This window comes from Podarcis liolepis, assembly GCF_965112155.1.
Source record: "Podarcis liolepis genome assembly, chromosome: 15".
NCBI lineage: Eukaryota > Metazoa > Chordata > Lepidosauria > Squamata > Lacertidae > Podarcis > Podarcis liolepis.
This window is the reverse complement of record NC_139566.1, coordinates 49,535-119,316: the sequence shown is the minus strand read 5'-3', so window position 1 is coordinate 119,316 and position 69,782 is coordinate 49,535. Positions and strand designations below refer to the sequence as shown.

The 69,782-nt window shown below is 52.3% G+C and overlaps 2 protein-coding genes across 3 annotated transcripts in view; both read right to left on the bottom strand.

Annotated features, from left to right (window-relative positions):
- The window catches only part of PEAR1 (platelet endothelial aggregation receptor 1), a gene marked incomplete at its 3' end in the record, with an annotated part of 39,528 nt that extends 20,942 nt beyond the window's left edge, over positions 1-18,586 (bottom strand). Inside the window, exons 1-5 of the mRNA XM_083476250.1 lie at positions 18,159-18,586; positions 4,626-4,721; positions 3,743-3,847; positions 3,119-3,219; positions 2,483-2,575 (exon numbers count right to left, since the gene is read on the bottom strand). Coding sequence (XP_083332376.1) covers positions 2,483-2,575; positions 3,119-3,219; positions 3,743-3,847; positions 4,626-4,720 — 394 coding nt within the window. The remainder of the gene's footprint in view (positions 1-2,482; positions 2,576-3,118; positions 3,220-3,742; positions 3,848-4,625; positions 4,722-18,158) is intronic.
- A 23,279-nt stretch (positions 18,587-41,865) lies between these two features.
- NTRK1 (neurotrophic receptor tyrosine kinase 1) lies at positions 41,866-68,703 on the bottom strand. Of its 2 annotated transcripts, XM_083477042.1 has the most exons (17): positions 68,406-68,700; positions 60,919-60,993; positions 59,975-60,046; positions 57,918-57,986; positions 56,787-56,947; positions 56,472-56,623; positions 56,070-56,196; positions 54,868-55,203; positions 54,548-54,565; positions 54,148-54,215; positions 53,579-53,681; positions 51,003-51,149; positions 50,446-50,576; positions 50,006-50,178; positions 46,289-46,529; positions 44,626-44,784; positions 41,866-43,475 (listed from the first exon to the last, which is right to left on the bottom strand). In XM_083477042.1, the coding sequence occupies exons 1-17, from the start codon at positions 68,600-68,602 to the stop codon at positions 43,290-43,292; spliced, it is 2,415 nt and encodes an 804-aa protein (XP_083333168.1). In that variant the 5' UTR covers positions 68,603-68,700; the 3' UTR covers positions 41,866-43,289. The 2 variants fall into 2 exon arrangements, with proteins under 2 accessions (XP_083333168.1, XP_083333167.1); XM_083477041.1 differs by lacking the exon at positions 54,548-54,565 and having other exon boundaries at positions 68,406-68,703.
- Positions 68,704-69,782: the final 1,079 nt, after the last annotated feature.

The window sequence follows — 69,782 nt, the reverse complement described above, 5'->3', positions numbered from 1 at the left end:
GGGGAGAGGAGGAAGAGGAGGAGGAAGAAGAAGGGAGAGCGGCTGAGGAAAGGCAAGGGGGGTTCGGGGCAGACTGCACCAACCAAAGGATGGCCAAGAACTCTGGGCGGCCACACAAAATGGGGGTACCCCCACCAGCCGGGTGAGTGTTGGGAGGGTCTTCCCACACAAGGCTCTAATAATAGTTAAAATAAAAATTACATGCCGCCCATCTGACTGCGTTGCACCAGTCACTCTGGGCGTCTTGCAACAAAATACTAAAAGCATACAATAAAGCCTCAGTTACAGGTAGGTAGCCGTGTTAGTCTGCTGTAGTTGAAACAAAATAAAAACATTCCTTCCAGTAGCACCTTAGAGACCAGCCTTGTACTTGGTGTGAGCTTTCACTTCTTCTGATACACTGAAACAGAAGTCACCAGACCCTTATATGTAGTGGGAGGGTGGGGAGGGGGATTACTCAGAAGGGGGGTGGGAATGGGGGATTGGCTGATAGGCGTGGTAAACCTGTTGACGACTTTTAATGACTGCAATTGGTCTTATAGGAAAAAGCAAGGGGTGAGATGGCTAAAAATAACTTTATCATGTATAATGAGAGAAGAATCCAATGTCTCTATTCAGACCAGGTCTCTCCATGGTTTTAAGTTTGGTAATGATACGGAAGGGGGGGGCATGTCTTCTTCACCTTCTTCTTCGCTACAATATATCCATTTATTTCCAATTGTCAATGTCAAAAGGGACTAAAATTTATAAAATTCATAGAAAATCAACGTGCCAATTTGCTCAATTTCTCTAGGACTCCATGACACCTCCCCTGTCCTCCATAATCCCTCAACCAAGGTGTCAAGACCCTAATCCTGTCAAATCACTCTGCCAAGCCTTTCCTCAGGGCAATGCCAGGTGACAGAATATGCATGCATGGACCATTGACTTCTCATCACCAGTACTCAGAAAGTGCTTATCTGCGCATATCTCCAGCTCTGCATATTCCCCCCTCCCTCCTCCATATGTTAATCCGGTGTAACCCAACCTCTCCTTAATGTATTCATGATGTAACCTGTGTAACCCAACCTCTCCTTAATGTATTCATGATGTAACTGGGATGTATTTTGCACTGTATTCTGGGACATGGAGGGAAGTTTCAAAAGTTCATGTCACCCCTTTCTTGCGGTTCAATCTCGTCTTGAACCTGTTGCGCAATAAACTTGGATCTTCTGCAGTTTGCTCCTGTCTCCGGCTGAGCTCATTTTCTTCCGCAGGGATCCGCGGACTTAGTCCAACGAGCTGGGTGGCAGAGTAGCCCCACACCCAGATTTTACCGTAACAGTAAGAAGTTGCAATTCAGCAACTTCTCTTTCCAGTTTATTTCTGAAATTCTTTTGTACTACCCACCTGTAACTAGTTACAGGTAGTAGCTGTGTTGGTCTGCCGTAGTCAAAACAAAATAAAAAAATTCCAGTAGCACCTTAGAGACCAACTACGGTAAGATGTTCTTGGTATGAGCTTTCGTGTGCATGCACACTTCTTCAGATACACTCTCTCTCTATATATAAGGAGCTTGGCAGGGCCCCCCCCTCAAACACCCAGAGGACAGCAGGGTGAGGGTTTCTGGGGTTGGGGGGGGGAGGCAGTGTGTCACACCCCAGGGCAGCTGCCTGACAGACCCCTCATCTTGTTCACAACTGCCCTTGGTGGCTGCCGGCTCCCATCACCAAGGAGGGGAAGTTGAGGCTCCCAGCACCCCCCCCCCCCGTGCCATGAAAAGCCCCTTCTCTTTTCCCCAGCAAGCCCAAAGGAGTTTCGCCCCAGAGGAGCAACAGCAGTGGCAGCCTCCCTGAGGCCGGTCCCTGTCTGCCTGGCTCTGCAGGATCCTCCCCCCACATGCACACTTTGCAGGCAGCCCCCGCTCTCCGCCCGCCCCTGTTCCCTCTGAAGTGCTTGTTTCCCAGCCAGTGACCTGCTTTCAACTCCAGGCCCAGAGGGACGCCTGGGAACTGGCTGCCTCCCCGACCTTTGGAGGAAGAGGCCCCTCTGTTGCCTCAGGCTGGTGCAGCGAAAACAGGACCCACTTGGCCACTCCTGCCAGGCTCACAGTGAGCCCCACAACCTGCCTCCCATCCCTTTATGCGCACGGGAAGGGGAGGGGCTCCTGAGGCAGTTCTCTGTGTGTCCACCTGCATGTGCACAAGGGTAAAGGGGGTGCGCCTGGTTCCTCCATCGCAGGCCAAGCCTTGCTGTGACCACCTGAGCTTCTGAGAGGGGCAGCGGGGGGGACAAAGAGGCGCAGCAGCAACTCACAACCCCCATAAATCAAGGACCAAGAATGCTGGCCTGGAGATGCCCTCAGAGAGGCTGCTTTGCCCCTACAGAGGGGCGACAGGCCAGGGGGAGAGAAACAGGCCCAGTTCCCCCAGGTGCAGCTCCAGCTACTCCCAAGTAGGCAGCCCTCACTGTGCAGCAAAGGAAAGACCTCGTGGAGACTCACCACTGGAGCAGTCGGGGCCCTTCCAGCCATCGGCACACTGGCATTGGTTCGGAGCCACACACCTCCCGTGGACGCACTCCTGGGTGCAGCTAGCTGCAGGGGGGGGGGGAGGAGGCACAGGGTCAGGGACACATCCTGCCTGCTCTGAGGTCTGCAGGCAGCTGCTGGAAAAACAGCTCCACTGGGAGGCTGGGAGGGAGCTGGTCAAGCAGGGCAGGGGGAGACCAGACATTGTGGAGGAACCGAGGGGGCTTCAGCCGTGGGAAAGGGCCCCACCTGGATGGCCAGACAGGAGGTCAGGAGCAAGGGAGGCCCACAAACGAAGACCCCACCCTTTGTGGCTTGCCAAAGCAAGCAGAGCCCCCTCCCCTCCTCTCCCTACCACCCCTTGCAGGGGACCAGCCTCAAAGACTCCGTGGCCAACCCCCCCCCCCCCACCTGCCGCTTGGCCCCCTCCCCTCTTTGGCTTCTGCCAGGCCAGGTGGAGGGTTGGCACAAAGGCAGAGTTTGATTTGGGGACCCCCCCCCACACCCCGCGGCAACTTCTGCTGCTGCTCTCCTTCCTTCCTATGCAAAAGGGTTGGCTGCTGGGCCGGGTGGGGGTGGGGATGGGGATGGACGGACAGACAGACTCACGGACGCAGCGCTCCTCGCTCTCGTAGTAGCCATTGCAGCAGTGATGGCGCCTCCTGTAGTCGATCTTCACGCCTTGCCGATAGGCTGCCTTGTAGAGAACCCTGCGCGAGGCCAAAGGGTCAGGGCCTGGCCTACCTTGCAGGGCCAGGGTCCAAGGAAGTTGCTGACTGCATTTGCAGCAATGGAGGAGGAGGAGCAGCCCCCTTCTCCTTCTTTTACTCTTGATGCCCCCCCGGGGGTGGGGAGATCTTGCCAAAGGGTGACTGGGAGAGGCAAGAGCCCTGCTGCGGAAGCCCTCAAGGCAAAGATCTCCCTGCTGCCACTTGCAGCTGGGCTTGGCCAGAGTAGCCCTCTGGAACTCCCTGCTGCAAGGAGCAGGAGGAAGCATCAAGCTGAAGCCCTGGAACCTCAGATTGGAGCATCAGCAACAGCAGGCCTGGCCTGGCCACCTCTCCATGCATGAAGCCGGCACAAGACAGCCCCCTCCCCACCCACGGCACCCCAGGCGGACAGGCCCCTCGCTCACCCGGGAGACCCTTGAGGCCAGGACCCAGCACCTGCCGTTGCCCACCCCGCTTCCCCTGCTGGAGAAATGCAAAATGCAAGGAGGAGCCGGGCTCTTACTTGTGGCGAGTGCAGGTCTTGGCGAAGGGCCACGCTCCGTCGCAAGGCTCCTCGAAGGCCTGGGAGTACGGCTGCACGTAGGACTCCTTGGAGGGGGTTGTGAAGCTGCGAGAGGGGAGGCAGGAGAAAGGGAATCCTCGGGGGGTCACTGACCTGGCTTGGCTGGCCACCAAGAACTCAGTGGAAGCAGATCCACAGATCACAGGCAAAAACAAGCTGGATCCCACTCCCCAACCACATTGAAATAAACACCCGCAAAACACTTGCTCTGTTTAGATTTCTACTCCTGGGAAAAAAGGGAGGCACCCTCTTACCTCTGATTTATTGCAGATCTTTATTCGAATGGCATTTAAATGCAGTGAGAGCCCCACAAGAAGAGGGGGGCAGCCTTGGGGTGGCTGGGTTGAAATAGAAGCCCCGAGACCTTTGTCCCATGGGCAGGGATTATTCAACTGAGATTCGTGCATTGCCGGGGGGTGGACTAGAGGACCATTTGGGTCCCTTCTGTGGGGTTTGCAGCCAAATCAGAAATGCACGTTTTGCCAGACAAGCGCAGGGCTAGTGCACAGGGAGTTCCCAAACTTCTTAGAGGGCCTTCTGTATGTGGCCCACTTCCCCAGCCAACTCTGGGAGCTTTTGTGTGTGTGTGTGTGTGTGTGTGTGTGTGTGTGTGTGTGTGTGTACACACACCTCGTTTATCTGTATCATATATCGTAAACTGCCCTGTGAGCCTTGGGTGAAGGACGGTATAGAAATTTTAATATCAATCACAGCATTTGGGCTGTGATTCTAAGTCGCGCAATCCCTCTGCCATGTGAGCCTCATTCCCACCCACTTCCTGATTCCTTCCACACAAGCCCTCCAAGTCTCCCTAGTTCCTCACCTTTCCCAGTAGCTGCACACGTTGGGGTCGCTGGGACTGAGCAAGAGGCCCCAATCCAATCGCATCCACAGCAAGACAATGGAGTACTGAAGCATCCTGGGGGGGAAGAGGGAGGAGGGCAGGTCAGTCCCGATGAGACAAGAGGGGCCTCCAGAGACCCAAAGCCCTTCCAAGGGAAGCTGCCTGACAATTCAGCTCCCAGCCCTGGCCTTGGAAGTGAGGGGCAGCGCAGGAGAGGCAGACCGTCTTCCAAAGGGGGAAAGTCATCTGTCACAATTATCTTGTATCTGGCACGAGAGATTGATCGAGGCTAAATACAGCCTTGCAAGTGTGCTGAATGCTCTGTTGCCAAGGCGACACAAAACTGAGGACGGGCCAAACAAAGAAACATTTTGGGTAGTGAAGATGCCGGTATTCCTGCCCCAGCATCCTCTGCTGAAGGAGAACCAAGCGCTCCCTCCCTGCGGCCATCAGGCCTCTTGTGCTGATGCCAGACAGGCTGGCAGGTGGAGGATTCACCTCCTTTTGCCCCTGCAGGGAGTGACTCTGGGCTCCAGGAAGATTTCTGCACACCTCCAAGTCCAGCCCAGCCAGCAGCTGCACATAGAATCCAGTTGTTAAATTAAAACAAATCAGTGCAGGTTCAGACGCAGAGGCTGGATGGCCATTTGGGTGAGAATCCTTCCTTGCAGGGGGAGACCAGATGACCCTCAGGAGAGAGGCGAAGAGATTGGTGATATTGAATCTCTGCAAAAGTTCCCACCTGACTCTGCCAAGCAACGTACATTATTCTCTGGATTGCTGCCCTCATCTGTTCTGTTCCAAAAGAAGATTTCCCAGATTTCCCTTGATGCCCCCTGAAGTCCCCACCCCTCAATGCCAATGCCAGCTGTCCAGCTCGGAGATAAACACAGGAAGCGAGCAGAGAGAAGGGTTTCCTCTCTCACCTCCAGCTGGGGCCACCTCTAGATGCCCAAGGGGCAAGATGAGCCCTGGAGCCAAGCAATCCCACCTAGAGATGGGAAGGCCTGGGGGGGAAACAGAAAAATTGGGGGGGAACCAGGTTTTTTTTCAGAAGCCGTTTTTCCCCCAGAAAAAATGAAAAAAAACACACGTTTGGTATAGTTTGAATATTCCACACACTTCCCCCCACCCCACAAATTTTTCTTGAAAAAAAAAGACTTTGGGAAAAAACAGGGGGGGAAACTGCCCCTCCCAATTTTTCCATCCCCCCCCCCAGGGCTTCCAGCACCCCCACTTTGGAGCTCCCTGCCAACTGACACCAGGCAGGTGCTCTCACTGTACTCTTTCCAGTAACTGCTCAAAACATTTTTGTTAGGGCCAGCCCATCTGAACACATAGAAGCTGCATGCGATTTACTTCCTTTTAACCACTGCTGACTTTAATCATCGCTTGAATACTCTTAAATAACTGCTTTTAACTGTGTTTTATCTAGAGATGTAAAATTTCCAGAAATTTTGAAGCCATGAGAAAAAAAAGTTTTTTCCTTGTTTCCTCCCAGAAAAAATGGAAATTTTGGAAAAAGTGAAAAAAAGTTCAGTGTGGAGTAGTTTTACAAATTGCGCGAAAGGCGGTGTATATAAAAAAAGCAAGAAGCCATCAACATAAATAAGAAGTCCATGAGAAAAATGACAAAGAGGAAGAGGAAGAAGAAATGGAAAATGATAGCTGTAGTTCAGAAAATGAGATAGAATAAACCTTAACTTTAACTTTATTTGCTGTTGGTAAAGGTAAAGGTACCCCTGACCGTTAGGTCCAGGTGCGGACGGACTCTGGGGTTGCACGCTCATCTCACTCTATAGGCCGAGGGAGCCAGCGTTTGTCCGCAGATAGCTTCCGGGTCATGTGGCCAGCATGACTAAGCCGCTTCTGGCGAACCAGAGCAGCGCACAGAAACGCCATTTACCTTCCCACCAGAGCGGTACCTATTTATCTACTTGCACTTGATGTGCTTTCGAACTGCTAGGTGGACAGGAGCTGGGACCGAGCAACGGGAGCTCACCCTGTCACGGGGATTCAAACCGCCAACCTTCCGATCGGCAAGCCCTAGGCTCTGTGGTTTAGACCACAGCGCCACCCTTTTGCTGTTGGTGCAAAGGGGCAAATCTGATTATTATTTATGTTGATGGTTTCTTGCTTTTTTTGTTGTTGCTTTTGAGGGAAAAGAGGGTGGTTACCTGTTTTATTGCAAGCATAATACTTTTTATCTACTACTGTTTTTCACACAACTTGTAAAACTTTTCCACACCAAACCTTTTTTCATTTTTTCCCAGAAAAAAAATCAGGGGGGGGGACACGTCCCTCCCCCATGGCTTCAAACTTTCTGGAAATTTTACATCTCTAGTCCCGCCTCCCCCCGCTCTCCGAGGATGGGGTTGCTGGCAGGGCATTTATTCTACAGCAGAATGGCCCCTCCAAACCCCATTTCTTCAGGGACACCTTTCAGGCCAGCTGCAGCCACCCACACGCAGGAAAAGTACAGCAGGCTTGGAGGGGAACGTCATGGCTCCTTCGCATCTCACCTCCTCCTGCCAAACATTTCTCCCCACCGAGATCCCGCTCGCCGAGCCCATCCCAGGACGCAGGAAGCCCCTTCCTGGCCTGGTGCGGGGCGGACGCTGCCTCTGTTACGGGGCCACTCGCTCCCTAGGGCAAATCAGCATCTCTGAGCCGATTGCTCGTTTCCTGCAAAAGGCTGTTTTCCAAACCGGAATGCAAGCTGGCGCCAGGAGCCCAGGAGTCTCTGCGTGGTCTCCCTCAACCGTGCAAACACGTTGAAGGACGCCCTGAGTGCTGCTGCTTCTCAGTGGCTTGTCTTTGGGTCAGCCAAGCCTTCGGCGGCAGCACTGCAAATACCTGCCCGCGCCTCCTTCCCGACCGGCCCATAGCGGGACAGGGTCTGCCATCGGGGGAAGGCGTGTTTCTTGGGTCTACTTCACACGCCCTTTTGCCACCCTGATGGCTGCAGCGCCTTTCGTTTACGGGAACAAGGAGAGCCAGCTGGCAGCAGCAGTGGCGTAGCGTGGGGGGTGCAGGGGGGCCGGCCGCAACATCTGGGGGGGGGGCGCTCCTCGGACTCGCAGCTCTCTGCCCCTAGGGCAGAGGGGGCGCAAATTACTTGCCTTGCCCCGGGTGCTGACAACCCACGCTACGCCACTGGGCAGCAGCATCCATCGCTGCCAATGAGCTGGTCGTTAGGGGCCACTGTCACCCCCAGGCCCCCCCCCATGGCTCAGATGCGCTAGTTGAGGTCAGGCAGGCCCATTCTCCCTGTTGATCTTCTGGCACCTATGGGAGACCTCCCCCTCCGCCTTGCAGCGGGAATTTAAACTGAATTCTAACTTCATAGTTTTAACTGGGGGGGTTTTGCACGCTGCTTAGAGACGATTTCAGTTACGCTATCAGAACAAATTACATTTAAAAAAATGAAAGGAAAGATTCCTCCACTATTAACACTACGGACATATCGTGTGTGTGTGTGTGTGTGAGAGAGAGAGAGAGAGAGAGAGAGAGAGAGAGTGAGAGTGTGAGAGTGTGAGAGTGTGAGAGAGAGAGAGACTCTGCTTTATCTCACTGTTAAACATTGTTAAACATTGACTACCTTGGTCTGTTAAACAGAAAAAAAAAGTGTCCTCTGTTGCAGTTAGGAGAGTCATCAGCAGGTCTCAGCTGTGAACGGGCTCCTTGCACCTGCTCGCCTGCCTCCCGAAGTGGCTGCCCTAAGTGCCCCCCTTCCCTTTGGCAGCAACTCTCCTGAGTTATTTGCTGAGCAAGCTGTTGCCTGTGGGTCCCCCTCCCTCATCCCTCTTGCCCGTCCTCCTGATGCTGGAAGTGGGGTGGCGTGGCATGGAGGAGACTCTGAGGAACACCCAAAGGTGCTCTGCACAGTTAGCCCCACCCACCCAGGATCTGAGCTGGGGAGGCGTTTTTTGGAGAATGTCCAGAAACTGTGAAACCAGAGAGGAAAAAGAAAGCCCCCAGGATTGAACCCAGGACCATTCACAAGCATTACAGAGCCACCCCCCAAATGACAGCAGGGACCAGGGTGCCAACTCGAATAAAATGGGGGGGGGGCAGGTAAGCCCCACCGTGCATAAGTGATCACATGACACGATGCACACACACTATTTGAATTGCAATGCCTATCTACTGGGGGGGCGGGGCTGGCCCCCCTTAAATATTTTATTGGGGGAGCTGAATCCCCTTTGGCTCCTAGGAGCTGGCTCCTATGGCAGCGAGTCGATGCTCAAGATATTGCCTGAGAATTCTTGGTGGAAACAGACCGCTGGCCTAGGTCCGAAGGGGGGAGGTGAGGCTGCTGAAGGGGGGACTGCATGGCCCAGTGCCCCCAGGTGGCACAAGGGGGGACCCTTGCTGCAGTGGCGGAGCATAAGCCAGCACTGCCCAGGGTGGGTGCACTCCCAAAGGGGGCGGAACACACAGCTCCCCCCTTCCCCATGTGGCTCGGGGTAGGCTTGGGAGTCGCGGGTGGGTGGCGCACCAAATGTCACCCCCTCAGTGAGGACACCTGGGGCGGACCACCCCCTTGCCCCCTTCCTCCGCCCCTGCCTCGTTGGGCAACCTATACTCCACCAGAGAATGGAGGGGGGCACACACTCCTTGAAACCACATCCAGGAGTGCCTGGAACCCATCAGACCAGAGGGCTCCTCCTGCTTTTGTGTAGAAGATACAAATCCAGCCTCCGCTCGCCACCCTCCTGCGCTGGGACCACCCGTGGAGGAGGAGGAGAGGAGACGACCTTGGCGGGAGGCTGCATTCCCAGCCCCCAGCCCTTGCAAAGCTCCAAAAGTTGCTTATAGAGAGTGGAAGGCAGGTGGGGGCGGATTCCCGGCGGGGGGTGGGAGTTTCTAGGCGCTCTGGCCGGCTGTGGCTGGACCCGCCCCGAAGCTTGGCTGGAACAGGCGTTCCAGGGCTTGTCCGGGCCCTGGAGGGGCTCAGCCTGCCTGTTTGCAGCCCCGCATTGCCTTCAGGAACAGAACGAGATTCCTGCGGCTGCAGGAGCCCCAAAGGCACATAGAGAGGAGTTGGAGAGGGGCGGCCCCACCCACTCCCCAGCCCCAGAGATCCAGGAAGATTTGCCTGTTCCAGCCCTTGATTGTGAGCAGCGACTTCACTCTGCCTCCCTCGACATGGGCATCGCATTCTGCCAAGGAAGACCCTGGGAGACGGAAGCAGAGCGACTCAAGAAGTCAGAGCTTCATGAGAACGTCAGAGGAGCCATGCCCTGCTGCTGGATCAGGCCAGAGGGGCCCCATCACAGTACAGCCCCCTGTTCTCCGAGGGGCCAGCCAAATACTCCACAGGGGAAGCCCACGAGAGAGCGGGGCCTAAGCAAGAGCAGCAACACTCCCCACTTGGGATTCCCAGAAACTGGTATTCAGACGAGCACCACCTCTGAAACTGGAGACAGCATCTAGCAGCAAGAAGACCTTAAGAAGAGTGGCTGCAGCCAGACCCACCAGCCTGTCCTCACAGTGGCCACCCAGATGCCAGTCCCAGGAGCCATAAGAGATGGGACTGAGGGACCCCCAAAGCAGGCCAAAAGCGGCTCAGACTCCGCAGAGGCTGGTCTAGGTTCTGAAATAAATCCAGTGGCTGTAAGTCTTTTTCGGAAGCTCTGCAGCTGAGCTCTGCCTCGCCCTTTCAAGGCCCGCATCTGGACTCCATCAGCCCCCTGTTGTGGCTTTTTAGTGTAATTAAATACCCCTCCCCATTAATGCTTGCGGTGCACATTTTACGTTCCTTCTGCAACTGACTGGAAACAGGAAATGACCCCTGGAGCTTCCCCATCCCAGTACCAGCTGGAGGTTGCTGCGTGGGAAAGAGGGGCTGCCTAGCTCTGCCGCTCTCCCAGCCACGCCAAGGACACCAGCGCTGCAGCCCTCCTTGTGGCTGGGAATCGCCAGGAAGAAGGTGGCCAGAAATGGGGATATCTCTTGAGTTGCCCTGAAGGACAAAAATGTCAGGGTGCGCTGAAGCCAGGCCAGGACTTGCGCACAGCTGCCGAAAGGTCACCTGTGGGGCCTGAATGGGGAGGCAGGAGGGTCTTGTGGAGGGTCCACCACTCTCACCCTGCAGCTCTTCCTCACCCAGTTATGGCCTTTCATTTTGGCCTTAGACAAAAAGGCTCCTTTTGTACAGGGCTACAAGCAAGGGCCTGGACTGAGCGGGGACCACTGCTTCCCAAGACCCCACTCCAGAGAGGGGAATGTTGTTTGGCATTAAGAGGGAGGTGCTGCTCCCTTGAGGGGGGGCGGATTCCGGAATGTGATTCACCAAGTAGCGCCAGAAGCCTGCAAAGGGGCTTTTTCTTCCTTGGTGGTGAGCCCGGCTCTGCCAAGCACAGTTGCCTGCTCAGCTCCAAAGGGAGCAGCGCGCCTGGGAAGAGGAAGAATGTTGAGGGGAAGAGTGGGAAGGGGAGGCCTGGAGGGCAGTGAGGTGGCGCTTGGCTGGCCTGGAAGAAACAGCCTGCAGGGTGTCAGGGGAGCCTCTCAGCCAGCCCTGGTGGTGGTGGTGAGATGGGATGGAGGGGAAAGAGAGGCTGGCTTCAATTACGGCTAAATTGTCACTGCGTGGGAAGCAGGGAACCTGCCAGGAGCCCCCCCCCCCACACAGTCAGAGCCCAGGGATGCCAGAACTTCCTGGTTTCTCTGGCCAGGGTGGATCTCCAGCAAGAACATTCCTTGAAGGCCCGCGGGGACATCCTTAATGCTTGTGGATCAGCTGGCCTGCTGCCCCAGTTGAGAGACCCAGCAAATCTAATGCAGCTGCTTAACTCCTACGCTATAGCCCAGCCCAGCCCCAAAGCATCCTGGAAGGTGTGTTTCTAAGCATGCACCCATGCAGGCTAGATTTAGAGAGGACCACAGAACTGTAGAGTTGGAAGGGACCCCCAGGGTCCAACCCCCTGCAATGCGGCAATTGCATCCCAGAGTTGAACATTCTCCCTAAGATGGGACAGAGGCAGATCCCAAGAGGCCTGTGGGGAAGCCTTGTTCCCTCAGGTAAGCCCAGCGGCCAGAGGCTCCCAGGAGTCCACAGGCCCCCTGCCAACTGCAGGCAGCCAGCAGACAGGCCTGGGCAGCTCAGAGGCAGTGAACTCCTGCCAGCACCCGCCCTTCCATGCCACTGTGTGCCGGCAGTGGGAAGAAGCACAGGCGCTGGTGCCAGGCTCCTCAGAGTGTGTGTGCCAGCCGTGGCGCTGCATATTCCTGGAAAGGACCGCTCTGCCTTCCTGAACTGATGCTGCAGAGGACGACCCTCCCTCCCTTCGCCCCCACTTGCCGCCTTTGTGTCGCTCATCTTAATGCTGAAGAGATGAGCTCCAAACCACAGGAATGGCACTGCCAGCCTGAGGGAGGGCACCAGGCAGCCAGATGAAATTTAACAGGCAGAAAATCTGACCCAAAAGACTGCAACACAGCCCTGTTTGCCTGAAGTCAGCAAAAGCAGAAGGTTCCAAATCCTCAATACTGTATAAGTTTTCAGCTAAGAGAACAGACGCCCACCTTTCATCCTAAGCAAGATGGTTCTTCCCCCTGCCACTCCTCATATTACTTGGAGCCAGTGCTTTTTCTGGGGGGACGTGGGGGGACACACACCCCTAAACATTGTGTGTGTGTAAGTTTGGCTTCATTGAGGGGCAGTATTTCAATATGAGTAGGAAAATGAGAGTACCCCTAAACATTTTTTTAGACAAAAAGCACTGCTTGGAGCCAATCCTCTTTTTAAAAAATGTGCATTAATGAAGCCCAGGACTCGCAAGCGAGAATGACAGAATGTCATCTCATTTAGTTTAAGGACAGCTGTTTACAGACCTTCTAAGGGTCCCTATTTTCCAGGGAAAGTCCTGGATTTACAGAAGCTGTCCTCGTTTCTGATTTGATCCCAAAAGGTCCTGCTTTTCCTTAGCGTGTCCCTATTTTAATCAAAAAATGTTGGAGGGCATGATAGGATGTCCCTCTTTTCATCTGAGAAATATTGGAGTGTGTGGAGTTAAGTAACTATAGATAAGTAACTATGCAACCTTTAGAAGACATCTGAAGGCAGCCCTGTATAGGGAAGATTTTTTAAAACAATGTTTAATCTTTTGTTATGTTCTTATATATGTTGGAAGGCACCCGCAGTGGCTGGGGCAACCGAGTCAGATGGGCAGGGTATAAATAGTAAAATAGCAACAACAACAATTACTACTACTACTACTGAATAAAGGTAAAGGGATCCCTGACTGTTAGGACGTCCCTATTTTCACTGGAGAAATGTTGGAGGGTATGTGTTTAGTGTAATCGCAGAGAAGAGGGCTACTGGTGGCCACAGGTTCAAAACAACAGGAAGTAAATTTGGATATCAAAGAACTCTAAGAGCAGCTGAGCAATGAAGTCAGTTGGGCAGAAAAAAAGCTGGACTCTCCCCTCCTGCAAAAACTTGGGTGGGTCCCTGGGACAGGGCTGCAGCAGAACTTGGCTTGCTGAAGAGTCACGGTCAAGCATACAGTGTCAGAGCAGAAGAAACGTGTGGAGAGGAGAACGGCCTCACTCTGAAGGCCTGTCCCAAGCGGCTGGGCAGGGCACGCTCTTCCTGCTCCCCTCCCCACCCACTCCTTGCCCAGGCTCAAGCCAAGCCAGCCAAGCGCTTCCGGCTGGAAGTGCCCAAAAAACAGGGAAGGGCAGAATGGCCGTCCTTGTAACCCTGGCAGCCAGTGAGAGAGAACTGCGGGAGCTGAAGCAAAGGACCAGCAAGAGGCAAGTCCTCATGGCAGAAGGACACCTTCCCATCAGATGTCAAGGAAATAAACAACTATCTGACTTTTGGAAGACACCTGAAGGCAATCCTGTATCTGGAATTTTTTTATGTCTAATGTTTTACCATTTTTAATGTGCTGTATACCACCCAGAGTGTCTGGGGAAACCCAGCCAGATGGTGGGGTATAAATAATAAAATTATTATTATTATTATTATTATTATTATTATTATTATTAATGGGGAAAGGAGAGAGAAAAGTGATGATGGTATGTGGCTCTTGCCCACAATGAGTCTCCAGGGCCTCAGGCAAAGAAGGGTGCCCAGAGCCCCTCTAGCTGCCACTGCTGGAGGCTGAGAATGTGCTCCCCAAGTTCTGGGCCCCCTTATCTCTTCCCCATCACTCATGGGGGAAGCTCATCAAGAGTCCCACCTACCACTGACTGCTCTGACTCTCGCTTTGCCAGACACTTCTTTCTCACTATGACTTCATCACAGGAAGCACAGAGTTTGGGGCAGAGCTCCACTGCCAGAGGGTGGCCAGGAAATGCCTGCAAGGGAACACATTTCCAGGAACGCTGCATATCTGAGCACACAGACAGATCTCACACAGATCTCACACAGGCTGGCTCTCTAGGAAAGGAGGCTTGAGCAGCCGGGCAGTTGGGGGGGGTATAGCTGTCAACTTTCAGATTTGAAAATAAGGGATCAGCAGCCTCACCTGTCCTGGGGACAGTCTACGGGATATCTAACAATCCGGGATAGCAGCGGGAAACGGCGCTGAAATAAGGGAATTTCCCATCAAAAAAAGAGAAGGTTGACAGCTATTGGGGGGGGGGGCTTCAATATCATACAATGCAAACCTGCATAATCAGCTGCTCTCTCCCTCCTGTCCATTACCATCCCATGGAAGATAAACCCCTGTTCAAAATAAGTCATGCAATATTGAGGCACAAGGATGCATCTGACTCCACTGGAAGCTTTCCACCTGGGGGTCCCCATTCCCTTCTTTACCTGTGGGGAGTATATCTGTATCTACATGTCTCTGATTCAGCATTCAAAGAAGGATGGCCCGAAAGCTGAGGGGAGGGGGAGACAGCTGCCTTTGAGGACCCTGTCTTTGGGAGGCACTGCTGAAAGTGAAAGACCCATTTCCAAGCGGCGATGCAAAGGCAGGACTGACCCTTGAGCCACTTCACCCTTGGGGCTTGGGGCCACTTCATAAGCCCTTCTTGCCAGCCAGCCACAAAACAAGCCCAACTACATTGCATGGCTGGGGATGCCTGCACAGCTCTCTCCCGAGCCCCATGGAGGCCTGTGCCTTTGGGAGGTACCAAGAGGGAAAGGAATGGGCAGGATCAGGCCCCCTTGAAGTTACCCACTCCAACCAAAAGGCTTCTGGCAGTAGCTCAGGCTCTAGTGAGCTTCCACAGGGAGACCCTTTCAGGATCAGGGCCCAGGGTTGCCTTGTCATTGTGGGAAGAGAAAGAGAGAAAGAGAGGAGAAGAGCAGGCAAAGACCCTGAAGTGCCTTCCATTTTTATGAGGAAGGCTGGAAGGGGAATCTGCGAGTTTGCTCTAAAGGCTGGGTGGAGGGGACACAGCTGTCAGCCTCAGTTTTGGCCCCATCACTGAGACCCCCCCCATGCACCCCTCCTTTGGCCTTCAGCAGCAGGACAAGGCTCAGAGGGACCTCACGGCATCAGGCATCTCTTCTTTATTAGCCAAAAGCCCCAAGAGAAGGGAATGAGCAAAAGTCCTGGGATCTGGGAACTGGCAAAGTACAAAGCACCACTCGCCACGCCCCACACATGCAGCTCATCCAAAGCCCTTTGCAGGGCATCTTCTGGGGGCCAAGAGGCAGGAAGGGCAGATTTCGGCCAGACATGTGGAGACAATGCCTGAGGGCAAGAGCCAGTCCAGCTGTGGGGCCTCTGCCACCCCAGGAGGTCAAGGCCTCCCTTCGCTGGAGGCGTTTGGAGCAGGGCCTGGACACAGGCATCAGTCTGGGCTGCTGGGTTACTACATTTCTGCCCTGGCTCCTCTGACTTTGGTGATTCCAAGTGTCTTACACAGGATTCACCTGCTGCTCCCCCTGCACACACCCCTCCCTCCCTCCCTTCCTCATCTCCTACCCCTTCCATCACCCGCCCAGAGATAGGAAGCTGCTGTTTACTTGGAAAACACACATGACCCTCATCTCCATTTTCCTGTTTATAGGAAATGAGCAAGGGGATGGTGAGCAACTGAGTGTCAACAGCAGAGGAGAGATCACACGAAAGGCAGCAGCACGGCTCAACAAGAGGACAACTGGCTGGCAGGAGATGCCTCTGGCCAGGATGCCCAAGACCAGGGCGGGGGCAGAATCATAGGATCTTAGCGTTGGAAGGGGCCTCAAGGGTCATCTAGTCCAACCCCCCACAATGCAGGAATCTCAGCTGGAGCATCCAGGACAGATGGCCATCTACCCTTTGCTTAAAAACCTCCAAGGAAGGAGAGTCCTCCACCTCTCAGGGGAGTCTGTTCTACAGCTGTCAAACAGCTCTTAGTGTCAGAAAGTTCTTCCTGATGTTTAGTCAGAATCTCCTTTCTTGTAACTTGAATCTATTGGTTTGAGTCCTCCCCTCCAGAGCAAGAGAAAACAAGTATGCTCCCTCCTCCATGTGACAGCCCTTCTTGAAGATGGCTGTCCTAGCTTCTCTCAGTCTCCTCTTTTCCAGGCTAAGCATACCCAGCTCCTTCAACCGTTCCTCCTCAGGCTTAGTTTCCAGACCCGTGATCCTCTTGGTCGCCCTCCTCTGCACACCTTCCAGCTTGTCCTTATTCTCCTTAAACTGTGGTGCCCAGAACTGGACACAGTATTCCAGGTGTGGTCTGACCAAGGCAGAATAAAGCAGGACTATTACTGCCCTTGATCTGGACACTATACTTTTGTTGACGCAGCCTTGAATAGCGTTAGCTTTTTTTGAATTCTGGTAATTTTGAATTCTGTTTCTGTCTTCTGCGGCATTAGCTACCCCTCCCAGCTTGGTGTCATCTGCAAATTTGATGAGCTTCCCCTCAATTCCTTAATCCAAGTCATTTATAAAGACATTGAACAACAACGGGCCCAGAGCAGAACCCTGCAGCACCCCACATGTCACTTTTCCCCAGGATGATGAGGAACCGTTAATGAGCACTCTTTGAGTTTGGTCAGTCAACCAGCTACAAATCCACCTGAGAGGAGCAGGCCAGGTGAGATTTAAGGCAGTGCATGCGGTTCTCCTGCACAGGGCAAGAGAAGGGGAAGCAGCAGCAGCAGCAGCAGCAGCAGCAGGAAAGGCCCTGGGGTCCCGGCAGCACCTTAGAGGCAGTGAGGTGCGGGCATGGGGGAGGGGCAACAGAGAGGGAGGGGGAGGAGCAACAACGGAGGAGGGGGAAGGTCAGAGGCAGAGAGGACACCCCTTCTATCCACCAGGCCAAAGACTCAGGAAACAGCACTCAAAAGTGGCATCTCTCCTTGAAAAAGAACTTTCTGGCACACAGTGGCTAGTGACGCAGCTTATGCCCCCCCCCACCTTCCTGCCCCATCCTGTCAGGGAAAGTGGGGGACTCCTCCACCCGCCCACAAATGCCCACAGTGATGCATTTTGTGCCCACAGTGATGCACTTCCTTTGCTGGCCTGGCAGATAGGAGGAGGAAGAGGAGATAGACTCTTGGAAGGCTCCACAATCCCCAGAGGGCTCCCACATGCCCAAGCGCCTGGCAACAGAAGGAGCAGGGACAAGACACAGGACAGAAGCTACAGGGAGGACAATCCCCCCATCGCTGGAGCTGAGACTTTCCTCTCCTAGTCATCTTGCTCTCTCCATGCTCATTCCTGGGCCACCTCCAGTTGCTCCTCTGGGGGGTCTCCTCAGTGTGCTCAAGTGGGTGGTTTCAAAAGCAAGCCCCTCCACCTGCGGCTGCCCCTGGAGAGAGCTTCCTGGTCGAGCTCACCTAGTGGGCTGAAGCCACCAGCTCCTGCAAGAGGAACCAGCCAGTCCCTGCCTCGATTTAGGAAGAAGACAGCACATACTTGGGAAATGCTAGACAGCCACAGGCAAGCAAGACCCCGAAGCAAAGCCCCCACCCTTGTCTTGACCACCCAACACTTGGTCCGTCCTTGTTGTGGCTGCTACCCACGCAGTCGTTTAGAACATGACATACGGGGGAGGCAATACTGCAAGGGCTTCTGGAGCACGTTTAGACAGCCACCCCTAAAAAAGGATGGACGCAGCACACAAAGCAAATTCTGCCAGTTCCCCCCATCCAGAGGAGCACAACCCGCTCTCACCCATCTTGGATTCATAAGCCTAAGCAACTATGAAAGCAGGAACCATTAGCAGAAACTCTTAGATTAGTATCCTGGAGAGAGTGCCTGTCAGTTGTGTCTGGTGGCCATTCCACTCTCTCTCTCCCACCCAGGACTGCTGGAGCCTAGAGGGCTCCTGTTGCCCCTCTGCATGTTACCACCAGGCACAGCTTTCTCCACCACAGAAGACCCTGGGCCTGTTGCCTCTTCCTGAGAGGGGAAACTGTCACCATTGTTGGCCTCCTAGGGTAGTCAAGACCAGCCTCTGGTGCTCACAAGGCCACTCTGGCCAAGCTGCCAACCCAAAGCTCCTTCTTCCAGTGCCCTGGCCTGGCAGCATGTGGCCTTGGCTGGCCCAGGAGAGAAGCTGTCAGGACCCCTGGTTACCTGCTAAGCGCCCGGCCCACTGGGGACTTACCTGGTTCTTGCCAAGGGTCTGCCAGAGAATCCGCCTCCTCCTCCTCCTCCTTGCTACCTCTTCTACAAGAACCTATCGATGCAAGGAGGGCAAAGGAAACCAGAGAGACTCTGAGCTGCCACTCTGTTCCTAGCCAGAATAGGACAGGCAAGACCCCCCAGCTGCCTCTTTCTCCCCAGCCTGATCTGTTTGGCTCTGGGGCTTCAGTGGGAGTGAGAGAAGATGAAGTGTGAGATGGGAGGGAGGGAGGGAGGGAGGGAGGAAAGGCAGGAAGGGGCTGGGATCTGCTGTCGGCTCTCAGGAAGTTTTGACAAGGAAACTCAGCAGAGCACTTGGAGAGGAATAATAAAAACACGCTTTTTTTTCTTGGCAAGAGAACAAGATTGTTTGGAACACACAAAATATGCACTGAGAAAACAGCTCCCGGCCAGCCCCTCCTCATCTGAGCTGGCCCCAAAGCTAGCATGACGGCGATGGGGGTCGTGGGGGTCGGGGAGGCGGAGCAGAAGAGCAAAACCCAGCTGGGAAAAGAGGAATCTGCTTCAGTTTTGCTCTGTCATCAGGAACTTCCCAGGACCTTCTTAGCAGAGAAGAAGAAGAAGAGGAGTTTGGATTTGATATCCCGCCTTTCACTCCCTTTAAGGAGTCTCAAAGCGGCTCCCATTCTCCTTTCCCTTCCTCCCCCACGACAAACACTCTGTGAGGTGAGCGGGGCTGAGAGACTCCAGAGAAGCGTGACTGGCCCGAGGTCACCCAGCAGCTGCAGGTGGAGGAGCGGGGAAGCGAACCCGGTTCCCCAGATTACGAGACTACCGCTCTTAACCACTACACCACACTGGCTCCGAGGGACCTCAGATATGAAAGCTAGGAGCTAAATGACACCTGAAACCTAGGTTATGGGTGCAACAACAGAATGTCTAGGCGCACTTTTTTTTATAACAAGGATTCAAAGCTGAAAATGAATGAACTGCAGCCTAAGTCTTACCGTATGTTCCTTTTCTAGTCCTTCCCCTGCCCACTCCCCTAATATTCTTAAGAGGGTCTCTTCTCCAGTCTTCAGAGAGTGGCTGGAAGCCGGGAGGCAGATAAAGGTCCTCCTTTCCTTCCACTCTGCAGTTTTAAATTGAAATCTTAGGCGCAGTACTGCGCCCAGAGCTCAGAAACTGCTTGCGCTAATGAAATTCCCTGTCGCAAAGCGCACCTAGAACAATGGGAGTTTTGAACGCTGGCCCCGGACTGGGGGCTGCTTCCTTGATTATACTGGTCTGTTGATTTTTTGAAAAGCGTTCTTAAAACATCAGCGCCAAATAGAATCTCTGGAGGACACTGAAATCATTGGGAGATGAGGAAGGAGCAAGGGGACCAGGGAGGCTGGTGGGGCTCAAGACCAGAGTGGAGGGGGAGCAGGAGCCAGAGATCAGGGGGGCAGGGAGGGTCTTGGCCAGAGCCATCACAGGACGCCTGGGGAAAGTGGCAGGCTCTGAGCAGCCTCAGTTTTCCCCACCTGTGAAATTGGACCAGCTGGGCAACTGGCTGTCGTGTCCGCTCTCCCTGCAAACAAAAAGACAGCACCAAAGGGAGGACATTATTGTGACTTTATTGCATTGTATCAATTTTTTAAAATGAATTTGTCATCGTTTGTCTTATTTATATTCATATACTGCTGTGTTTTATGTTAGAGATTTCAATAATACTGTTTGTGATTATTGTGAAACACTTTGAGCTCAACATTTGTTTTTGGATGAGCGAAATACAAGTATTAAATCAAATCAAACCCTGCTTTTCTTCCTAACTTGCCTTTTACTTTGTATTTTTTTATTCAGCTTTTTTTTTCAGGTGCAGAGGGTGACAGTGGACTCCAACAGCCCTGCCATAGACTTGCTCTCTATACTGCCCGGTGGGCAGGCTGAGGGAGCAACATAGAACAACCCTGTTGTGTAGACCACTTGTATTATGATGCTCTATTGCTGTATGGAGGAAGATGGCAGCTGAGAAGAGTCTACAACAGCCACATGGTGTAGTCCACTCTCATTGTGCCCCTAAGGCAGCTTGGTGCATGTGGCTGAGAGGTGGGGTGGCGGTAGGGGGCTCACAGTGCAGGCCACACTTTCGCCCCACAGGCAGCTCCCTTTTCTCTTTTCATAGCTCTGTAACTGGAATTGCATGCAGGGAAGGGGTGCCTTTGAGCATATACAGACCGCCACCCCAGGCCCCAACACCCCATTGGGGGTTTTTTTGGGTGGGGGGAGAGTGAAAAAGTTGCATCCACTGCCTTTGGTCCGCCCGTCCTTTCTGTTGGGAAACTGCCAGGGAGATAGTGTCCATCATGAGCCCCCAAGCCGGAGTTCTGGACGTCCATCGGCCTCCCGTACTCATGCAGATCCAACAGTTAGAGGCACAAAGCCTTTGGAAATTCTTAGCCACATTCCTAGGCTGGTGCACCCTCTTTATCAGCAGAAACGCAGCCGAAAGCTTGCATCACAGAAGAGCAGAAGAGCATAATTTACAGACTTTATTTAGCGTTTAACAGAACAAAAGAAAACACGTCCATTCTGTCAGCGTGTCTGAGCCGACTACAAAAACGAAAGGAAAAAACAGCAAGCATAAACATCCTGTGAATAGGACATGCGCAGACTCTGTTGCTTACAAAAGCCTGCTCCCTTTTAAGGTGGAACGGAAATATCCTAACATCCTCCCCCTTTCCGTGTAACCTGTTGTACCTGTGGTTCACCCAATTGCAACTTTTGTACATAAACCTTTAGTTGTTCTTTGTTAACAACCTTAGACAACAGATCAGCAGGAATTTCATTTCCTGCCATGTAGGACACCTGAATCAGTCCTTTCTGGATACACTCTCTTGCACAATGTAACTTAATCTGCAAGTACTTGGTTCTCTGCTTGCAACTCTCGGAGTTCAGCAAAGCCAAACACGATCTATTGTCTTGATACACTTGTACAGGACATTTCACAGACACTCTGATGTCCTTAAACAGTTGCATCAACCATTCACAATCCATGAGTGAAAATGACAGAGCATTGAGTTCTGCTTCACAGGAACTTAGGCTCACTGTTGTCTGCTTCTTGCACAACCAGTCAAACAGGCAGTGGTTGTACATGTAGCACACACCAGAAGTGCTTGTACCATCCGTGGTGTCACTTCCAAAACTTGCATCTGCAAAGATTTCAAGACCTCCAGTCTTCTGACTGGTGAACCTCAGCCTGTAGTGCATAGTCCCTTTCAAATAGCGGGCTATGCGCTTCAGAGCTTTCCAATCCTGAACCGTAGGATTGTTGGCATGTCTGCTAAGCAGATTACAGCTTACAGCTATGTCAGGTCTTGAACATCTGGCAATGAAATTCAGCTTGCCTAGAATGCATCTGTATAGCGTTGTGTCAGAAAACGCTTCAGCAGTACTGTCTACCTGGTAACCTGTCACCATCGGTGTGTCTGCTGGGTTTGCATCAACCAAATTCAACCTGGTTAACACATCAGCAATTTTCTGTGTTTGGTGTACCAGAAAATTACCTGCTTGGTCTCTCTCCACCTGCAGAGAAAGATAGTTGGATACCTCACCAAGATCCTTCATGTCAAAGTGCTCCTTCAGCTGAGCTAGGGTGCTTTGATAAAAAGCCTGATTCTTCCAAAACATCAGAAGATCATCAACAAAACATAAACAATACAGTTTGTTTTGCCCCTCCTCCTTGACAAACACACATGGATCAGCTTTGCCCTGGTGAAAACCTAGAGAAAGCAATGTCTCAGTGAGTTTTGTGTTCCAACACCTGGCACTCTGCTTGAGACCATATAAGGATTTCCGCAGTTTACAGACCATACCCTTCTGTATCTCCATCCCATCAGGTGGAAGCATGAACAGCTGTTCATTCAAAATCCCATACAAAAAAGCTGTATTAATGTCGTGGTGGGAAACATGCAGTTTCTCCTCCGCAGCGACCTTGAGCATCAGCCGAATGCTCTCATATTTGACTGTGGGTGAGTAGGTCTCGTGGTAATCCTGTCCTGGTACCTGTGAAAAACCTCTGGCAACTAATCTGGCTTTGTGTCTGACTACCTTGCCATTCTGGTCTGTCTTGGCCTTGAAGACCCATTTGCTGCCAACCAGTCTCATTCCTGGGACTACCGGTACCAATTCCCAAGTTTGGTTCCTGTTCAAGGAATCAACTTCAGCCTTCATGGCATTAAGCCAAGGCTCAGCATCTTTAGAGGTTAACTCCTGAACCTCTTTGAAGCTTGAAGGCTCCCATACCTTCTCTGAGCTACTAAGAACAGCAGTTGCTGTCTTAGCAAACTCATCAGCATACCTCTTTGGAGGTCTGCCTTTGGTCGCCCTTTCAGATCTGCGTACTAGACGCAAGTCTTCTGGACTCATCTCCTCTTTCTTAGGAGAAAAGTGACCAATGGTGAACAGTGGTTCTTCCAGTTCATTGTCAGACGCATCAGATGGTCTGACTGAGGCCTTTGCGCTTTGGTAGTCTGCTGTGTCGTCACTGTCACTGACACCAGCAGCAGCGCCGCCCACTGAACTGGAATCCGAACTCTGATCATCATCATCCTCATCATCCTCATCATCATCAGCAGCAGCTTCCTCAGCTTTAGCTGCTTGCTTGACATCACCTTCATCCTCCTCTGGGTAACTCTGGAAAATTCCCACATTTTCCCCCCACTTAGGATTGTACTCAACACTCCTTGTGAACTTTATGGATTTAGAGTCAGTCATCCATACCCTGTATGCACCTTTTTCGTACCCCATGAACAAACCATGTGCTCCACGCTTCCCAAGCTTGTTGGTTTGTTGTGTGCGTACCCACATGTCCGAACCAAAGATTCTCATGTGTTTGGTGTTGGGTTTCTTGCCAAACATCTTCTCATAGGGGGTACAACCAATGGGTGATGACAATCTGCGATTAAAACTGTAAACCAAATTCCCCAAAGCCTCCCCCCAAAACTTATCAGGGAGATTGGCATCATGCAACAAGGTCTTGATTCCTTGCAGCAATGTTTGATTTGCTCTCTCCGCAAGACCATTCATCCATGGCGATCTGGGCGTTGACATGTCATGCTGGATTCCCTTCTCAGTCAGGAAAGCTTCAAACTGCTGAGAAGTAAACTCCCCGCCCCGATCAGTGAACAAACAAGAAATACGTTTACCGTGCACATTCTCCAACCAAGCACAGAATGCCTTAAACTTTGGAAACGCTTGCGATTTCTGTTCGAGCAAATACACATGAATGTACCTGGAAAAGGAATCAATCAGAATCATGAAATACCTTGCTCCTCCTAAAGAGGGCGCAAGTGGCCCAACCAGGTCCGCATGCACTAGCTGGTAGGGTTTGGAAGCCTGCCTGCTAGACTCCTTGCCTTTTGGAGCAACCTTCACCTTGTTCTCTGCACAGGATACACATTTCATGTGAAATTTACAAGGTTTGATGTTCAAACCTTCAACCACCTCTGGCATCTTGGCCAGTGCCTTCCAAGAGAGGTGACAAAATCTTCGATGCGCATCATGAATGCAACCTGCATGAAGAACTTTGTTAGTTTGTGCAACACAACAAGAATCAGCATTATTCACAGCAACAGTGTCATCATAAGTTATATGGAACAAACCATCCATAAACTTTGCATGCAAATAGTCCTCTTTGCCTTTACTGATGACACAGACGCTCCTCTTGAAGGAAATCTGAAAACCACGCCCAGTAAGCTGTGGGACGCTCAACAAGTTGCTCGCCGCGCCTGGAACATATAGTACACCGCTGATGGTTGTGTGCAAACTTGCAAGTTTCACAGTCCCTACTCCAGCAATTTGCAACGTCCTTCCATCAGCCAGGTGGATCTCACCTTCCTGAGGCTTGAAGGAGATAAAGAGATGCCTGTCCTTGGAGATGTGGCGCGTGCAGCCTGAATCCACAACAAAGTCGCCTTTGGCTGTTGGAGCAGTCTTTACAGCAAGCAAACCCTTGTTTTCCAGCGGTTTGGGCTTTTGCAGCTTGCCCCCCTGCTGCTCCTGGCCAGCAGACTTGCCTTTAGCCTTTGGTGAAGCTGTGCCAGCAAGCAAAACCTTGCTTTCCACTGACGTGGGCTTTTGCAGCTCGCCCCCCTGCTTCTGGCCATCTGCAGACGTGCCTTTAGCCTTTGGTGAAGCTGTGCCAGTAAACAACGCTTTGTTTTTCCCTTGCGCGGGCTCTTCACCCTCCCTCTGCTCCTGGCCATCTGTAGGCATCTGTTTACCTTTGCCTTTCCGGCCTCTGCAAAGGCGATGGCCTTGGTTCCCATGAGAAACAGAGCTCTCAGCTGCCGACTCCTTGGCTCCCTCTGGAGGCTGGAATGCTGCCTGGGACGACGTGACGGTCAGCTCCCCCTGCAGCTTGCAACCGGTGCCCTCAGCATCCCTGCACTCAAACGCATTCTGGGAAACAGCTAGGACCTCCGATGCAGTCAAACTCTGGGCTGGGATTTTTGCTTTGTGAGCTTTTTTTAAAGCAGACCACATTGCACGTGCAGTGGTGTTGCCAGCCAGCGTCTTAATTTCCTCAAGAGATACGGACAGGACTATTATGTCAATCGCTTTCGAATTCTGGCCTTTCCATCTCTCTGTCAGAGGAACTGGGGGGGCTTCAGAAACAACATGCCACACCCCAAACTGACGCAGTAAACTCTCACACCAGTTTGCCCAGGGTTCATAATTCTGCCCATCCAACTTAGGACACGGAGCAGTTTCAGAAGCTTGGAAAAATTCCATTCCAGCTTTTGGCATTAGCCGTGAGTCTTATGCCTTCAAAGACCCCTTATCTTGGCAGCCCATTAATCACGAACTCTTTGGCTCGGCTCCCAGGCCAATTAATCTGCCTTGCCGGAGATCAAAGACGAGGTAAAACAGAAAAGCCAAAAACCTCCCTTTTTTTTCTTTCGCTTTTCCCACCATACCTCTTTAACGCAGTCTGTTGCAGCTTTACTCTCCTGTAGGTGCCGTGAATCTGGGCCCGAAACCTTGTTGTTGGGAAACTGCCAGGGAGATAGTGTCCATCATGAGCCCCCAAGCCGGAGTTCTGGACGTCCATCGGCCTCCCGTACTCATGCAGATCCAACAGTTAGAGGCACAAAGCCTTTGGAAATTCTTAGCCACATTCCTAGGCTGGTGCACCCTCTTTATCAGCAGAAACGCAGCCGAAAGCTTGCATCACAGAAGAGCAGAAGAGCATAATTTACAGACTTTATTTAGCGTTTAACAGAACAAAAGAAAACACGTCCATTCTGTCAGCGTGTCTGAGCCGACTACAAAAACGAAAGGAAAAAACAGCAAGCATAAACATCCTGTGAATAGGACATGCGCAGACTCTGTTGCTTACAAAAGCCTGCTCCCTTTTAAGGTGGAACGGAAATATCCTAACACTTTCTGCCTCGCTTTTCTTTGCTGGTGGCAAAGTAAACTGTTAGAATATGCCAAGTTGGCAAAAATGACAGAAAAACTGAGAAGCCACACTGATCAAACATTTACTAGGGAAACATGACGTCAGTGGCTGGTCTAGAATGACTTCTGTGGTGTGATGAATAATTATAAGAGAATATAATATTGATGAAAATTAACAAAAGAAAATGAAAATGAACAGTGCGCTAGATAGACTAAGTGGTAGATACATGATGGGGTGACGGGAAGTCGCTAGAAACTCAAGAAGAATGTGATGTGATGGGATGTAACAAATATTACCATTTTCATTTCTCTCTTCTGGATAACCCCTTTGTTAGTTACTTCTTTTTAATCTCAATAAAGCATTAAAGAAAAGCTTTGCTGGTACGCCTCCCCCACCCCCACCCGCCAGCCGCCGCCAAGTCAAACTTCAAAGGCCCCAAGGAATCCTGCCCTGCAGGGCTGCTGGGAGTAATCTTCTGTTTCTCGCAGGGTGAGACACCGTGCGCTTCTCTCTTTTCTGGGGACGGGGCTCCTTGCTGACAGGCAGGGGAGCATTGCAAAGAAGCCGAAACAAATGCCTAGGGAGGCTTGTGCTGGAAGGAAATGAGGGAGAAAGAGGCGCGGGGGGGGGGGGCGGGCGGGAGAGAGAGAGAACCTTGTTTTTTAAATGCATCAACTGTTTAATTGAGGGACATTTTATAAAAGAAAGAAAGAAAGTTCTTTAAACACTAAGGAATGGGATGATAAGCTCTGGGGTTTGCGCCTCTATATGGATTCCAAAATATCCGATTGTTCGAGTTCAGAGGAATCCCTCATCCAGATCTTGTGTAGAAATGAATTTTCTCCACCAGAAGAACGAGTTTCAAAGTTTTACTGCAGAAGAACCGTCTTAAATACTGGTTGCAACAAGACAAATGCTACGAAATACCAAAATAACACAATGCAAACAGTTATAGCCGAGTCCGCCATGGGGACAATGGACCCTTCGAGGCTTCTTCCCACCCCACCCCGCCACTTCCACTTCTCCCTTGCAAACCAGGGACTCTGCTGAATGCAGGCACGTCTGAGTCCCTCGCTCCGTCTAACACGGGACCGGAATCCGGAAAGCGACGGGAGCGGAGCCCCTGCTTGGCCACCAGGTGGCGCGCTCAAGCCGCCATAAGCAGAAGGGAAACGCCGCGTCTCCAACTGGGATGGCTTTGGAAGAGAATGGGACCAACCCATGGAGAAGGAGAGATGACTGTGGTCTGGCTCCACAGTCGGGGTCGAATGCCAGTTGCTGGAAACCACAGGAGAGGAGACTTGGGGCTCTCAGATTTCAGCGGCGCCCCCGCCTGCCTCTGCCGCTTCTCCGCTGTAAAGCATTGCTGTGGCGCCCCCTGCAGGACGCTCCGTGTGGCCGCGCCGGTCGCGACCCTGAAACCGCCTTTGGGGGAGAGGGCTGCTCTCGTGCTCGGATCTACTTGCGGGTTTCCCATAATGGGCACCTGGCCGGCCAGCGTGAGAAGAGAAGGCTGGACCAGATGGGCGCCCTGTGGCCTGATCCGGCAGACTCTTATGAGCGCAGCCCCGAGGCTGATCGTGCCTTGTTGACCCTTGGGACGGGAAGCAAAACTGCCGGGACGAGTGGAGCTCAAGATTACTGGCCGAAGAAGTGCCAACGCCCCTTCCCCAAACACTTGGGGTCCCCAAACTCTCCCCCGCCTGCTGAACAGAAACACTCACCTCTGCCTTCCTCCAGATATCCCACTTCCAGCCCTGCCAGGTGGGCCACTCACACTCTTTGTTGTCTTCTCCCTTAGCTTTGGGGAGGCAGTCCTAGGATCCACCCCCTCGCCCTCCTCTTGCAGGGCAGAGACCGACCTGCTCTCCTATCTCCCTCCCCCACTGGGCAACCACAGACAGCCTGTGGCCCAGAGGGCTGGAGGGGAGAAGGGGGCCACTTGCTCAGGAGCTGTCTGGCCTGGATGGAAGTCAGAATCTGTCCCCACCCCTTGACTGCAACTGCCGCGATCATTTACAATTACCTAGGAGGAAGGGGGAGCCTGTGATGGATGAGGGGTGTCTTCTTGTACTTGTGGCCTCGGCAGCTGAGCTTTGCAGAGGCTTCTCAAGGCGGGGAGGGCTTGAGGAGCGTTTCAGAAGGGCCCCCAACACACACACACATGCTTTGAATGCCTTTGCAGACTGCCCCCCAGGCAGGGCCTGATCCACAGGGCGCCACCAGTGGGTTTGTTGGGGGTGCAGATGGGTGACGGCTGGGATCTGTGTTTGGAAGGCGCAACAGGACTTTTAAAAGGTGGTGCTAGCATGGAAAGGTGTGCTTGGGCTTTCCAGCAAAGAGAAACAGAGTGGTAAAACACGTACAGCTTGGAGTTGGACTTGGAAGAGAGCAGGTTTCGAATTCTACTACTTGGCCATGAAGCTTACAGGGTGTGACCAGTCACTGCGTCTCTTAGCCTCTCCTACCTCCCAGGGGATTAAAAGGGGAGCGGGGAGAGAGACATGTGGGAATGTTCTGGGGTGCAGGAGAGGATATATTGACTAATTATATCCTTATTCAACTTGTGCTAACAAGTTCCCAAAATATCAGCAGAGTTTATAAACATTCCCTTTTAAGTTCGCAACAGTAACGTGTGCACAGGTTCGCTAGAACCTCTATAATAATTACTCTGGTAATTTCCCCTTTTGTTCCCTCTTAGAATACAAGACACGACACAGTCTTTATAAAAGTATAAAAGAGTTTACTCATGTTCTGTTGATCCCAGAAGGCAGACAGCTTAAAAAGGTTACATACATTCAGAATCTATCTTGTAGCAAGATAGACCTTATCTCCTCTTTTGGCTGGGAGCCAAGAGAGCATCCTTAGATGTTTCCTCATCGAAGGAAGATGGCAGAGAGAGAGTGGCTGCCTGCCCTGTGCTTTTGTCATTACCTGCACAGGTGAGGCCACACCCACCTCTGGTCACATGCGGAGGAAGTCAGTCCCCAGCAAGTTTACCTGCTTGCTGGACAGACATCCCTCCCCATGTTCTAACATGTACACTCTAGGAATGTTGTCATTGACTGCTCCTGTGTTTACATCCCACAAGACACAGTTGGGGGGGTGTAACATGGGGATTAGCAGCTAATAAAAGTTTGGGTTCTCTTTTGTATGGGGCTTCCATCTTGTTTCACCTTGTCACAAGTGGGAGTCCTGTCTCGACAGTCTTCAATCAAGACCAAGCCTACTGGCTGCTGTTTTGCTCTGGTATTCCTGGCTGGTGTCCTTGTTTTCTGTCCAAGGGAGCCCTCAGATTTCTCCGTTAACTCTATGAAGCTGTCCCTGCAATGTGGGGTGAAACTCCTCCCCTCCCTGCAGAACCACTTGTGGAACAGAGGCAGTCTCTGGGTCAGAGAAGCCTCTGCCCCACCCCACACAGCTTGGCTTGCCAAGTGCCAACTGCAACTGAAAGCAAACAATCACCCCTCACAAAGCCATTTTCCAGCCCTCTTGCCAATTAGTGCATTAGCAGTACTATCAAGCCCCCCCCCCCCGCTCATTTGCCATTTCACTTCCTGGAAGAGATGACAGGAACATCCTGTGTGTTTGTGTCTATCCAGGTTTTCCAAGCCAGAAAGATGGAAAAATCTTCAGCAGAGGCTGGCTGGGGGTGGGGGTGTCTCTGGACAGGGGCACTACCCTGCAATAGCATACGTTGCTGGCCTAGAGGCAGCCTGGAAAGGGTGGCCAGGAAAGGCAGCTCAGGCAGCCGGGTGGTGGAGGTGGTGGCTCTGAAATGGAAACAGCCATGATCCCCCCCATCCCGTGGAATTTCCATCGACTCCTCTGACATGACAATCAATAACTTTCCTCTCCCCCTCCCAGGCCTCCTCATATTGGGAGACATTAATAACTTCAGCTCCTGAGCACATTAACCATGTCCACGGGGCATGGCCAGAGTGACCGCCGGGAAGAAAAGAGGACACCCCCCCCCCGCACAAGAGATGGACAGGAGAGGCTGGAGATGAAGAGGAGCAACCCCAATGCCAAAGCTTGGATGCAAAGGGCTGGGGGGGCAGGATCCAACCCAGTAACCTTGATTGCTGCTGCTTTGGTTCATGCCAAGGTAATGTTTGTGCCAAACACACACAAGGCAGCAGCGGGGGGGGGGGGAGTTAGGGAGGCACATAGAGGGGGTTCAGGCAGGGTCAGGGACAAGAAAGCCCTCAGCAGCCACTAGTCAAGATGAGAGAGTTTCACCTATTTGTTCCCCTGATTCATATATTTAATGGATAAATGAGCAAATTAAGTTAATTTGGATATGCAGAAAATATTTAAAAATATTAAAAAATAAATTTAAGGAACTGCAGAAAGAGGGGGAAGGAAGTCAAGTTTGGAAGTGTTAAAATGATTGTAAAATTATTGAAATGGATAAAATTGAAAATCATAAATAAAATAATAATGTCCACAAATCTAGCTGTCAGAGCTGCCCGAGGTCCCAGCTCACAAAGGACCAACGCCAGTTCGTTGTTATATACAAAAGTCTTTATTGAAGTTCAGTTTCACTTCCACAGCCGTAGCGTGCAGCTCTACGTCTGAAACTCTAGACCGCCGAAGCTCCATCTGAATCTCCTCCCCCCAGACACCAGTTTAAGACTCTAGCCTTGCTCCACCTCTTCCTTTGCTCTTTCCTCCTCTGGGTCCGCCTGTCCGCTGGGGTCTCCCCCTTCCTAGACTCTTCTGACGCTGAGTCCCCTGAGTCTTCCCCCTGCCTCCGGCGGGCTTTAGGACCTGGTTCCCAATCCGGGTTTTCTGCTGTCCCACGCGCCTGTACATTCGAACTTGGCGCGCGCGCCCAGCCGGCAACCTTCCTCCTGACCGTTACACTGCTCCTGTCACTGCTTCCCCCTTCGGGGAGGCTAGCTGGACCTGACTTCCCCTCCGTTCCCCCACTCTCCGATAGAGGTGTGGTCAGCCCTGACTCATCTTCTCCCCCTGCTGGAGGAGACGCTGGCCCTGACACATGGGACTCTTCCCCCCCACTACGCTCTGGTGGGGAAGCTGGTCCTGATCTCCCGCTGCTGCTTTGGGAGTCCCCGCTGGCCCCTTGTTTCTGGTGCGTCCCCCCTGGGACCCCCCTTGCCCTGACCATCGGCGCCTCCTTCTGGGAATCTTCTGATTCGCTGGAGAAGCTCATGGAATCTTTCGGGTCACTGTCATACTCCCCTACGCTGCCCTCAGATTCTTCCCCTTCGCTCTCCATTTCCTCTCTCCCCTGTGCCTCTGTCCCTGAGCCCCTGACACTAGCTAAGAGAGAGAGAGAGAGAGTTGCACCGAGAACCATAGAATTGTAGAGCTGGAAGGGACCCGCGGGTCATCTAGTCCAACCCCCTCCTGTAGCAGAGGCAGGGGCTTCCAATTGCAAGTTCCCAAGTGAGTCATTGGCAACAGGGCTCTGTAAAACAAGCAAGCAAGCAAAGACATCCTGTCCAAATTTCCCCAGTAAAGATCATTCTGGCGTCAGCAGTGGTGGCAGTGAGGGAGAATACGGGCTGGGAAGTCCCCTACGGTGCTTCTCCATGATGCCCGTTGCGGGTGTGCGTCTGCTGGGCTCCATCTTGCTTGAGAGGCATCTGGGGGGCCCCTGTGAGAAGGAGACCAGGCGGCTGGAGCTGGGGGCCCCTGGGGCCTGGGCTGCTGCTCTTCCGATGCTCTTGACAGTCTCAGGAGGACAGAAGTGGAGCTGGGCCATGCTGTCATTTTCAGGCAATGGGGAAAGGAAGTGCCATATCCTGGTGCCGCCCTCAAAGGCAGAGGTGCCAGGGGAGGTTGTCTCTCTTATTTGTATATTTTTTACTAAACTTTCTGTTTTACAATTTAAAATACTCATTTTTATATCCTTAAAACATCAATGACTTCCCTTCTTCTCTTTCCATGCTTCATTTTACATATCATAAATCCCTGCATAAGAAACTATGCCATTCAGTATTCCATTATTACATCCATCATAACTTATTTACACTGTTGAATTTATCTTAGTGCTGCCAGCGTTTTCAGCTGTACACAGTTATTTCCCATATTCTGCCAACTTAAGCTGCTACTCTGGTTGGGACTTTGCTCATTGTCCATTTTGGGGTTAACAAAACATAGGCCGCAGTAGTGGCATACATAAATAACCTTTTTTTGGCACTTGGGAATTTCATTTTTTTAAAAAAATAATATTTTATTGCAAGTTTTTAACAAAAGAAAATCACCAAACATATAAAACACCACCACCATTAAGTAACGAACAAAGAAAACATAAATAAACAAAAACATAAACATAGAATAATAATAAAAAGATCACAACCGTTCATACATTGTTTTTTCATAACTATCTGGACTTCCCCACATCTCCCTTTCCTGCGTTCTCCATAAAAAAGTTATAACCCGCAATTTATTACCTTATTTCAGTTCTTATTTTCTAATTCTCATATATTATGCCTCAAATTTTAAGTATTTTCATCAAATACTTAGCTGCTTAGTTTTGACATAGCATTACTTCAAATTTCATCTTTATCATTTCACTTATTCTCATATATTTCTCCTCTAAACTACTGATGCCATGTTATTTTCTTCGTGCACTTTTTTAACACTCATACAACTTATAATGTTTTTGTAAATAGTCTTTAAACTTTTTCCAGTCCTCTTCCGCCGCCTCTTCTCCCAGGTCTCGGATTCTGCCAGTCATCTCGGCCAACTCCATGTAGGAGGTGAGGGCGATCTGGCTGCGACATCTGTCACCCCATTGATCACCAGGGTTGATTCGGCTGATCTGGCTGGCTAGGCGGGTGTCCCCTTCCTCCCTCACCGCTCCATGTGCGTCCCTCCTGAAGCTGCGCGCTCGGTGGAAGAGGACGACCATCCCAGATAGAAGGAGTGTACCGTTCTTCAGTCAAGGGTATACGATAGCTGCGCTCCCCTGCTAGAACCTCCAAACAGGCTCAATGGCACCTGGGAATTTCAGACTGAATTATCCCCAACAGAACGGACTGGTTTTTTGGGGAAAGTAGTTTTAAACATTTTTTCCTATTCATTATGGATCATTTCCAAATACTCTTTTACCCTTTTACAAGTCCACCACATGTGAAAGAACATTCCCTCAACCTCTTTGCATCTCCAGCATCCACTGAGCATTTTCACAGGAATGGCAGCCCAGAGTCTTTCCCCCTTTCTTTCGTTGTTACATCTGAGCCCCACGGAAATTCTCTGGCCCACTTGAAACGTTTCGTGCTGCTTTGCTTCAGCTTGCGTTGACCTCATTCAGGATCTGCCAAGGTACCTAGCTCCTTTGAGCTGAGCCCACCATGGAGGCAGCTGCCAGCCCCTCCACCCGCATTGCAGCCACCTGGGTTGGGGGGACCTGTTCGTCCTGCTCTCCAGGCAATGCTAAGTGCAGACAGGCAACTTTTGGGTACTTGTCCCCCTGCAGCCTCCCTTCTAAGCGCCCCACACAAAAACATCTAAATCAGGCTTAGGTTGGCTAGTCCTTCAATCAGGGGACTCTCCTCTACAAAATAAGACCCGTGCCCCCCCACTACTCACATATAGGCAGTCAAGGCCACATACGTTATATAATTGGGGTTCAACTGAGAGCAGACCCAGAGGAAATGTTTGGCTGCCCCATCGGAGGCCGCTCATCATTCCATTCCAGTCTCTGGGCCTCTTGGTACCATCCATGGCTGGGCTTGATGACCTGGGCAAGGCCTGGCACCCCAGGAGGATGGGGGGACCAGACCCACCTCCAGAGACAGACCCCCTATCCCAGGACAGGAGGAGAGGACAGCCTCCAAAATATGGTTACCAGATGTTTTTCCAATGAATCCGGGACACTTTTTTTAAAAAAATAATTTTTATTGAAAATTTAAACAAGATGATACGGAAAGGGGGGGGCATGCCTTCCTTCACCCTTCTACCGGCCACCAGAGGGTCCGAGGCGATGACCTCAAGGGCTCCCAACCCCAAGTGGACCTCTGAGCCCCCACACCATTACACAAACACCACACTCTACCCCAAGCCCCATAAATAGAGTGCCTTTTCCCTTTCCTACACCGATCCGCTATTACGGGCGAAATAAGCCCAAATTCTTATGCCTCTTTCCCGCTCTATCTTTACTGTGGGTTGACCATACGAAGCTGTATTCCCTATTCCTTTCAATGGCTGCGTTCTATCCAATCAGAACCATGCATTCGCTTTGCAGAGCTAGCTCAGCGAGCTCCTGCACGCCTCATTTAACCTCTTGACAAGCTGCTGACGGCTCCCCACTGGGAAAACAATGGAACCGAAACTTGTGAACTCATAAACGTGTCAAATCTTGCTACAATGTATCTATTCTGTTTCTGACTTCAATCACCAATATAAAATGGACTAAAAAAGGATTAAAATCTTTAGAAATTCGTATAAAATCAACCACAACTCCAATTTCCTTGCTTTTGGTGCCGATCAGGACTCCATGACACCTCCCTTGCCTCCATGATCCCTCGAGCGAGGCGTCACGTACTCAGGAAGACCCTAATCCGGTCAAATCGCTCTGCCAAGTCTTTCCTCCGGGCAATGCCAGGTGGCAGACTATGCATACATGGACCATTGTCTTCTCATCACCGGTACTCAGGATGTGCTTATCTGCGCATATCTCCAGCTCTGCATATTCCCCCTCCCTCCTCCATATGTTAATCCTGTGTGACCCAACCTCTTCTTAATGTATTCATGATGTAATCTGCGTAACCCCACCTCTTATTAATGTATTCATGATGTAACTGGGATGTATTTTGCACTGTATTCTGGGACATGGAGGGAAGTTTCAAAAGTTCATGTCACCCCTTTCTCGCGGTTCAATCTCGTCTTGAACCTGTTGCGCAATAAACTTGGATCTTCTGCAGTTTGCTCCTGCGTCCGGCTGAGCTCATTTTCTTCTGCAGGGACCCGCGGACTTAGTCCGACGAGCTGGGTGGCAGAGTAGCCCCGCACCCAGATTTTACCATAACAAAGACATATTATCCAAAACATATCATCCTTAATCCCCCCCCCCCCCGTTTTTCCTCTGTACCACCGGCAGTGGTGGTGGCTGCTCACTGCTGTGTTGCCTGCCATTTTCCCTCACTGGAAGTCCCCATATGATGCGTTGTGCACAAGATACATCATATGGGGACTTCCAGCGAGTAAAAATGGCGGGCGCCATGGCAGCAAGCAGCTCCTGAAGCCAGCCAGAGCCAACTGTACTACCAGGCTGACTCCGGGCTGCTGAGGCTGCCGCTGCCACATTTCCCGGGGACTGATTTGCAAATCGGGGGACATCTGGTAACCCTAGGGAAACACTTTAAAATAGCTGAATGTTTCAGATACTTGTTCTTAACTGTTACTACCAATAATTTTATTGTTTAATTCATTTTGTAAACCTCTTTGAGGTTGTTGTTTACAATCAAGCGGTGTATAAATTTTATGAAATAAATAAACTAAAAAATAGAGGCTGGATGGCCAGGGGATCTTTGGCTGTGATTCCTGCATTGCAGGGGGTTAAGCTACATGACCCCTGAGGTCCCTTCCAACCCTATGATTCTATGATTCTGGAATTCTGGGACTAGCCCTGGAAATTTCTGTCTGCAAGGCAGGTGCTCTGCCACTGAGTCACCACCCAGGATCTAGAGGTCTTAGTGGACCACAAACTTAACGAGTTCACAGGGTGATGCAGCAGCAAAAAAGATGAATTCTAGGCAGCATCAACAGAAGTCTAGTGTCCAGATCTAGGAAAGTAATAGTACTGCGCCATTCTGACTTGGTCCAGTTCTGGGCACTGCAATTTAAGAAGGATGTTGACAATGTTAGAGAATGCAGGGGTGGCTGCTGCAGTCCACTCCTCGCCCAAGGGACTTGTGGTTCTGCACAGTCCCCTTGTCAGTCAAAGCAAAGTAAGAAGCTGCAACCAGTTATATGAAAACAAGGTAGATCAGTACGCCTGGTCTTCATTGTTGGCAACAAGCTTTCTACTTCTAAAACAGCAAAAGACGAAGAAGCCCTGGACAAAGGATGCAGCTTCTTTTAAAAGTACAGTTTCCCCACAATGATCCACTCCCAAAAGCATATTACAAACATCACAACATGTCACAGAAAGAGATGGTGTTTTACAGAAAGTTGAGTCCTTGATTGGTCACCTGTCAATCAAGATAAGCCCCAAGGGGTTGGATGGCCATCTGCCATGGATGCTTTAGTTTAGATTCCTGCATTGTGGGGGGCTGAACTCAATGACCCTCTGGGTCCCTTCGAACTCTGCAATTCTATGATTCTAAGAAGGCCGAAAAAGGCATTTCTTTCTATTGCGGTTTCTCCAATGCTGCCGCCTTCCTCCCTTGGAGCTGATCTCTGGCTGCTCCTTCCTATCAATATCCATGAGTGGTGATATCTCCCCTGCACACCACTGCCGCCTCTCCCTGTGTGTTCAAGGGGGCTCCGAGAGGGCATCTCCTTTTGATTTCCACTTGATCCCATTTGGCAGAGGCTCACAGCTCCTTTGGCATCTGCAGCCGCCTCTGAGGTTTGAGTGTCATCTATCAACATCGCAAGCATGAAGAGATGATCTCGGAAACTTGACCCCACCCTAGGCTCATCCATCGCTGACTCTTCTTTGCTGCACAGATTCAGGGGTGGGGGTGGCAGAGATGGGAGTTCCAGAGAAAAAGATTTGTTTCGGCCCGTGGCAGGGAAGCTTGAGAGCTGCTCCCCTGGGCTGAGTCGAGTTTCCTGGGTATTTCAGTCTGCCCTGAAACAGATGCTCACAGCAGAAGGGGGGTGGAGAGAGAGTAGGGCTGACTATGGTAGGGAGCAGGGGCTTTGTGGGCAATGAGTGGGTCAGAACCCTGGACCCCAAGAGGCAGATGGGGCTGGGGTGACCACAGCACGCCCCTCCCCTAAAGGCTCCCAGGGATTCAGGGTCTCTCCCCAATTCTGCCCTGCTCCCTGATGCTGCAAGATTCTGATCTCTGACTCTGTGGCTGCAGGGTGGAAAACCCCAAATTCTGCACTTGAAATAAATTGTGCACATTTCCTGCCTGACATTTGCCTGGCCAACAGCAGTTTTGGCAGGAGGTCTGACTGAATGACCGTGGAGCATCTCTGGCAGGGAGAGCCCTCAGGCTCTGCTTTTGGGCGTCCCGGAAGGGGCACCTGGCAGACCAAGTGAGACAACACTGTCATAGATCTGGAGTCTGTCAGTGAATGGTAAAAATTAATAAATGGTAGTATTTGGCTAATATTTGGGATATGAATGTGTCAGGGAACTGCCATCAGTGTCCGAGGGAGAGAGCAAGCTCCAAGGGGATCCCAGAGAGCGTCCCGGGAGTGGGAGAGGCAGCCCATCTTCTGGGGAAGGGAATGAGCATAGCTCCAGTGGAGATGGGGGGCAGATGGGGGAATCGGCGAGGCGGTCCCATGACTCCTTGCTGGGGACCAGCGGGGAGAGGAAGAGTCCTCCGCTGCCTATGCCCTCCTTGCGCAGAAGGCTTCCACGCAGGGAGAGTAGGAGGAGACTGGGCGTCAAAGAGCTTCTTTGCTGGAAGAAGTTTAAGAAACGCCCACTGACGGATTCTGCCAGTGATTGAGACAGCCATGAGTGAGTGGCTGCTCGGACAGGAAAGGTTCACTCAGGCAACCCAGCCAGGTGTTGGGACAAGCTTACACACAAGCAACCCCTAGAACCATTACAGAATGGAAAATATAAACTGCAGAACTGTGCCAGACAAGAAATTCCAGTGTTAGTTTATGCAAACCTGCCTGGCCAATCTAGTTAGGTGCAGAGCCACTGAGAAACAATGGGGAGCCAGACACTGGGCCACTGAAGGCCATTGGCAATGCAAAATGGTATCCTTCCCCCTGCTCCAAGGAGTGGACAGAGACAGGATATTTGGGAGGTTCCCAAGGTGATGGGGGGCATGGTGTGACACAGGAAAAAGGTGTCCCTCTTAAAAGAGAGGTTTGGAGAAGGTGCGCAGGCACTTGGCTAAGGTTCTTGGGAAGGAGAAAGGAGGTGCCAGGAGTGGAGGCAGAGGCCATGCTGGCCAGAGCCATCCTGGCAGGCTGAGGCACAGAGGTGGCATGCAGGTTGCCTTGGACTCTAGTGCTGTGCTGCTGGGAGGAACGAGTCCCTCTTGAGATCTAATGCTGTGAACTCTCTTCCTCCACCTAGACCTGGGTGTATATAAGTGTAAAATGAACCACACATCTTAAAACACTACAGTCTTTGACGTGCCCAAATTCCCAACAGGAACATGACCCTGGGTGAGCACCTGAGACCCCCAGGAATTTTCCTTTTGCAAGATTTGGGATGGTGGGTGACCTTCATAGCAATACCTTCCTTGGGCTGACTCCATTGCAGGTTGCCAAAACCACAAAGCTGTTCTATGACTCAAGGCTTTAGTCACCTGCCCCATATTTGGTGCCTCAACCCAAAGGTGGAGCTGCAGGCAAGTTCCTGCCTTAGTTCCTCTGTGCCTCAGTTTCACCAGCTGCAGGGCTTTGACGGCCAGGCTCCAGCCAACGTAGGCCATCCTTTCTCCCAGGACAGGGCTGCCCCTGCCTTTGACACAAGGTCCTCCCAGGTAGGTGCTGCTTGTGGGGCCAGAGATGCTCAGGCTGGCAAGGCTTCTTCACTTTTTGCAGTGCCCACATGACATCACTGGCATCAAAATGTCAGCCTGAATCTCTCCGCCATCTCATTCATTCAGACTTACCCTTTCTGTAGAAAATCTTATATAAAAAAACAATGGTTGCCAATTACCCATTTGTAACAGCTGGATTGCCCATGTGGTGATATTATTTAGCCCCCACCCGGAAGCCCCCAGTCTTGGCGAGTCACCCTGCTGTTCAAGCCCCTTAACTGAGCTGAGTCTGTTGAAGAGGGTTGTCCTGGCAGGGGGGAGGAAGGAGACCCCTCCTTCCAGCAGGACTAGCCACACACTTCTTTCTGCCCCTTTATCTTGGACTGCTGGAAGCAGCATTGCCACAACTCCTTCATTACCCAGATCAAATCAATCCAGTCCCATTACAGCCTAGTCTCTGGGCTACCATTAGCCCAGCCGGCCGAGAGCATCCCCATTACCTTGCAGATGTGATTAGGGGGGATCTGATAAGGTGCTTGATTCAATGAAGGTGTGTGGTGGGGGGTGAGGGGAGGCAGCCTTCTGCTTGCTCTCTGCTGTTGATAACTCGTCCTGTCATCCCAGATGAGCTCTTAAAGAGGGAGCAGGCGAGGGCCCCTTTCTGAGTCGGCTCTGAAATCATGATTGAAGGACTCAAGCGATGATGAGCCACCAAACCTCTCACACAAAGAGTTTGCAAGTAATGTGATTAGCTGGGCAGGAGGCAAAGGAGCTTTTATTGAAGAAGACAGCAGGGTGACACTGTGCCTGGCAGAAGAACAGGGAAGGCTCCCTCCCTGGTGGGGTGCGGGGAGCCCCGCTTCCAAGCAGAGGCTCAGTGCAGGAGCTTGTGGTGGCTGGGTGGGAGAGGGGCCGTTGCCATCTGGGCCACTATAAGGGGCCCTCTCCTTTATCAAGGTCTTTTGTGCCCCATCATAATCCCCTCCTCCCCCCAGTAGCTTCTTGTGCCTCCCAGGATGGGACTGGGCAGGACTCCACAGTCCCAACTTGCCCAGGGTGGTTGTGGGGTCAGGGCAAGTGGCAACACCTTCTGACCTGCGGCCACATGACTGCTGGCAGGGCTTCTGTGCTCATGGGCAACTTGGCAGAGGTTCTGCTCTGAGAGCCAGTGTGGTGTAGCGGTTGAAGTGTTGGATTAAGAGCTGGGAGAGATCAGGGTTCAAATCCCACCACTTGGCCATGATGAAGCCAGCTGGGTTACCTTGGGGGCTGATCAATGACTAACCTGTCTCACAGCATACCCTCCAATATTTCTCTGATGGCAATAGGGACATTCTATTCAATAATAATAATAATAATAATAATAATAATAATAATAATAATAATACCCCACCTGCCAGTCTGGGCAGCTTCCAACATATATAAAAACATAATAAAACTAACCAGGGCTGCCTTCACATGTCTTCTGAAGCTTGTATAGTTACTTATTTCCTTGGCTTGGGGGTCACATAACTCCATACCCTCCAACATTTCTCTGATGAAAATAGGGATGTCCTAAGGAAAAGCAGGACATTCCAGGATCAAATAAGAAACTGGGGCGGCTTCTATAAATCCAGGACTGTCCCTGGAAAATAGGAACACTTGGAGGGTCTGTCACAGGGTTGTTGTAGAGATTAAGTGAGGAGGGGAGCCATGTGTGCCACTTTGAGCTGCTTGGAGAAAAAGATGGAATATAAATGCAATGAAATAGACAAACAAATAGATAGATAGATAAATAAATAAATAAATAAATAAATAAATAAATAGGCCCTTGACCTCTAGCTCTCTCTCTCTCTTTCTCTCTCCTTCCTTCCCTCCCCTTCAGTTCAACTACTGCATCACACTATTTGGAGACCCAGCTGCTCTTGGCTCAGTTTAAGCATGACCTTCCTTCCTGCAGCATCAGGCCAGGCCAGGGGCTGGAGTCCCGTGCTGTGGGATCTGAGCAGGTGGCAGAGTCTGGTACAGCCAGAGCAGGGGGTGGGGGTTGTCTAGGTATTGGCCTCTGTGGGTCCCTGGCCCCTTTGGATCCAGATCTGAATCACAGAATCATAGAACTTTAGAGTTGGAAGGGAACCTGAGGGCCATCTAGTCCAGCCCCCCTGCAATGCAGGAATCAATATGTGCAAATGAAGCCAGTCACAGGCTGGAACACCCCCCCCCCAAATCTTAATGTGAGCCCCCACTAAGGAGGAAAGGGCCCTTCGTTTCTCTGCTTGTCTGTGGCCCCTTCCTTCCCGTTGCAAATGACGCTTGAGGTGGGCAGGGTGGAGGTGCACCAGGATCACACCACAGGGGAAAATAATGAGAGAAGATCTCCATCCACCCTGATTTCCGATTTCCGAATAATATGATGTTTCTTGCAAGATGCGGTTGAGACCCAGAGACCCCATGTCTGCCATTTCCCACACCCCCCCTTTGGGGTATGGCGTTTCCTTGGCCTTTCTGTTCATGCTCTGCACCCCCTTCAGGACCAGTAAGCCAGGGGGTTGGGGGGCGTTTGCAGGCCCCCTCCTGAGCTCTCTCCAGGTGCAACAGGGGAACTGGTTTTCCCATAAATCTCTCTCAGCAGTGCTTTGATCCATCCTGGAGGATGAACAAGAGAAGAGGGCTCTCTATAGTGGGGTGGGGGAACGCTTTGCTTGGCCCGGGAAACCCCTCCGTCTTCAGCCTGCTTGCGGTCATGGGACCCAGCACCCTTCTGGATCTTCCCAGAGCCCTTTGGGTGCTCTTGGATAATATCGGTTTTGATGAGATAGATATATATTTTAAACATTTATTTTAGATCTTATTATGACTTACATAAAGGTAAAGGTAAAGGGACCCCTGACCATTAGGTCCAGTCATGACCGACTCTGGGGTTGCGGCGCTCATCTCACTTTATTGGCCAAGGGAGCCGGCATGCAGCTTCCGGGTCATGTGGCCAACAGGACTAAGCCGCTTCTGGTGAACCAGAGCAGTGCACGGAAACGCCATTTACCTTCCCACCAGAGCGGTACCTATTTATCTACTTGCATTTTGAGGTGCTTTCCAACTGCTAAGTTGGCAGGAGCAGGGACCGAGCAACGGGAGCTCACCCCGTCACGGGGATTCGAACTGCCGACCTTCTGATCGGCAAGTCCTAGGCTCTGTGGTTTAACCCACAGCGCCACCCGTGTCCTGACTATGACTTACATATGACTTAATTTTGTTATGTACATTTTTATAAATTTTTATTTATTGCTTATGACTACTTTTGATATAATTTCATAACCTTTTTCCCTTTTCCCTCTTGCCACCTGGATAACATAAGTCCTCATCCAAAGCTACTATCTTAGGTTAACCAAAAAGTTATGTAGCGCAAGATTTATCTTTGTAAGGATGCAAATCTTCTCATATTGCAAGCTGCCTTGAACATGGATTCGACCAGGGAAATGTGTTGTGCAAATAAGCGATGTGGAAGAAGATGGTGGAGAGTGCGACTGAAGGGCAAGGAGGAAGGCAAAGAGACACACACGCACAGCCAAGTGGGCAGCCCCCTCTTAACACCCACATATTGCACATTGTGCAGACTCCGGCAGCCTGGAGATGCGCAGGCCAGCGGCCGAGGAAGCATAGCGAGCAACTCAGAAGAAAGACACGTCTGGCCCGAGGGCTTTGAGTCAGTCAGACAGGAGACTTTATTTCATTATTTAGCACAGTATATTCTCAGCATTGCTTCAGAATGTGACAGGCAGCCTTCCGAGAGGGAGAGGCTCCCCTGCCCACAGGCGAAGGGCCACAGCCTGTGCTGGACTTGCGCAAGCCGGGCTGAGTGGGGAGGGGTCCAGTCGAGGGGAAAGGCCACTAGCACCCTAGCGGGGGCCTCAGCGTATGGATGCTGCCCAGGGAAACCATGAAGCAGGCTGGGTCCCAAAGTGCCAACCTCCCTGGTGCCAGGTGGGCATGGCTCTCCCAGAAGAGACCCATGGGCCAAATCAAAAGCCCTGGTACGAATCCAGACTGAAATCTGGTTAGCTGGGGGAGGGGTTAGGGCAAGCCCCCCCCCCCTTGACACAAGGAGGCAATTGTCTTGCATTGTGTCTCTGGGGAGTGAAATGGCAGGCTGGGCCTCAGGCTTGCTCCCCAGAGTCGCTCACGCCCTGGATGGATGAGGCCCTGCTCGGCTCTCCATCTTCCGTCTCCTCCTCTGCCTGCCTCTCTTTAGCGGCTCACCTGCAGGGAGCCCCCCAACTGAGGAAGGAGGCCTGGGACCTCCAAGAGCCCCACTTGAGAAGAGTCTGGCTTCAGCCCCAGATGGTTCAGAATTCAGAATCAAGCAAGGGACCAGCAGGCAGGACTTGGCCTTCCTTCCCCCTGGCTTGGTCTCTAACCCCCTAACTGGGAAGCCCCCCCTCTGCCCCCCACATCTCAGGAAACACACCCCACTTCATGAAGCTTTGTAAATCCCAGGGGCCCCACTTTCCCCCCTCCCCCACAAGCTATTTTTATAATGAAAATCTAACGCTTAGGACAATAAACAAGCTATTTCTTAGCAGCAGCGGCAACAGTTTCTTCCCCCATCCCAACCCCAACATGTTGTGGAATACATACAGCCCCCCCTTTGTCATCCTGGTGTGAGTCGAGGGAGGGAAGCGGTTGGGAGGTCCAGTCCCAGGAGACACCAGGCGCGGAGCCATCCTCCTTCTCCCAACACAGAGCGGGAGCTGGTGCCTCCCATGTGCCCATTCTTCAAGCTGGGCATCTTGTTGTCTGTCAGAGCAAAAGCCTGAAAGGGATATCAGCCTCCAGAGGAAAACACAGCTCCACCTCTTGGCTTCTGCAGGCAATTTAGGAACCCCCAAAGAAAGAGACCCTTTTAGTGGATGGGGAACCTGCTGCCTTGCCTTTCACTCCTCTGCCAGGTATAGAGGTGCTGGGGGGGCACACGGGGAGAGCTTTCACCAGCAGCCAGCCATGGCAGCGGGGTCTCCAGGGTTCATGGCGTGCAACTCTTGGTGGGAGCTGGGGAGGTGCAGAGAAGCTGGCACCCGCCTGCCCACCTCTCCCTCCTTCACGCTCCTCCCACCCCGCCCCAGCCTTAGCTGAGGACATCCAGGTAGACAGGGGGCGCCTTGACCAGGGTCTGCAGCTGGCTGTGGATGTCCTTCATGCTCTGCCGCTGCTGCGGCTCTCTCTGCCAGCAGCTCTGCATGATGTCGTAGACCTCTGAGGGGCACGTCCGGGGCCTCTCCAGCTCACGCCCCTGGGTGATGCATTCAATAGCCTGGGGGTGGGGGGGGGGAGAAGGGGGAAAGATGGAGGGTGAAACTCAGGCATTTGCCCCTGAGAGAGACATGACTGCCTTCTCTGCTCTGGCTGGGCTCTGCCTCTGTTTCTTCCTGTCCATAATGAAAGGAACTTCTCAGCATGCTCAGCCAATACCCACAGATGGGCAAATTAGGACGCCCCACTGAAGGCCATTGGAACTTCAACTGGGTGCCCAAGTGAGACTGTTGGGGTGGGTGGGAGATGGGCTGTTAGCTCTCCTAAAAGGCTTCCAGGTTTACCAATATGCTTGAAATCCTCTGGACCTGAATTAGGTAATCTGTGGGTCTTCCTAGCCTGACCTGTGTGCTGTGCTTTGGCTTCCTCAGATTTCAGAGGTGGCTCACAGGGCTGGCAGGGAGGAGACACACATTCCTCCCTCCCTCTTATGGGAGGGGGTGCAGCTGAAATCACAAGTGCATGATTGCTAGACAGTCACAAACAGGGCAATGGCACTACGGAGTTTCAGAACCTGTATAGAGGGGACTCTATGATGTCATAACTGCAAAGCTGGTGGTGGGGAAAAGACCATGGTTCCCTATACTGTACACTTTTTCCTAACTGCATTTTGCTCTCCTCCAGACACCAATCTTCCGTTTGAACTGGACTATGGATTCAAGGATTATCGTCTGCCTAATTTTTATCACTGTATCTGTTGAATCCTGGCATTTGATGTGAGTAAACTTTGTATTTTTCTTGTTTGCTAAACCACCTGGGAGTGATTTCTTTGTTAAAAGGGAAACATAAAACAGAGAGAAGATAATCCAAGTCTGCCAAAAGCATGCTTGGATATCATAATTGTTCTAGAAAGTTATGCAACCTTGTCCTAATAGCTTCTAGAGATAAGCTACATACAGATGGCGATTTTTAACTCTGCTGAAATAGATATTTGCATTTGCACACAAGTGAGGGAGGATAATTACTAAATAAAATATCCTCTCCTACTCATCTAAATCCATCCAGCACCTCTGTCCTTGAAAAGCATCTTTGAAAAGATGAGGCTAGCTCTACACACACACACACACACACCCACCCACACACACACACACACACACACACACACACCCCTCTCTCTGCCTGCATGACTCTTCCTCCGCCCCACCCTTTACCTCCGTGTTGGAGAGTTGGTACCAGGGCTGCTTGCCATAGGTGAAAATCTCCCAGAGGACCACCCCAAAGCTCCAGATGTCACTCTCTGTTGTGAATTTCCGGTACAGGATGCTCTCTGGGGGCATCCAGCGGATGGGCAGCATTGTCCGGCCCCCAACCTGTGCAGGAGGCAAAATGGGCAGAGGGTCAGCAGGAGGGAGAAAATGAAAGGGGGATGTTGAGGATGAAGAGGAGGAACTGGGACTGTGAGGAAGGCACAAGTGAGCCCCCCACCCCATCCAATCCATTGTATCTTAGCAGAAGTCTGGAGCAGAAAGCAGGCAGGCCATCATCCGCCAGGTGCAGTTTGTGAGCAATGCCAACTGTCAGCTCTCTTGAAGGGCCAGGCCAAGCCACTGGGCTACCTGAGCAAAGTACAAGATGGCCACCCCCTCCCCTATTCTGCATCCAGAAACTGGCTGGACAGGCAGGTGAGCCTGAGCTCCAGGAATGGTAGCAGCGTAGCATCTTCCGCTGTGCCTGAGGCAGCCATCTAGCTTGTGGGAGATGGGGCAGGGCAGGCTGTGAGGCACATGTAGCCCCCTTCCGCAGAAGGCAATGGCTGGGGTGGGGGGCTTAAGAGGAGCAGCAGCCAAGGAGGGGTTGCCAGAGCCAGCTGCTTGAGGTAGGTAGTTGTCTCACTTTGCTGAACCGTTGGGCTGGCTACTTCCAGGCAGGCAGCTCTTTCTGGATAGCAAAAGGAGAGAGATCCCCTCCTAGGTCCACCATGGACCTCGCCTGCGGCAAGAGCCTCCCCACTTCCTTGCAAATGGATGGTGGAGAACCCTCCCTCCCCTGCAGCCAGGAGTCCGTACTGGGCCCGGCCTTTGCGGAGAGGTCCGGTCTCAAACACTCAGTCCCGACTTGGGAGAGTTCCTGTAAGAGCACTTAAGGGGAAGCCTTTGCTACTCGGCTTCTCCAGGCATTGGGAAGCCAGGAACTTTCCAGTCTGCTTCCTGCTCAGACTTTCCCCACAACTGCTCTTCTCCCCCCACTCCACCCCGCTTTTAATTAACCGTTTAATGGCAGCTCCCCTCCCTGCCTGCCAGGCCTCCCATCTTTCCACCGGCTAAGTGCTCCAAGGTTTTTTCCATTGTAGGCCCCATTAAAAATGAATAGGGGTCCAGGGCAGAAGCTAAAAGGGAAAAAGATAATTGGGAGTGGCCCCTTTGGACTCCCGGCCTGTCAGGGAGGTGAATCCCTTCAGAGCCCTTGAGGGAAAAGCGGTCAGGAGCCCCTGGGAGCCCCGCAGGAGGGGACCAACTTGAGCCAGCCAGGAAGAAAACCATGTGTGTGTGTTTCCTGCTGGCAAGCTCTGGCCTTCACTATCTTTGCCAGAGTGGATGAGCCATGACCCCACTGAGGCTGCTGCTGCTGCTGCTGCTGCTGCTGGGGAGACCTCAGGCAGAGAAACAGCCTCTCTGCAGGGGCCTCCTAAGAGAAGAGGGGGTGGAAGGGAGGGATTTGCAGAGTGGGAGCCGAGGATGCAAGTCAGAGGAGGAGGAAGACAAAGCGGCAGGATCTGGAACAGAAGGGCCCCTGCCTGGCAGAGGAGACTCTGGCAAAGGCTGCAGAGGGGGGGGGGTGCCTGGCCCTCAGAGACCGTTTCCCTTCTGCACTTACCCGGTAGTAGTCGGTGCTGTAGATGTCCCTGGACATGCCAAAGTCCCCAATCTTCACCACCAGGTTGTGGCCCACCAGGCAGTTCCGCGTTGCCAGGTCCCGGTGGACAAAGTGCAGGGAGGCCAAGTAGACCATCCCGGAGGCGATCTGAGTGGCCACCTGCAGCATCTGGCCAAGGTTCAGCTGGCCAAAGGACTGTCCGTTCCCATTGTCCAGGATCTTGGCATCAGGTCCGTGGGACCTGCAGGGAAGGAGGGTCAAATGCCAAGGCAGTGGATCATACCCACACCCACACTGGGTAGAACCTCAGTGGCTGCTTGGACATGGGGCATGCACAGAGTTCATTCCTCAATGCAGATTTGGTTGTACAGCACTAAAAGTGAACCTCAGTTTAGTTTCCTGGCTTGTGGGCTACATGTCTGAAGTGACCAAAGGCCGCCAGGTGAAGTTGCCAGCATTTCCGTTAAGCGCCTTACTCTCTAGCGTGTGGCTGCACCTGCTGCCTGTGCAAATGGGCCCTTGGTGACCCTGGAGAGAATGGGAGGTGGGCAAGAGGGTGGCAAATGGGTCCCCCTGTGCGCCAGGAGGGTCACGCTCACCCTGGAGAGGAGGAGACCAGACCAAAAGGGGCCCCTCTCCCAGCTCCTTGTTCCCCAGCCACTAGCCAGCCAGGAGCCCACCCCCCAAGGAAGCCCACCAGGGGCTGGGCATGAAGGTGGAGGGCAGGGCTCCCTTAAAGAGGGTTGATCCCCACGCCCCAAGGTGGTCTTGCCCTTGATGCTAAGCCTGGCAGACAATGGCAGGTGAAGTGGCTGCGGCGAGAAGCCCAGGTCTCCCGTAAAGCGCAGCCATTAATGCCAAGTCTCATAACCATAAGCGCCCCATCCGTGCGTCTCTGAGCCTGTCCTGGGGATGCTAATCGGGGCCGTTGGCAGCTCCTGTCTATTGGCAATACCTGGGGGGCCAATCGAAAGAGACTCTGCTTATTCCAGCTGATGGCCAATCCCCCTCAATTTGAGCCTCTCAGACAGCTAATCTAATCAATATTGCAAGGGAAGATTGCATTAGCTGGGGGAGGGGGACGTCTAAGCTGCTGCTGCAGTAATGGAGTGGGGGAGGGGGAGCGGGAGGCAGCATTCGGGGAGGTGGGGGTGGCTCTGAGAAGAGGATCAGGCTGGGACATTTCAGTGCAGCAACAACAACAACAACAAAAGGAAGAGGGAAGGAAAGTCTCTTTTGCAGGGGCGTCTGGGAGGAGAGGCACCTCTGCCCAGTCCAGGTGCACACCAAGCAGGTGCCAGTCTCTGTGCAAGGCGCACCTGAAGCAAAGGTGGCAAAGCTGGACTGCGCGTCCAGCATCCTTGGGGCAGCTGCTGCAAAGCTCAGGCAACTGTCCACATTGCACAAGCTTCTGGCTCACTAGCTTGGGGGGGGGGTCTGTGGGTTATGTAAGCTCTTGGCTCATCCATGGACACTTGATCCTGGGCTGTGAGGGAGTGTGCACACTTGTGCAAGAGAGAGACACTGGGTTGTTGCTGCTGGGGACGGCCCAAGACATTTTGGCACCTGAGGCAAACCACCAAACGGCATCTCCCTCCATGCCAGGAAAGAAGGAGGGCAGGAATATCTACATCAGGAACAACGGGGCAATGAAGATCCACATTGGGATCTGGTGCCCCTATGGATCCTGCTGCCCTCATCTCATGGGTGGACCAGCCCTGGTTGCCTCCAGAGTCCTGCACTGAGCAAACACAGTGAAATCAGTGGCTGCGGATAATTTCAGCCTGTTGATTTCTAGGCCTGCAGTGAGCAGGACCTGGCTGGATACGATCCTGTGTGCTCGCATCTAATGCCCATGCCTGGGGTGTATTGCAGCCCAGGCGCCTGGCAGCTTCTCTCCCTCCCTCAGCCTAAGGCACCTTTTGTGCTGAACCAAGAGAGAGGGGCAGAAAGAGCTGGCATGTCCAGGACACCCTGACCTGTGTGGGCTGAAGGACTGCTACGGAATGCTGAAAAATGGCCAGGTCTCAAAAAGGGCACCAATATATCACCCTATTGCACTTGTGCTTGGCCATTTGCACTGCATTCCAGCCTATTTCTGGGCCCATCTCAAAATGTTGGTGCTTCCATAGACCTGCCTGGTCCATAAGACCATCTGCTGAGACACATCCCCCATGAGGGGAGGCAGGGGGCTCCTGTAGGGAGCGCCTACTCAGTGGTGGTGCCAGTTATCAGCTGCCCCACCATGAGGGGCCCACATTGTGGTCTTTCTTATGCCGGATGAAAAGCTTTCTCATTTCCCAGTCTTCCTGGTTTTAAAGACATCAGTGGCTTTTAGACATCAGGAGCTAGTGGCTTCATTTCAATGTGATGACTAGAGGTGTTCTGTTATTTTCTTTTTTGGGTCTGTCTTTGGCTCTGTTGATCTGTTGTCAGAGCCAGACTGATACCCAGAGAGAACTTGCTGCAAGACAGACCCAAAAAAGAAAATAACAGAACACCTCTAGTCATCACATACAGCTCCCAAGTTAAAACAGTACAACGCATCATCAGAGACCTACAACCTCTCCTGGACAATGACAGTTCTCTTTCTCAAGCTCTGGGAGGAAGACCTTTCATTGCCTACAGACAGCCACCCAATCTTAAACAACTCCTAACCCACAATAATACTACAACCAGACTTAACACGGACACTGGCACCAGAGCCTGCAATAAACCCAGATGCCAACTTTGCTGCCACATACACCCGGACAACACCATTACTGGCCCCAACAACATCACACATACCATCTCGGGACTATTTAATTGCTCATCGTCTAATATTGTGTATGCCATCAAATGCCAACAGTGTCCTTCAGCTCTCTATATTGGACAAACAGGCCAAACCTTACGCCAAAGAATAAACGGACATAAATCAGACATCAAGAATCACAAAACAGAGAAACCAGTAGGAGAACACTTCAATCTCCCAGGACATTCTATACAAGATCTCAAAGTAGCTGTTTTACTACAAAGGAGTTTCAGAAATAGACTGGAAAGAGAAGCTGCTGAATTGCAACTCATTACCAAACTTAAAACCATGGAGAGACCTGGTCTCAACAGAGACATTAGATTCTTATCTCATTATACATGACTAGCTATTTTTCACCTTCTCACCCCTTGCCTTTTCCTGTAAGACCTATTGCAGTCGTTAAGAGTCGTCAACAGGCTCATCTCAGCTATCTGCCAATCACCCATTCCCACCACCCTTCTGAGTAATACCCCTCCCCACCTTCTCACTATATAGAAGGATCTGGCAACTTCTGTTTCAGTGTATCTGAAGAAGTGTGCATGCACACGAAAGCTCATACCAAGAACTAACTTAGTTGGTCTTTAAGGTGCTACTGGAAGGAATTTTTTTATTTTGACTATGGCAGACCAACACGGCTACCTATCTGTAACTGGTACATTTTATGGGTTTGTTTTGTTCCTAAATTGTATGTTGCCAAAAAGAAAGAAAGAAGTATTGCTGATGGGCATTGGAAACTTGTGCTATAAACAAAATGGCTGGGGAAACCAAGCCAGATGGACGGGGTATAAGTAATAAATCATTCTTATTCTTATTCTTATTCTTATAAAATGAAACAAGGACACAGAAGCTGCCACCACGTCCAGCAGGGTCTGGCCCCCTCCCTCTGGCCTTGCCAGCCCAGTGCTCCCTCCCTGCAGTCAGCCAACCTGAGGAAGCGGTTGAGGTCTCCGTGCTTCATGTACTCAAAGACCATGACGAGGGGCTCCCCGTCGGTGCAGACCCCGTAGAACTTGACGATGTGCTCATGCTGCAGGACTGTCAGCAGCTCTGCTTCACGCTGGAAGTCCAGGCGGGCGTTCTCTGTGGCTTCCTTCAGGGTCTGGGGAAGGAAGGTGAGCTGGGTTCATTACAGGAGCAGCAGCAAGAGGAGGCTCTGCTGCAAGGGCAGGAAGGGCACAGTGCCGGAGGGAGTGGGGGACACAACCATCTCACTCTAGAGGCAGAGATGCACAGGCCTGAACAATTTAGCTGGTAGGAACCCCAGCTTGAAGTTCATGGGAACTGGACAAACACTTTGGAAAACCTGCCCTGAATTTAGGGAGAACTGCCACCCTCGCCTGCCTTGACAGGGGTCCATTCGGCTCACCTTGACGGCCACCAGCATCTTCTCCTGAACAGAGCTGAGGTTGTAGCACTCAGCCAGGAAGACTTTGCCAAAGGCTCCCTCTCCCAGCTCCCACTTCAGGACGATGTCCCTGCGCTTGATGTGGTGGACACCTGTGCAGAGGAGAAAGGGAGCTCTGAGTCCAAAGTGGGAGGCTGAGAGAAACTCTCATGGGGTATGCAGAGCTCCTGAGGATCCCACCTTGGCTAACCCGCCCCATGGCCTGGCTCTCAGATACTAGCACGGGAGAGGATGACAGAGCAGACAGGGCTGCCTGCCATCTAAAGGGTCAAGGGGGGGCATGAGGATGCCCTACTATTTGTTCCACCGGCTAAATCCCTTTGCAGTGGGACTTTGGGGGTACATCCGCAGCTCCCGCTGGGCTTACATTGCAGCCCCCTCCCCTATCCTAGACACGCTCCATTGCCACACTGGCCCACCCCTTTCCAGCAAAATCTGCCTATGCATTGAAATACCCACATGAAAGGCCCCACCCCGCAGAAGAATTGCTCCATCCATGGGGCAATCCAGGCACTCACAGGCATTGCAGAAGTACTGGGGGTTCTCGATGAAGTTGGTCTTGAGGGCGTCCAGCTTGCTCTCCGCAGAGGAAAGGGGGCTGCTGCCCCAGTTCATGAACTGCAGGGATATGGCCAGGTCATCCTCTTGCGCCAACACAGCTGACCCTGTGAGATGGAAGCCATGAGACTCTGACACAAGCACCTTCCGCCCCAGGGCAGGCCAGATGGGGTGGGGTGTTCAAAACCCCAGCTCTCTGCCTGGAAAAACAATGAGCTTGCCTACCTGGGGAGGAAGGTCTCCTGTGCTGAAAAATGCTATGCGCACGCAGAGTTTTATCCCACCATCCCAAGTGCCACAGAAGAAGCAAAATAAAAAAAGCTTTTGGCATGCCCATAAATTCCCTTGTGGAGGGGTGGGGGCTCAATAAATTTTAGAGTAACAACTGAGGTCAGGCAGGAAGTTGTCTTCCCTGTGGAATCAGTGCTGGGATAGAGCTCACCTTGCCCAGCAAATCCCCCTGGGGGAACCCGTGAGCCCTAGGCCAGGGACCAAGGCACATGGGGGGGGGCCTTCACACAAGGCCTCTTGGCCAGGGAAGCTCCCTGCCTCCTGGGCTGCTGGGCAGGTGGGCCTCCTGGATGCTTTTAGCCTGATGGTCGTCAGCTTCTGCGGGCCCACGAAATGCTCAAGGCAAGGCGGCAAAAGGAGCAGGAGCCCCTCCTGCTCCCCCCTCCCTTCGCTGCTCTGAGTGGGAGGCATTGGCAAGGGAGCAGTAACCGGAGCGTTTAAGCCTCCAGTAATTACCGTGAGAGGGTCCATAACCAGCAAGCCTTCCCCCCCATGCATCTTCATCAACGTCAGGGCAAGGATGCCTGGCTGCAGGAGCCTGGCAGGAGTGGGAGGAGGTGGGGAGAGAAAGTGACTCGAGATCTATAGGGCTGGTGGCTGGGGAGTTGGCAGGGATGGGGGGGGGGGCTCCAAAGGCAGAGAAAAGTCTGGAGAGTCAACATCAGAGTCAGCCAAATGGCATGTGCAAAGAGGCAGCCTCCTCTTCCAGGATAGGGGACCAGATCCACCCCACAGAAAGGAGCAATAGGAAGCCACTGGGCTCCATCCTGCTCTGCATTCTCGAAAATAACCAACAGCAAGCAGGGAAGCCAGCAGGCACTGAGCTTGGGACCTACCATGGAGTTCCAGCCTTTCTTCCTAGAAAGACCCTGCAGGTCTCTCTGGCATCTGACTCTCTGTCAGCTCTCCCCACTTGTAAGCTGCCCCCCATGGCCAGTGTTAGAAACTGGGGTAGGAATGCTAGGATCCATGTGACCTGTGGGACCTAGGTTGTGGGCATCAAAACAAAATGTCTAGGTGCCTTTTTTCCTTTTTTTGCTGCCACACTACCAGACCAGCCAGCCCTGCAGCAAAAAATAAAGATGCTGAGGGTGAATGGGGGGGGGGCACTTTCAGCCAGTGCTCACTTCACCAGCACCCAGAAACTCACACAAACCCCAGTGATCTGAATGCAGCCCTCTCCCTCTGGGGGCACTGCAGTGGGGGTGGGGGCACAGTGAAGAGGCTGGTCTTGCAGCCCACCCTCAGTTCAGTAGGCACAGGCCCATCCACCTAGCCAGTCCAACTGGGCGGGGGATTTGAGCTCTGCCCCTGCTGCTGCTGTGACATCTGGCTGCACAACAACAAGTGTCTGCTTCTCTGCCCCCCCTCCCCACCCCTCCCTGCTGCCATTCCTGCCCCCCTGGGGGTGATCCAGGCAGATCAAACCCATTTACAGCCTGAATCAATTCCAGCAGTGAATTAGCAGCTGATGCCTGCCTGAAGGGGGAGGGAGAGGAAGGCTAATGAAATGGGGGAGGAGATGGAGGGAACCAGCTCAGCCTCCACCACCTTCCATTCCTTCAAGCGGGGTGCAGCTCCCTTGCTCCCCACAGCACAATAATTTAGGTGGCCAAGGAAGGGTGGAGGTAGCCACTGCAGACTGCGTGGTTGGGAAAGGTCCACAATGAAATCTCAGAGAGGCCAAAGTTGGGGGTGAAGCACAGCTTCTCATGGAAAGTGGTGGGGGAACATCCAGCCGCCCTGGGACTTGGTTGCTCCTGCTTCCTCCTGTCCTTCCAAAGAGCAGGTGTTGGTATAACAAAGGTCAGGGCTCTGATTAGTATCTATTTAGCCACAATAGCTCAATGGAACCTCCAGCTTCAGAGATAGTCTATCTTTTGAGCTCCAGTTGCAGGACAATAAGCAGAGGGAGGGAGGGGGCTTCTGTCTCTTCAAGCATTTCTCATGGGCTTCCCAAAAGCACCAGAGGAAAGCAGGTGTTGGTCCTGTGCTTACAATACAGCTCCCTAGAGCTTCCCCAGTGAGCCCTCCTGACACCCAGCCACAGGAGCCACAGGCAGGCAGGTCACGCAGAGGAAGGAGAACCGCCCCTGTCCTCCTGGCTCCACTGGCACAATGGAAGCCTTTTGTTTGGGTGCTGAGCAAGACCCCTGGTCCCGTTAGCAGCTGGCAAAGGGGGTGGAGAGGAGGGAGGCACCCACACCTCAGAGGCCGAGCAGGAGGAGGGCTGAGGGGGGCTTACGGTTAATTCCGAACTTGGAGTGCTGCCCACACTTGTTGAGGATGATCAGCATGATGGAGAGGAAGAGGCAGGCACAGACTGCCAGGACCACGGCCACCGAGATCTGGAGGAGGAACAAGGGAACCATCAGTACCCCAGAAAAGCCAAAGGGTCCAGCCAACCACAGTGGCCAACCAGGTGCAGGAAACCGGGTGCCAGTGGGTCATGTGAGGAGCTGCGAAAAAGCCCTTCAATGGCCGTCTGGCCTCAAGGCCCAAAGGAGCAGGCAGAGCTGGCAGCACACCAGAGCCAGGGAATTTCCATCCTGTGTCCAGGAACTCCTGCCTGTGGCCTCCTTTGTTGTCACTTTGCACATGCTCAAAGGCATGCCTTCCTTTAACATCAGCTCAAATGTTCTCGGCTGCGCAGGTCCCCACCTGGCCTGCTTGGCTCATATGAAGCCCTGGGTGAGATCCATGTGCCCAACTGCCAAAGCTGGACGGGCCGCTCTGTAGCCATGGCTCCACCATCACTTATGTAAGCCCAGACCTGTGCCCACTCGCCCCACACAGCTGGTCCCCAGGCCTCACCCCAATGGTGTGCTCCTCAGGAGTCTCCACTGGCCCTCCACGCTCAGTGCTGTTCATGTCACCTTTTCCTGGGGGCAAAAGAAGAAGCAGGAGAGGGAGGTTACGCCGTTCACTCAGACTTCACATGGAGGCCTCCAGGATGCAACCCAGATGGCCCCACATCTGTCAGGGGCCTCCTTGGGGTCTGCCTCTCCTGGCACAGATGCCCCCTGGCTAAGATGGACGAGACAAGGCACAAAGACAGTTTTGCCGCTCCTGAACTCCAAAGCTGCAGCTCAGTGGCTCATTTCTCATGCTGAGGTAGGTGTCTTCCCCCCACCACCATCTAGGGTGTTCTGTGGCCCCCTTCTCCCCCCAGCCCTGTTGCAAAGGGACCTGCACATTCTTCCCAAATACTCACCCACTGGCGATAGGGAGACTAAGGCAGCAGTAAAAAGAAATAAGAGGAGGGAGACCTCAGTTAGCCTCTGGAGGCCACAGTTGCAGATACCCCACCCCTTGGTGACCCACAAGCACAGTGGAGGAGTGAGGGGGCTGGTGTGGCTGAGCCCCATGCCCGCCATGGGTGTTCCTGCCCCATTTCCCCCATCCAAACCAAAAGAGGGATCTTTTCTCCAAAGCCAGTGCAGCAGCTGCACAGCAGGCCCTTCCTCCTCCTCCTCCTCCTCCTCTGGTTTTAAGGCAAGCTTTGGGGTCACCTCACAGGAGAGAGCCCCGTACCAGGAATGGGATCCTCTGGACGAATGCCCACCCCAGGGGGGTCCATGAAGTGCTGGTAGGTGGTGCAGGAGTCGTTGCCCAGCTCGTTGCGCACCAGCAGTGTGTAGTTGCCATTGGAGACGTGTGTGGGGTTGTCGAAGGTCAGGCACCCATGGACCTTTGTGGTGTTCTTCTCCTCGGGGAAGAAGTTGGTGTACATGAAGTCATTCTCATGCAGGGCTTCGCCGTCCAGCTGCCACCAGATGTGGGGTTTGGGGTTGCCGTTCACAATGAAGGGGATGCAGTCCTTGTGGAACTGTCGCAGGACGGAGCCCACCTCAACAACCACGGCAGGAACTGGGGAGACAGCGGGGGGTGGGGAGCCAGAGCCTCTGAGGTGGGAGCAGCCACTGTGCCCATCTCCTCTCCTGGGACCCCGGGGGGGGGGCTTCCAGTCAGGGGGCTTCATATTGCAAATGGGTGGGGATTGGAAGCCACAGCAACAGCACATATTGGATTGAATGGGGATGGAGGGGGAGAGAACTTTGGATGCTGGCAACATTTCTGTGTCTGTATGAGCAGGATCCCTCCCACCTGGAAGCCCCTTAAACCCAGATCTAACTGCTGGATGAAGAGTTAAGCCAGAATTATGGGATCAGCCCAGTGACATTTTATGTTTTGTATTTCTGTTTCGTTCTTGATTTTTTTAAAAAAAGGATTGTTACACTGTGTGTGTGTGTGTGTGTGTGTGTGTGTGTGTGTGTGCCTCCCAGACCATATCCTTTATTTATTTTGACCTCTCATTTGCACGAAGCTCTCTACAAGAGTCCCATAACATTCTTATGTCTGCTTTCTCCAATTGCAAAGAGCTTTTCATGTAGGGGAACATTTTAAAAAGTCACTCCCCTCCAAGACTTAGCCTGAAACAAGAGAGGCACCTCATTCTGCTGCATGTTTCAAGGTGGCCACACGTACCCTGCCCTAGGAGCCGATTCTCTGTCAGACCCCTGCAGCCAGAAATAGCCCTTTGAGTTTCAAAGGGGCCCTCAGACCAGCAGGCCCTTCTCCAGGCTGGCTGGATGCACCCGAGAAATGGCCCTAGAGCCACAGGCCCCCTCCCCTGGAAGGGCAGCTGGTGCTGGACACCCACTCAGCCTGGGAGGGAGGCCCCTCCCAGAGGGAAAAGACCAAGAAGGCTGCAGGAGACAGATGAACTCTCTTACACGTCACATTCAGCTGGGCCACATCCTCTGCAAGTCCAGCTTCATTCTCTGCCTGGCAGGTGATATTCTGGAGGTTGAAGTCAGAGGAGACGTTCCAGATCTGCAGCTGGAGTTCAGACTCAGACTTCTGCATGGACAGATGAGATGCTCACATTGAACATGTGGCTGAACCAATGAAGTTGGATAGAGAAAGGCTGGTCACACACTACAGCCCCCCCCCCAGTACCCGCCCTCCAAGCCCTGCTATAAAGCTTGGAGTGACTGAGGGATAATCAGCTTCCTAGAGGAGGTCAGTCAGTCATGGACTGGACTTTGCCTCTTTAGCCCCAATTCCTGTTCTCCTCTCTGGCACATGGTGGCCTCTGGGGACAAGGCCACTTGCCCATCCAGGTTGGTACTTGCCTGGGTGATGCGGGGAGGAAGGTCCATCCAGACGTTCGGCAGCAACCAGCGCACATCTGGCCGAGGCTCTCCAGTGAAATTGCAGGTCAGGGTGACGCTCTCTCCCTCTCCCAGGGGCTCCTGGTTGTACTCAATCCAGACCCTCGGGAATTCTGCCCCAAGAGAAGGGACAGAGCAGAGGTGGCTGAAGGCAGGCTCTGGCCCGCAACATCCTGCCCCAGGGAGGAAGCTGCCTGGTGGCTCAGATGGGCCCCCAGATGTGGCACAAAACAGGGGCCATGGGAGATGGCCCCACATAGCTCCTTACTCACTCACCACAGCCTGCAATGGTCATGTTAGCCACAGGGATCACCTTCTCGCCCTCTGCCACACAGTGAAGGGACTGGTTGCCCAAGGACTCGGTCTGCCTGCTCTCCTGCCACACCTGCAGCCACCGGAGGCGGCAGGTGCACTGGAGAGGGTTCCCGATCAGCACCCTGTGGGTGGGGGGGGGAGAAAGGGGGGAGGTCACGGGCAGTTCAGACTCAGGCAGTGGCCCCAAACTCTGAATGACAAGCTCTACCAAACCCTGCAGAAAACTCTGAAGAGGAGGTGTGGCCATCCCAAGAGCATCCATTTCCTCATTAAAAAACAAAAAGACCCCACCAGTTTCCAGCCCTTTGGGGAGGTTTAAAAACACGGCATGAGTGCCCCCTGGCCCTGTTGCAAGAGCTGTTTTATCCTAGCCAGAAATAGGAGGACAAAAGTCTGCTTCCTCTCCCCTCTCCTCTTAACATGAAGTGGATCTTCAGAACTGCGTCATGGGACAGGACAGAACTTTGGGTCATTATTCCAAATTAATGAAGCCAGAAGAAAGCAAGGGCACCACCAGGAGGGAGCTGGCGGATGACTTGGCCTGGGGAGATTCACAGCTGCAGTCCATGCAGAGACATGGATGGGGTGGGAGCAGCAGGAGGGGGGTGCTTCCTTCTGCAGGTGTAGGAATCATAGAATTGTAAATTTGGAAGGAACTGCAATCCCCTGCAAAAAAGGAGTTTGTCGGGCATTTTACACCAGCTGAAATTCTCCTTTCCACCAAAGGAGCAGGAGTCCACCCAACATTGCATCTTTTCAGCTGGCCACCCAGCCACCACTGACCACAGTGACTCCCAGGGGAGGGTGCCTCAGTTTCTCTCCAGCAACATGATTCAAGTGGCCACAAAGGTGTTTAAGCCCTTGAAACCTTGAGGTCAGGATGCTTGCAAAGCAGCACAGTCTCTCGCTCCCCTCCTGATGCTTCCTATGAACAAATCAGCAGAGCTGCCCCCTCTTCCCCCTTTGAAAAAGACCTCAAAACCTCAGTAGCACCAGCAGGAGGGCACTGCACATGGGAAAGGGGTTTGGCCCTGAAGCACCACAGCTCTCCCAAATGCCCCGTCCAGAAGGGGCCAATGGGAGGAGACTTACAGCTCCTGGAGATGGAGGTGGTGGAAGAGCCTCCAGGACAGGAAGCGCAGCTGGTTGTAGGCCAGGTTCCTGCACGGGGACAGAGAGAAAGAGAAGCCTCGTTTGCCTTGGGATGGGCCTCTGCCTGTCTCTGCTAGTGTACGACAGGCAGAAGTTAAACAGGTGCAGGGGCTCCTGGCTGAAACTGCCCCAGGTACCGCCACCAGAAGAATTGTTAACTGCAGGCCATCTCTCTCTCTGCTGCAGTGATTGTTTTGCTGACAGAAGCTGGGAAACAGGTCCAGGCTGAACCTTGGGTGCTTGGGAGCAATGTCCCCCTCCCTTTAGAGCCTTGCAGGCTCCCTGCTGGATCAGGCCAAGGGAGCCCGTCTAATCCAGCCTCCTGTCCGCACAGTGGCCAGCCAGAAGCCTCCAAGCGGGACCCGGTTGCAACACAAACACTCCCCTCTGCGGGTTCCAGCAACTAGGATTCAGAAGCATTTGCTGCCTCTGACTGGAGGCAGAGCATGGCCATTGTGACTCGTAGCCCTAGGGAGCTTTTTCTCCTCTATGAATTTGTCCAGTCCCCTGTTAAAGCCCTCCTGGCTGATGGCCATCATTTCAGCCAGGATCTTAACAAGGAAAGCCCAAAGAGCAGGAAGCCAGTTTCAGCCCCCCTCCCACCCCAGCTGATCTCCCAGGGCCAACAATGCCTGTTCCTCTGAGCCCCATATTGGATCTGGGCAGGAAGCTGGGGGTGGGGGGTGGGCTGCCAGCCGCTGGCCATGAGCTGCATGGGAGCAAATCAATATCCCCGTGTTGTCCAGGGACATTAACACTAACTATGATAAACAGTGTCCTCCCAGCCCAGGGCTGCAACGAACATGCCGGGGAGGGCAGGGAGAGAAAAGCTGGAGGTGGGGGCAGTCAGGGAGGAGGAGGCTGGGGTCTCCATCCACTCCATGTCCATGGTCTGTGGGAGAGAGACAGCTTGTTCGGGGAGGGGGCTGTTCTTGGATGAGGGGTGGGGTGGCCCCTCTGCATCCCACTGCATCCCTTATATGTGGGGCAGCCCCTCACCACAAAGACAGAGCTGACACCTGCTTCGGCAAACTGGCTATAGCCAGGGTCCACCCTGCCTGTTGACTGGCCATGGCTCAGCCTGCCTGTCAAGCATTTGCCCAAACCAGACTGGGAGGCCACATGGGGCAAAGGGCCCTCAGGGGCCAGGGGACCGCTCTTGGTGACTTTCCCCTGATCCACCTGCTCTCCATCTCTACTGGGGCAAAGAAGCGCCTCGGAAGGTGCTGGAAAGGGGAGAGGTTTGCATTTGAGGGAGGGGCTTCCCGCAAGCCTCACAGGAGACCCTGAGTGGGAGCAGAAGACAGTCAGGTTCTTGAGAGGGAAGCCCTGGTGATGGGCTGCCTTCCCTTCTTCACCTCCACCATAGCAAAGTTCATCTGCCCAGCAGTTTCCTGCTGCCTCCATCCACGTCACCACAATCCCAAAAAAGAACAACTTGCTAAGCAAGTCTCCAGTGGTGGTGTAGTGGTTAAGAGCGGTAGTCACGTAATCTGGGAAACCGGGTTCGTGTCTCCACTCCTCCACATGCAGCTGCTGGGTGACCTTGGGCCAGTCACACTTCTGTGAAGTCTCTCAGCCCCACTCACCTCACAGAGTGTTTGTTGTGGGGGAGGAAGGGAAAGGAGAATGTTAGCCGCTTTGAGACTCCTGAAGGGGAGTGAAAGGCGGGATATCAAATCCAAACTCTTCTTCTTCTTCTTCCAGTACTGAGCCTGAAGAACAGGAGCTCCCCTGGCCCCATCCCAACTGACGTTCCAAGCAAGGAAATTGGGAGTGGAAGGGGAATCACAAGGTAGGTGGCTGAAATTCCCAGAAACAACTCCAAGAGTTTGGTGGTGGCTGCTCCTTTGCAGCCTGAGGGGGAAATGGAGGCCCAGGGCAGAGGAGCCCAAGCAGTCCTGTCCTCCCCACGAAGAGGCACAGTCTGCCCTGCACTGGGCAATGCAAAGGTGTGGACTTGGGAAGTGCTTGTGGCTGAGGAGCCAGGTACTTACACATGCGTCAGGTTCAGGCTGCCTCTGAAGGTGTCTGGTGCAATGAACTGCAGCTGCGTCCTTGAAATGGTTCTGCAACAAATGAGCAAAGTCAGTCGGAGCGCAGCTGGCCAGGAAGCCGCCACCCCACGAAACCCAAAGTCTCCGTTGCAGTGGCCTGTTTTTGCTGCAGCAACACTTCTGTCCCTCCATGCCTGTCTGGGCCCAGGAAGGCAGTGCCACCTCAGGAGAGGCAATGGCCAAACGTCCCTGGCCTCAGCAGGATGGAGCACAGGATGGAAGCAGGCCAGTCGCAGGCGGGTGGAGTGGAGAGTGCTCCTGAGAGTGGGGCTCCTGAAGCCATAGTAGGGTCCTTGCCATGCATGTCAGGGGGGCTGGTAAGAGGGCAGATGGTGCTGTGTGGGGCTGGGAGTGGTGAGGCTCTTCCATGGGGCTCTCTGCCCTCACCTTAGAAAATGACACTGGAGGAATTTTCATCCTCAGCAATGGGAGGAAATTTCCCAAGACACCCTGGGGCAGGGTGAGGCTGTTCACTCTCTCCTCTCTGCAACCCGGTCCTGACATCATTCCCAAGAAACAGGTGCCTCCAGTGAAGCGCCACTGAAGCCCACCTGTGCTTCAGAGAGTCCTCATGGACCCTCAGGCTTAGGTACCTGCCCTGAATCTGGGGCACCTGCGCCAGGGCTCCTCCTGTTTGCTCAGCATGGAGGGGGGCATTTCCTTCCCCTTCCTCCAAAGCTGCCTGAAATGGAGGAGGTGCAGAAGGAGGTGGGGTGGAAGCAGACCAGGAGCTGGAAGGGAAGCAAAAGCAAAGCTACACACTCTCTGCTGTGGCAGAAACGCCTCACTCTCTCTGCCCAAAGGAGAACACCACACACTTCCAGCCGCCTCCTTGGCCTCCTCACAGACCCCCCAACTGGAGCACCAAGCAGCCAAGGACTCACAGGTTCTTCAGCTCTCGAGGATTCTTCATGTCATCCTGAGTCAAGTTTGTCAGACCAATCTGGTTCTCAATGACTCTGTGAAGGAGAGGAGCCTGTCAAGCCATATTCATGCTGTGTCATGATTAAATGCTTGCCTAATAACAAGTCTGAATAAACATTCTTTCTGCGGCACCCCGTGGGGCTCAGAAGCCCAGTTATGTCACCCCTTGCCTGCTCCCCACTGCACCAGAGCTGCTGAAACAGCTTATCCAGAGAAGGCCTGTGTACACATTCAGGCTTGCCCCCCCCCCAAAAAAAGTCTGTTCACTGTGAAGTTGTCAAATTTTAGTTTATGGTTTATTTTTATTTTATTTTGACTTGAAAGAAAACTAAAAAACCATTTATGTCCTAATAAGGCCATTTTACTAAGAAGAGGGGAAAGCAACCAGCAAGAAATTGAGCCTGAAGGGAAACATAGGAAGCCATTACCTTGAACAGTGGTACCTCGGGTTACATACGCTTCAGGTTACAGACGCTTCAGGTTACAGACTCTGCTAACCCAGAAATAGTACCTCGGGTTAAGAACTTTGCTTCAGGATAAGAACAGAAATCGTGCTTTGGCGGCACAGCGGCAGCAGGAGGCCCCATTAGCTAAAGTGGTGCTTCAGGTTAAGAACAGTTTCAGGTTAAGAATGGACCTCCGGAATGAATTAAGTACTTAACCCGAGGTACCACTGTACTGAGATAGACTGAACTGGTCCATCTAACACAGCATTGCCTACACCGACTGGCAGCAGCTCTTCAGGAGTTGCATCCACCACTGATTCTGCTCAGAGTAAACCAATTGTAATAAATGGACAGTAGTAACTGGTGCATCCATTTCAGAGGGTCTACTCTGAGAAGAACTTTGTTGGCTACAACCTCATTTTTTGAGAAGCTGGGAAATGGTTGTGGGGCTTTCTGCTCCGGCCACTGAGCTGTGTGGATCTTCCTTCCCTGGCACTGCCTCTTCTCTTCCCGCCCAGCACCCCTGCAGCCTTGCCAGCTTCTCCTTGAGTTCCCTCTGCAAGCACAAGGCAGCCCCCCTCCGCTGCTGAACAGGCAAAGGCTGCATGAATTGAAGGGAGGAGAGAAGAAGAGGCTTCAATATCAAGACTGGCTGGCGGGGGGGGGGCAGACACGGACCCCTTGGCTCTGTTGTGACAGACAGGCTGGGAACCGCAACAGAGCAGAGGATGCCCCTTGAGGGATTTCACTCGCACCCAGGGCAACCTCCACTGCAGTCTCTCCAGAAAACCTCCCCGAGTATTGGATCAAAAGAAGCCCAGTGGGGCTTTGGCAATGCCCTGGGATGGACAGGCCTGCTGCAACAGAAGCCCACAGGATGTGGCCTGACAGTTTCCCTCGCACATTGCTGAATCGCACCCAGAATCTTACAAGCGAAGTGGATAGAGATCTGCTATGTTTGCTTATTCAGATAAGTCTGTTCCACAGAGCTGCCCTTGCATCTCTCGCTGTTAGTGCGATGATCATTATTCCCATTTGGGGGTGGGAGGAGCAGTCCACACTTTCTCCCTTGCACCTTTTCTGACCAGGCTGTGAGGCGTGAAGGCTGCTCTCTGCAAGAGCCTTTCCACCTGGCCAAGGGGACGGGCCCAGACTCACCCAGCTCTACTCAAGAGGCCCCTGGGAGACCGGAGGGACATCACTATGCCTGACAACAAATCCTAATTATTGGATTCTTTTGCCCTATCTTTTTGTGCTTGCTTAACAGCTGTGTCATGCTCATAATATTTTATTCTCTTGTTAATTATGCGCATTTTATAAATGTGCATTTTATATTTGAAATGTTTCAGATTTTGTTTTTGTTTTGTGTTAAATATGTATTCTGTAGTTGACTTCCTTTGTAATGTTTTATTTTGAAATCTTTGAGATGGTATTTTAGTCTCCTGTTAATTGTGTTGCTTTGATTGTGTAATTTATATTTTACTTTCTTCAGAAATGTTTGATTCTGCATTGTTTTGTTGATGTTTAATATGCTGTAAACCGCTTTGAGATTTTTCTTAAAAATATAAAGCGGTATAGAAATGATGAAATAATAATAATAATAATAATAATAATAATACAGTAATAGTAACAACAACAACAAAAGCTGATTCACTGGTGACCCACCCAAAAGTGGTCCCAGTGGCTGCTTGGATGCAGTTTAGGCCACAACACACTCTTTGAGCTTCCCTGGATAGAAAGTGGTTTCTAGTCTAACTTATTCAAGCATATTAGAGAACTTGGAGTTGCTTAAGGAATAGGGGGCAGCAGAAAAATCCCAGAGCACCCTTCACAGCACCTTCAAGTGGGGAGAGATTTCTAAGAGAAAAGGCAAACTATTTCTAAGCCTCTTTAAATCATGTTCTGCTTCTGGTGCCACATGTGACTAATGGTCACTGGCATGACTAGTCGTCTCCCGCCTGTGAATGGGAGTGGCATCGCCCACATTTGCCCAGCCTGCAGCTGGCGTCTGTCCCCCATAGATCTTCCAGGAATGTTTCTCCCAGCCACAGCCAGTGGGGGATAATTGATGGACCCTTGGAGAGAAGATTGTAATGGCCCATCAGCTGCCCTCCATTTATAGCACAGAAGATGGAGAAGAGCTATTAGCAAAGTCTCCGACAAGGAGGCCTCAGGGGCTGCAGCATCAGGGCAGGGGGACCGCCACACCCCTGAACAGCAAAGTCAGATGCAGATCACACACTCCCTTCCTCGCTCCTGCAAAGAAGTCTTTGTGTTGCTGCACCTAGAAAGGAGTTGGGCTGGCTGGCCCCAGCCCTACAAGAGGCTGGATTTTCTAGCGTTCTTCAGGTGTGCATGTAGGTGAGCTCCCCATATGTCCATTAGGGTGGTATGCAAAATTTGCCAATTTAAGGGTGAACAGAATACCTGTACAAGTCAAACTGGACAGCTGGCATGGTTACAACCTCCAGTTCTAAAATCAGCATGATAATGATTAACTTTTCTCAGTTGGCTTTCCCTAGAAAGCACAAATATTAATGCACACAGATTTCCATTCTGCTGAAATCATACATTAAACAGTTTTCAGCTCTTTCATTATAAAGAATAAAATCTAACCTAAGGGAAAACATGACAAAAGCTATTGAGGTGTCGTCTTTTAAAATCCTTGAGGGTGTTCCAATAAGAGCAGTTTCCAAGTAAAGCTTTGAATTTGTTTGAATATAACACACGCCAAAGCTGCAGTTCTCTGCACATTTACCCAGAGTGCTTTCCATTGAAATAATTTTACTTTTCTGAGTAGTAGGAACCCCACAGGGATCGTGCAGGTCCCGGGGGCGGTGCACTCCCCCCCACTCCTCTTCCTCCGCCTTCCATCAGCTTCGGCTGGTGGTCCAGCTGTGCCTAACATCTGTTGTCTTATGCTCTGGTAACCTCTAGGTTAGATTATTCTGCAGTGTATTACACATAAGGCTACCACTTAAGATAGTTCAGAAGCTTCAACTAGTGCAGAATTCAGCAACTAGGTTGCTCATCTGGTCAAGATCCCTTCTCTTGATATGAATCTACTCAGACCCTGAGCTCATCATCTGAGGCCCTTCTTCATGTGCTACCTCTGCAAGAGGTGGGTGGCAATGTGAGAATGGGCCTTTTCTGCAATGGCTCCCCATTTTGTGGAATGTTCTTCCCATGGAGGCTTGCCTGGCTTGCCCGGAACCTTCATTACATATCTTTAGGTGCCAGGTGGAAATGTTTCTCTTTAACCATATAAATTCTTCTTCTTCTTCTTCCCAGGGCTTGGACTGATTAACATTCTGTGGCCTTTTAAATGTTTTTGTGGGAGGGAGAGGGGTTATTGGTTTGTTTTTGTTTATGTTTTATTATGTATTTTGTGTTCTCATTTAGTATTTTTATGCTGTGGACTGCCCTATCATCTTTGGATGAAGGGCAGTATACACATTTTTAATAATAATAATAATAATAATAATAATAATAATAATAATAATAGAAAAAGGCAGGGGTGGGGGCCCTATTCTTCTCACCCTCCACTCCATACCTTCCCTTTGACGAAGACAGCACAAATACTTGGGGAGTGGGGGTTCAGAGTTTCTAAGATAGTTCAAAAAAAATGGTGTGTTGGGTAGCCTGAAAGCTCTGTGGTCAGCTTGGGCAAAAACTGAGAATTCACTTTTGGGAAATGTATTCATGACATTTTTATGCTGCCTGATAAATTGACATTCTCAGGGGAGGACACTTATAAGTAAAAACAATTAAAATCCAAACAACATTTTAAAGCGAGAGGTAGAAAATCTACAGCAACACATCCAAACCATTTAGTGCATCCATCAAATTAAAAATGGGATCACATCTCCTAAGTTATTTGAAAGACCTGGGTGAACAGAAAGGCCTTCGTCTGGTACAAAAAGGACTAACGAAATAGATACAGTTAAAAGGTGGAATGAAGTTTGTAATAAACAGGAATTGTGATTTCTTATTTCTGTGCTATTCTGCCCCCACAAAGGTGTTGGGCCTGTCTTACAAAGGTCCTTCTAGCTGCCAATTCATCTGCCTCCTCTTTCTCCCAGGCACCTGCAAATCAGAGTCAAACTGTCTCTGGACTCAGAGGATGCATTGAGGGGTCATCTCTGATATCCCTCTGGAATTTATGGGATGCATTTGAAATGTGTACTAAGTCTTTGGCTGTTGCCACATCTTGTATGAGGGACTTCCATAGGTTCTTATTGGTGTGTGAAGAATTTATTCTACCTAGTGCAATTGTCAAACAAGGTGAAGCCACCTGTTAATTAGTCTTTTCTCTAAACTGCAGCACCCCCACCCCAGCCTTCCTCTGTGTGGAAAGTGCTCCAGCCCAGAGATTGTTTTGGTTGTGCCTTTCCAGCTTGCTTTGGGTTCTCTCCTTCTGGAGCCATGACTAGGCATGGGATAACCAGAATCACTGCACCACAGATAGATAGCATGGTGTTTGTTCTGCCTGTTGGACTGTCAGCGCCATCCTTAACTATTCCCATTGCCGACACTGCCTCTTTCACAACCCCATTAAACTGAGCAGCCCTCCCCCCCCCTGCACTCTTGGACTAACTGAGACACCGTTAGGCTACCATCTTGGCCATGCCATCATTAAAATAGTTCACAGAGGGAGAGGGTTGGATGCCAAGCTGGGATGAAGGCGAGAGGAAGGGGACTCCTCTAGCATCCTTTCCTGGGTGGTTTTTCCAGGAAACAGCCTCTCTCTCTCTCTCTCTCTCTCTCTCTCTCCAGGCAGGGCTGACGCACTTTCCCATCCCGGCAGCAAAGGGCGAGGTGGGGGCAACACTCCTCAGGGGAGTCAGAGTTGCCCGCAAACACATCGTGAGCAGCCAGGCTACTTCCTGGACCTGAGCTGGCATCAGCCAGGGAGTCTCTAGGAAAAGGATCGGCAGCCTTGAGGCCCAGGCGGGCTCCCAGTAGGACGACTGGGACCAGGAGGAGCAAAAGAGCAGCGCATTTCATTGAGCAATATTACTTATCACACTGTGAAGTAATATTGGCTAGGGAAGCTAATGTGCTTGGGCGGTAGTGGATCCTGGATGTTGTCTGCAGATGTTGCACAGCTAAACTACAGATTAAGCTACAGATGTTGCACAGCTAAAGCCACTAGGCATACCTCCCCCCTCCCCAGCAGCCGTTGCCATGTCCTGCTGCTTCCTACCCTTTACCTTCCTACCGCTCGGCCAGCCTATCATTGCCCTTTGCTCAGGAACCCCAGAGTATTTGGAGACTGCGGCTTCTTCCGCCGCCTCTGTCCGTCCCTCGGCCGCTGGCCGGCCGCCCTCCCCCAGCGAAGAAGCCAGGCCGGCTCTGCCTGCCTCTGTCCGGCTCGCCCCTCGCTGGGCTTAACCGCAGGTCCCTCTTGGGGCCGGTTTATGACGGACAGAAGCGCAGCAGTCCCCGTCCAAGTCCCATTGTAAGGAAGTGGCTTGGAAAGGCTCGCTGACATCCTCCGACTGCAGGGCTGCCGGTCCACCTCTGAGCTGCTCTGGAAGCGCTCCTGGCCGAAGGAGACGCAGCCATAGTCCGAGGGCCGCAGCGAGCAAGTCGAAGTTGCTCCTCGCTTGGCCAGAATAATAGATTCGTAGAATCGCAAAGTTAGAAGGGACCCCGAGGGTCATCTAGTCCGACCTCCTGCAATGCAGGAATCTCAGCTAAAGCATCCATGACAGATGGCCTTTCGACCTCTGTTTAAAAACTTCTAACGCCTTCGAGGGAGTCCACTGTCGAACAACTCTTCCCATCAGAAAGTTCGTCCTGATGTTTAGTCGGAATCTCCTTCCTGTAACTTGAATCCATTGGTTAGGCTCCTAGCCTCGGGAGCAGGGAAAAACAAGGCAGGAGAAGAGGCACCTCGGCAGAGAGGGCGGCACCAGGCAGGCAGGCAGGCATGCAGTAGCCTCTCTCTGCCCCTAGTATTCTGCTCACTGTCCCACTTGCCCCAATTCAGCTTTCTCAGTTTCTGTCTGCGTATTGCGAGCCTCTCCTGAGTTTTGCTACCATGTCGGAATGAGCATCCCGTGCCTTTAAGCGTGGGCATTGCACACGCAGGGGTTTCTTCGGGAGGGGGGAAAGTGGAGCTGTGATGGCGTGGGCCGCCCCCGCCCCCCGTTATCCCATACAAGGACGTGCCTGTTGTATAGGAGAAGAAAGGTGCGTGTGTGCTTGGAGGGAGGGAGACGCCTGCGAAGACGGTAGGAGAGGAGAGAGCGCACCTGTTTGCGCAAAGGGACAGATCACTTTAAGTCGCCCCCCCCCCCGCAATCCCAATTCCAAGTAGGCTGCATTCGCTTTTTCCAACAGGAGTTGCAATTTTGGTCCAATAATAAAAAGCTTAAACCTATTCTTTGATGTTAAGATAATGCTGTTCAGAAGATGTAATAGAAAATTACTGTTCCATGCCGGTTCTATTTCCATTCAAGGAAGTGCTCAGTGGAGGCGCTTACCCAAGGTGAGCGCCTTCCTAAATAGGGCTGTTCTTTGGTGGCATTTTGGTTCTGGGTTCTCCACCCCTTAAAGATTTCTCATGGGGGGGGTCATCATTGGGTAGAGGCTTATTCAAACTCATCTTGTGCTGTAAGAGCATGCAGTGGGTCAAGATGTGCATACACTTGCCCCCCAACCCTATTGTATAGACGTTTATTTAGGGTGGGTGTGTACATCTCTGATTTTTAAAAAATAAGAGACAACTTAGATACTAGATTCGCATTCTCTCACTTTTAGGAAGATCCCTTAAACCTCTACCGGCTCCCTGTGATCCTAGAGATGTTTTTCCCCAGCTTGCTTTGCAGGAAATGTGTCAGTCAGAGGTCCAAATTCTCTGGAGGCAAAGGCACCCCAACTTTGGCTGCGCCCTTCTACTAGGAACTCATGGAGGAGTTAGGCAGGAGTTGCAGAACCCCCATCCCGTTCCCATCATACCTACCCACAGGAAGCCGCCCCCGGGCAACACTCACATTTCTGTGAAGTTCTCCAAGCCCCGCAGCTGCGCCAAGTTCTGGATGGTGTTGGGCTCCTGGCAGAACAAGGTGTTCATGTAGCACCTGCACTGCTCCAGGCAGGGCGAGGCGGCGCTCCGAGGCAGGAGCAACCCGGCCAGGCAGAGGAGCATCCCTGCACAGCCCCAGAGCATCCTTCGTTCACGGAGAGGCATCCTCGGCTGGCGGCTCAGAAAGTCCCGCGGCTCCCCATCCGCCGCCACCCAACCGAGCAGCCTCGTCCGGCCCGGTTCTGCTCTCTCGCTGAGCCTCTTCCTTTCTTGTAAGTCATGGACCATATGCACGCACTCTCTCGCAGACACACAATTGCTCATTTCCCAACCTCAGAGGGCGGAGTTTGCTCCAAGTCCTCCTCCAACAACACAGAACCCCTCCCTCTCCAAGCGAGTGACCGCCTGTCTCAATGGACACAGCAGCGAGAGCAATGGCCACGTGGCTGTGCCTCTTCTCCCCCTGGAGCACAGAGGAAGGGAGAGGAGCTCCTGTGGCCCCAGCAGCCTCCTTCCAGGGTGCCCTTCTCGCCGGTGGTCGCGGTTGGCCCTAGTGCCCGGTGGGAGCTTGGAAAGAGCGCGCGCGAGAGAGAGCAAGACCATCACCGCCTGCGGGAAAGCTGCTGGAACTCAAGCCGCCTTTGAACCAGCACAGACGTGACTCCTCGCATGCTCAGAGACTATTTCTTTTTTGTTACCGGAAACTCAAGTTGTAAAGAGTGGAATGGACACCAAGCTCACCCCGCTCGCTCCACGATGCATGAGTATCACTTTCGGCCGCCCCGGCTTAAGAATGCCTTCATGTGAGAAGCGGCACCGGGCTGCTGGAAGCAGTTCTGCAGACCCTTGCGCTCGTGGCCAGGGGGTGTCAGGAAGGAAACTGTGGAGACTCAGGGACACCGCGAGAGGAGCTGAAATGCAGGACCTAAAGGGATGGAAGTAGGAGCAGCAGTGTCGGCAGAAAAGGAGGTTTGGGGTGGTGGTGGTGGTAGGAGAGACAAACTGGTTGGGGAAAACAGGTGCCTTCAGGTGGGGGAATCTTTAGGGATGCAGAAAAACTTGGAGGCTGAGCTGCAGAGCGGCGAGGAGTTGGGTGAGGAAGGTTCCCTCTCATGTTGGGGTGTGGTTCCTGTGTGTATGGCTCTGGAGGGAGCAGACTCCTCCCTCTCCTTAAAGGTTATGGGCCTTAGGACATCTGTTCCTTGCTAGTTTCAGCTCCTTCTGTGCCCCTCCCTTGCTCTCAGGGCTGCCAAGAGATTAGCAAATCGATTGATTAACTGCCCAGCATCTAACTGATTAATCAATAAACCAACCAACACAATTTAAATGCATTTACATGCTGCAA

Coding starts and splice junctions, on each gene's coding strand:
- NTRK1 (XM_083477042.1), bottom strand. CDS start 68,602: ATGCCTCTCCGTGAACGAAGGATGCTCTGGGGCTGTGCAGGGATGCTC. Junction 55,204..56,069: donor GGCCCAGCTGAATGTGACGT/GTAAGAGAGTTC, acceptor CTGTCTCCCCAG/TTCCTGCCGTGGTTGTTGAG. Junction 50,577..51,002: donor CCAGTACTTCTGCAATGCCT/GTGAGTGCCTGG, acceptor TCCTCTGCACAG/GTGTCCACCACATCAAGCGC.